Source organism: Cavia porcellus, unplaced genomic scaffold (assembly GCF_034190915.1).
Source record: "Cavia porcellus strain 051 isolate PalLab524CR breed Dunkin Hartley unplaced genomic scaffold, mCavPor4.1 scaffold_3, whole genome shotgun sequence".
Classification (NCBI taxonomy): Eukaryota; Metazoa; Chordata; class Mammalia; order Rodentia; family Caviidae; genus Cavia; species Cavia porcellus.
Genome location: NW_026947486.1, coordinates 112,227,897 through 112,299,985, shown reverse-complemented (window position 1 = coordinate 112,299,985; position 72,089 = coordinate 112,227,897). Strand labels below are relative to the sequence as shown.

General features: G+C 35.7%; 1 pseudogene; it reads left to right on the top strand.

Annotated features, from left to right (window-relative positions):
* The first annotated feature begins 28,100 nt into the window (after nt 1-28,100).
* On the top strand, nt 28,101-50,480 carry LOC100735065 (asparagine--tRNA ligase, cytoplasmic-like; annotated as a pseudogene).
* The last annotated feature ends 21,609 nt before the right edge of the window (nt 50,481-72,089 follow it).

Below are 72,089 nucleotides of genomic sequence, written 5' to 3'. Positions count from 1 at the left end.
TTCCCTAACTCCCTCACCGTGCATAATTATTTTTGTTGCTCATCATCATCTAGCTCACTATATATTTGCTTGTTTATTTGGTTGTGTTTCACCAGTAGAATGTAACTTGTTTGACTTTAGGGATTTGTTTGTCTACTGATGTAGCTCCATTCTTCAATGGTGCATAGTGGGAAATAAATCTATGTTGAGTTAATTAATTAACTTTAAAAAGTCATTTACTTTTTTTTTAAATACAAATTAAAAAACTACAGTTACTCCTTGAGGAAATAGTTTATATTAACTTGTTTTCCCTCATATTTGTTGGATAATTAATAATAAATATTTGTGAGACACAAAGCTAGAAAATGTGGCTATTGATGGGTTATCATGGAGGGAAAACTGTCAATAAAGCTATACTAGAGGAATCATACTCAAAGAGTTTCATAATACAAATATTTAAATCTGATATTTTAAAAGCAGTATTCAAAGAATGAAAGAAAACTATTATTTGTGTTTTGTTGTTTGGGACAGGGTCATGCTATATAGCTCAGACCGTCCTTGAAATCACTATGTAGCCTTAGCTGGCCTGGAACTTGTGGCAATCCTCTTGTCTCAGCTTTGTGAGCCACCGTGCCTGGCAGAAAACTATTATACTTGTCTTTCACAGATTTCATGGTAAAATCAAAAACAAGACAAAGGTGTCCACTATCACCACTCCTATTCAATATAATTCTGGAAATGTTAGCCAGAACAAACAGACAAGACAGAGAAATGAAAATAATAAGGATAAGAAAGGAAGAAGTTAAACTATCATTATTTACAGATATGGTACTCTACATAGAAGATTCCAGAATCCCCACCAAGCGAATACTAGAGTGCACTGAGATTCGATATAAAAATCAACACAATCAAAAATCAATAGCATTCATTTACTCAGAAAACAAACCCATTGATGGAGAAATTAGGAAATAGTTCCTTTCACAAACCTTCCAAAAATATGAAATACTTAGGAATTAATCTAACAAAGGATGTAAAAGATCTATATATTGAAAATTACAGTACTCTGAAAAAGGAGATTGAAGAGGATCTCAGAAACTGGAAAGATATCCTTTGCTTATGGATAGGAAGAACCAACATAGTGAAAATATCCACATTCTCAAAACTGTTATACAACTATAATGCAATCCAGATCAAAATATCATTAGCATACCTCAGAAACTTAGAGAAATATTCCCAAAATTCATTTAGAAACAGAAAAGAACTAGAATAGCAAAGGCAATCCTGGGCAACAAATGCAAAGCTGGAGGCATCACAATCCCTGACTTGAAATTATACTACAAAGCTGCTGTGATAAAATCAGCATGGTGTTAGCAAAAACAAAAACAAACAAAAGAAAAACATCTGAGGATCAAGAGAACAGTTTAAAAATGCAGACACAACTACAAACACACTCGGCCACCTTATCTTTCACAAACAGATCAAACATGTTCACTGGAAGAAAGTTAGCCTCTTTAAATAAGTAGTGCTTTTCACATGCTGAAGACTTAAAACTAGAACCATGGACTAAATCAAAATGGATCAAATATCTAAATTTTAAAACAGAAACCCTAAATCTATTGGAAAACTAGGTAATTAGAAATCTTGAACACATAGGGGTAGACAGTGCATGAACAAAATGCAAACTTCACAAGAAGAACTTCAGAGAATCAACAATAGGATCTCATCTTGCTGAAACATTTATACACATCCGAAGAAATCACCAAAAGCATGAAAAGACAACTCACAGAGTGGGCAAAATTTTAGCCAAATGTGTCTCAGATAAAGGACTTCTAATTAAAATAGATAAATAATTGAAAAATATCAGGTCCCCAAAATTCAAAGCCCTAATCCAAAAATGGTCATCTGAGATGAAAACACACTACTCAGATGAAGAAATAGAAATGGCAAATAAATATATGAAAAAATGTTCATCATTAGTCATTTGAGAAATATAAATAGAAATAACACTGAGATTCCATCTTACTTCAGAAAAAAGGACATCATTAAGAAATCAGCCAATAATACTCTTTGATCATTTTTCATGCTTGTGTCTTACAATCTAAGCAACTACTTTGAAGATAACAATAGGTTACATATTAATTATTATTAATCTCCTAATATTGTGTTTTGAAAATCTATATTATCTTTTTATTCTTTTTTTTTTCATTTTTTAAACATTCTGTGATCAATAAAACTGAGAAATTTAGTCACTAGTACACCGGACTTTTAAGAAATTCTAAAGGGAGTTATTCAGGCAAAAGTCCTTGTACACTCCGAACTTAGTTGAGTCCACATAATGAAATAAACCACACTGAAGAAAATAAGAATGCAGGAAAATAAAAACAAACAATATAAATTCAATTTTGCTTATAATCTGTTTTCTTCCAAATGATTTAAAAGACAACTGCACAAAGCAATAATTATAAAGCTGGGCAGCTTCCTGAGGCACCTCAGCCTGTGGTGAGTGCCCAGCACAGTCTGCCCAAATCTCAGACTGTTCCGGACCCCCCAGGCTTCTGGGTGCAGAGAAGTGGAACAGTGGGTTAGAGGCCACTACAGCTGCCTCCCCATCCCCCCCCCCCCCCGCTACACTTGGAAGTCTGCTGAGCTCCTGACGGATGGGCGGGCCTACACTAACCCCCGAGCCCAGCCGCGCCTAGCCATCTGCCTGCAGAGGAAGAGCTGGGCGGATCTGGAGTGCCTGCAGAAGTCCCTTCCTTTGCCTAGAGGACTGTGGATATCTCTGCAAGCAGGGAGGGATCACAGGCTCCTGAGGCACTGTGGCCTGTGGAGAGCACCCTAACCCGGCTGCAATTGAAGAGCTGTGGATCTTCCAAGGGGCAGGTGGGCGCACAGTGTCCCTGAGGCCCAGCTTGTCTGGAACTGCGGAGTTCTGAGCAGGCAGAGGAGGGACACTGGTTCTGCAGGCCCAATGGCTTGGGGTAGTGCGGTGTCAGAGGCTCAGTAGCTCCAAGCATAGAAGGGGATTTTCAACAGATCCTGAGGAAGCTTTCAAATAACACTTGAAACACAGAAATATACAAAATGACAAAACGAAAGACCAAATTACAACCTCAAACCTCCAGCCCATCTCAGGAAACCCTAGGAGCAATGTATATAGAAGAAAATATATCCCATCCACCTCATATATCGGACATAATAGCTACTGAAGTTGACAAACAACTCCAGGAAGCTTTAAAGAAATTCAAACTCAAAATAATCTCCCAGATAAAAGAAGAAATGATAAAAGAAATGAAAGAGATTCTAAATATATCTAAAGAAAACACAGATAAAAAATTGGAGGAACTAAACAAAAAGATAGAATCCCTAGACGAGCAATATAAGAAACAAACAGAATACATAATGCAGATGCACAGAGATATACAGGAAATAAAAAACTCGACTGAAAGTTGTAAAAACCGCCTTAATGAAAGTGAAGATAGAATTTCAGACCTTGAAGACATGATTGCAGCTAGTGAACAGGAAAGGAAAGATCTCTTGAAAATAACAAGGAATCAGGAAACAACAATTCAACAACTGCAAGACGATGCAAAGAAGAATAACATAAGAATGATAGGGATTAATGAAAGAGAGGGAGACAACATAAAGGATGTCAAGAGGATATTTAGAGAAGTAATAGCTGAAAATTTCCCAAGCATGAGATCAGAAACTGACATCAAGATCAGTGAAGCATATAGAACTCCAAACACTCATAACCAAAATAAAACTACACCCAGACATATAATAATCACCATCCCAGAAATCCAACACAAGAATAGATTACTAAAAGCTGTCAGAGAGAAAAGACAGATCACTTATAAAGGAAAACCTATCAGAATCACAGCAGACTTCTCAGCACAAACGATAAAGTCAAGAAGAGCATGGAGTGAAATATTCCATATCCTAAAGCAAAATGATTTCCAACCAAGACTGATATATCCTGCAAAACTATCATTCAAAATAGATGGTGCAATACGATACTTCCATGACAAAGAACAGCTGAAGAACTTCATGAACACCAAACCGACCCTGCAAAAAATATTGAAAGACAGTTTAGATACACAAAGGAAAAAACCACTAAGCAAAGCAAATAATTAAACAGAACAGAAAGATAAAGATGCAACAGCAGAGAGATAACATTCCTACAATTAACCAGCATTTAACAGTAATAACCATTAATGTAAATGGTCTCAATGCACCAACCAAAAGAAACAGACTAGCAGAATGGATCAAGAAACAAAATCCAACCATATGCTGTTTACAGGAAACCCATCTAACCCAGAAGGATACTCACAGACTGAAAGTCAAAGGATGGAAAACAATTCTTCATGCAGCAGGAATCCAGAAAAAGGCAGGAGTAGCCATTCTGTTTGCAGACAACGTGAACTTTAAACCAACAATGACCATAAAGGACAAAGAAGTTCACTACATACTTGTAAGGGGAAAACTCCAAGAGGAAGAGATAACTATCTTAAATATATATGCACCAAACTCCAGAGCACCAAGTTATATAAAACAATTATTAACAGAAATGAAAACTCAAATTATCAGTAACACAATTGTAACAGGAGACCTTAATACGCCATTGACACCAAGGGACAGATCAACCAGACAGAAAATGAGCAAAGAAATAACAGAACTGAATCATACCTGTGAACAAATGGGTTTGATAGACATATACAGGATGTTCCACCCAACAACATCAGAATACACATTCTTCTCAGCAGTACATGGATCATTTTCTAAAATAGACCATATATTAGCTCACAGAACATATTTAAACAAGTGCAAAAGAGCTGAAATCATCCCTTGCATGTTATCAGATCATAGCGCTCTGAAATTAGAAATTAATGATAAAAGATACTGCAAAAATCCCACAAACACATGGAAACTCAATAACACACTCTTGAGTAATCAGTGGGTCACAGAGGAAATTAAAGAAGAAATCAAACAATACCTAAAAGAAAATGAAAATACAGATACAACTTACCGGAACCTGTGGGATGCAATGAAAGCCGTCCTGAGAGGAAAATTTATTGCACTGAGTTCCCACATCAGGAAAACAGAACGAATACAAATAAATAACTTGATGCTACACCTCAAACAGCTAGAAAAAGAAGAGCAAGTCAAGCCCAAAGCCAAAAGAAGAGAGGAAATTATAAAAATCAGAGCAGAAATCAATGCAATAGAGACTAAGAAAACAATCCAAAGAATCAACAAATCAAAGAGTTGGTTCTTTGAAAGAATAAATAAAATCGATAAGCCCCTAGCCAACCTTATTAAAAAAAAGGGAAGAAAAAGCTCAAATTCATGCAATAAGAAATTAAAAAGTAGAAATCACTACAGACCCAATAGAAATACAGAAGATCATCAACACCTACTTCGAAAACCTCTACTCTCAAAAGTTTGATAACACAGAAGAAATAGACAGATTCTTAGAAGCATATGAAGTGCCAAAGCTAGATCAAGAGGATGTAAAACTGTTGAATAACCCAATCTCTGTTACTGAAATTGAAAATGTAATTAAGTCCTTACCCACCAAGAAGAGCCCAGGCCCAGATGGATTCACTGCAGAATTCTACAAGAAATACAAAGAAGACCTAATGCCGACACTCCTCAAACTGTTCAATGAAATTGAAAGGGAAGCAATCCTTCCTAAGTCGTTCCTGGAAGCAAATATTACTCTAGTACCAAAACCTGAGAAAGACCCAACTAAAAAAGAGAACTATAGACCGATCTCCCTAATGAACACAGATGCAAAAATCCTCAATAAAATATTGGCAAATAGGATCCAGCAAATCATCAAGAAGATTATACACCATGACCAAGTGGGATTCATCCCAGGAATGCAAGGATGGTTCAACATACGCAAATCAATAAATGTAATCCACCATATCAATAAAGCCAAAAATAAGAATCACATGATCATTTCTATAGATGCAGAAAAAGCCTTCAATAAGGTCCAACATTTATTCATGATAAAAACTCTACAGAAAATTGGAATAGATGGTCTTTACCTCAATATAATAAAGGCCATTTATGACAAACCAACAGCCAGCATCATTCTAAATGGCCAAAAATTGAAAGCCTTTACTTTAAAATCAGGCACAAGGCAAGGATGTCCTTTATCACCACTCCTATTTAATATAGTACTGGAAGTACTAGCCAGAGCAATTAGGCAAGAAAGAGAAATAAAAGGGGTAAAGATAGGAAAAGAAGAAGCTAAGATGTCGTTGTTTGCAGACGACATGATACTCTACATAGAAGACCCCCTAAGCTCCATTGAAAGACTCTTAGATACAATAAATAAATTCAGTAATGTGGCTGGATACAAAATCAATACTCAGAAATCAATAGCATTCCTATACTCAAACAACAAAATCACAGATAGGGAAATAAGAGAAACTGGACTATTCACATTAGCAAGCAAAAAAATGAAATATTTAGGAATTACTCTTACGAAAGAAGTGAAAGACTTATACAGTGAAAATTATAATACACTGAAAAAGGAAATTGAAGATGATCTCAGAAAATGGAAAGACATCTCTTGCTCATGGATAGGAAGAACAAACATTGTGAAGATGGCCATTCTCCCAAAACTCTTATACAGATTCAATGCAATCCCAATAGAAATACCATCAACATACCTTATAGATCTAGAGAAATCACTCCTAAATTTCATCTGGAACCAGAAGAGACCTAGAATCGCAAAGGCAATTCTAAGCAGCAAAGGCAAAGCAGGAGGCATCACAATCCCTGACTTGAAATTATACTACAAAGCAACAGTAGTAAAATCAACATGGTATTGGAATCAAAACAGAGACGAAGATCAATGGAATAGATTAGAAGATACAACCACAACTACAAACACACTCAACCACCTTATCTTTGATAAAGGAGCCAAGCAGGTTCACTGGAAGAACGACAGTCTCTTTAATAAATGGTGCTGGAAAAACTGGCTCTCCATTTGCCGAAAACTAAAGCTAGACCCATGTCTATCACCATGTACTAAATTAAAATCTAAATGGGTCAAAGATCTGAATATTAAAACAGAAACACTAAAGCTATTGGAAGACAAAGTGGGTAGAAACCTTGGAGACATAGGAGTAGGTAGAGAATTCATGAACAGGATTCAAACCGCACGGGAAACACTTCCCAGAATCAATAACTGGGACCACATCTTATTAAAAAGTTTCTGCATGTCAAAAGAAATCTCCAGCATAGTGAAAAGAAAACCCACAAACTGGGAAAAGATTTTAGTGAACTCTCTCTCAGACAAGGGACTCTTGTCTAAAACATATAAAGTATTAAAAAAACTCAGACCTCCAAAATTCAAAGATCCAATCCAAAAATGGGCATCTGAGATGAATACGCAATTCTCAGATGAAGAAATGCAAATGGCAAATAAATATATGAAAACATGCTCATCATCATTGGTCATCAGAGAAATGCAAATTAAAACCACACTGAGATTCCATCTCACTCCTGAAAGAATGGCCAGGATCAAGAAAACCAACAACAACAAATGCTGGAGAGGATGTGGGGAAAAAGGAACTCTCCTGCACTGTTGGTGGGAGTGTAGACTGGTACAGCCTTTGTGGAGGTCTGTCTGGAGATTTCTCAAAAAGTTGGGATTGGAAATCCCATTTATTCCAGCTATTCCACTTCTAGGCATATTCCCAGAAGAACTGAAAGCATCATACCACAGTGATTTATGTGCACCTATGTTTATAGCAGCACAATTTGTAATCGCCAGATCTTGGAAACAACCCAAGTGTCCATCAACTGAGGAATGGATAAAAAAGTAGTGGTATTTCTATACAATGGAATATTATTCAGCTATAAAGAAGGATCACATTGAGATATTTATCAATAAATGGGCGCAGCTTGAGACCATACTCATAAGTGAAATAAATCAATCTCGCATGTATGAATACCGAATAGTTTCCCTAATGTAAGTAATGATTCAAATATATGAAAATATGTGGCAATCATGATTCCCCATTATGTGGCCTTGAAGCCTTATAAAATTTTCACTTATTAATTAGAAAGGCTTTATTCCGGGCTTCTTGATATGGAAATATTTGAAGCTATAGTATATGAAGTTTTATCCAAATATCTCAAGGAAAAAGACAAACACTATGGTAACTATTATTCTTTAAAAAAATTATTTAGTTATTTCTTATGTTTATTTTAATTAAGGGAAAAATTTAAAAAATTAGGATATATAATAGTAACTCTTTGCGATTTCCTATTAACTTGTTTTGAAGTCCTGTAATGCTCCCACGATCTTGTTTTGACTGATTAGACTCTGTTCCATTCTGTGGGATAGTATCAGGTCTGAGGGTATAGGCAACTACTTTGAAGGCAGTAAGATTCACTGAGATGCCCATTCTGGTTTGACTATTGTCTCCTTTGGAAGTCCTGTAATGTTTACAATGTCTAAGTTTTATTGGTCTTGTTCTCTACTGTTTTGTCCAACTTTATAATATCTAATGAGATAGACAAATCTTTTTAAGGAAACAGGAGACAACGTTGATAACTATTGTTAATAACCGTATACTCTGTTCTACATCATGTGCTAAGTCTATCCTTGGTTTTCACTGACAGCTTTGTTCTGCCATATTTGACTTTATTCTCCCCCCCCCCCCCAAAAAGTAATAAGAACTAAGGAGTAATAAAATCTAAAATGTGTAAATTTTGTTGTAAAAAGAGAGGAAGGGAAAAAAAAGAGCTCTAACGGATATAACAGCAAGTGTGTATAGGGATGTTGAATAGCTGACTATATTAATGTTTTTGGATCATTGAACACAGCTGTTTGTAGTCTCTCTGTTTGAATGTCTACTTTGTATTCTTTGATACTGTGATTTGAGCAACTATTTCCAAGATGATAATATGTAATCTATTAACAGGTGATTTCTTACTGTTATGCTTTTTTTTGTAGTTCTGTATTATATGTAACCTTACACTGCTTTGTTTTGTTTTGTGTTTTTCTCTTTTTCCTCTTAAATAAAAAAAAAATAATTATAAAGCTGGAGTGATGAACTTGTATTATGTAAAATATAATTGATATGACAATTATAGGAAAGGAATAGTACGGCTATGGAGCTTAGTCTTGTATGGTACTGGTATTAACTCATAGGAGGTAGCGTTTGTTATTTGGAATTGTTTAAATAATGTTAATTATAATTCTTAAAGCAACCACTAATTATGTAACTCAAGATATATAGTAAAACGAAGGACAAGGTAAGAAAAATGATGTAATATAAAATGTCTTAACACAAATGAAAGCAGTAAATGAAAAGAGAACAAACAACAGATGAGCTACACAAAAAATGGTTAATGGAATAGCACCTATAAATCTTATTTCAGCAGAATTTACATTTACTATAAATGGGTTAAACACTACTCCAAAGGAAGGTATTGTCATAATGGCTAAAATTGCATGATTCAAATAAATGGTTTTTGTATGAGATACATTTTGTTTTCCTGCATTTATTTTGTGTTGCTGGGAATCCAACTCAGGGCCTTGCACATTCCGAATGAGTTTTCTACCAGAGCTCAATCCCAGCCCAAGAAATACATACACTTTAGAGTCAAATACACTGAACAATTGCAAACAAACAAACAAAAAAGATGGGAAGAAAGATACACCCATACCAACAATGTCAACACCAGTACTAAATATAATGGGCAATAAACACATGAAAATATGATGAATACCATTGATCATTAGATAAATAGGCATTAAAATGACAAGATACCACTTCACACCTACTAGGTTGGCCATAAGCAAAATGATGGGCAATAACATGTACTAGTGAAAATACTTAGAAATTGGGATCTTGCTGTGTTCCCGGAGGTAATGTAAACTTTGTGCAGCCACTTTAACAGCACAGTGTATCATTTCCTCAAAAGTTACAGACAAAATTAGCAGAAGGCCCGGTAATTCTATTCCTATGTATAGAAGTACATTAAAAACTTAAAATTTGTAAATAAATGTCTGTAAATGTATTTTTTCATAACAGCCAAAAAGTGAAAATAATTTGAACAGCTATCAGGTGGTGAAAGGATAAACAAAATGTAGCATATAGAAACAAGGAATATTTGGCCACTAAAAATGAAGTACTGATAAATACTACAACATTGACTAACCTCGATGACATTATTCTAAATGGTATAAAATACACAATAAGGCTCCAGAGTTTATTATTCTACTCGCACACAACATCCTGAATAGGAAAATTTATGAAGGCAGTCGGCTTTTTATTGGTGGGTGGTAGAGCCATAAGGAGTAACCAATCATGGTAAGGTGTTACTTTTCAGAGTGATGATAGCTGCATAGCTTTATGAGTATATTAAAACCCACTGAATTTTACACTTTAAAATTGAATTTTATGACAGCCGGCCATGGTTGCTCACGCCTGTAATCCCAGCACTCGGGAGGCTGAGGTGGGAGGATCTTTGCGAGTTAAATACCAACCTGAGCTACAAAGTGAACTCAACGCCAGCCTGAACTGCATAACGAGACCCCATCTCAAAAAAGACAAAAAAAATTGAATTTTATGGTATATGAATTATCACAGAAACTCAAGAAATACATGAATTAAGAGAAAAAAAAAAGATCGTGTTAGGCTATGGGTTTATGGGCATTCATTTTATTCCCTCTCTGAATTGTTCGAACACTACTATGGCTAGAAGACGTTAAAATGCTAACAAGTACATAAAATCTAATATTTATTTGAAATTCATAAGTGGTAAATCCTCAATAGAGTAGGAGAATCAATGCAATTATAGAACTTCTGGGATAGATACAGAATAGAATGATAAGTATAACATACATTATACATGATAATAAATGCAGCCACAATAAATTAGTTATAGTTTTATATGGTCCCCATGTAAGAGCTTCAATAACATCAAGCATTCAATGAAAAATGGAAATAGATATAATACGCTAATAGAATAGTGGGAAAGTATTGTGCATTTCCTACATATTAGCAGAAATGGAAAGCAAGGCTGGGGTCTGGCAGACTTCTTGATTTCTTTCTAATAATAACTAACCATGTGGAAATTTAATGCTTTTTTGTTTGTTACTGTTTATCTAAAGATTAAACCCTTTTTAATACATATCTATATATAATCAAGAATCATGAGAGCTGGGTGTAGTGGCACATTCCTGTAATCCCAGCACACAGGAGGCTGAGGCAGGAGGATCATGGCACCATGTTCTCACAGTTTTACAGGTTAGAAAGCTCAAAATTAAGGAGCCAGCATGTTTGGTTGTCAGTGAGGGTTGCTTTTCATGTCCAAGATGGCAATCTGATGCTGAATATTTCATCACAGAGAGATGCTGTGTCCACACATGGCAAAATGTGGAATGATGAAAAAGTTCAATGTTGCACAAAGCTTCTATTTTAAGAGCATGAATCCATTCACAAGTAAGGATCCTTGGTGGCCTACTCGCTCTCAAAGGCCCCACTTAGTACTATCACAATGACAACATTTGAGTTTTGGAGAGATCACGTCCGAATCATAGCAGCTACCTTGTCTTATTTGTGAGTTTTCTGTAAAATAAATGATATGTGCAAACAATTCAGAAAATGTAGCAAGAGATAGAACTCTGATCCATTTGGTTATAGTTAGTAGTAAGAAGGTACCAAAATTCAACAAAAATTCAACAGTTTTAATTGTGAGAAACAATGAAATGGGCTAGTTAAGTATAAACTCAAGCCAGAGTTCCTAGGTTCAAATTTCACCTTACAATACTTAGTAAACGAATACAGTAGACTCTTGGAATTTGAGGGGATTATGTGCCTAGGACACCTATGAATTTCAAAAAACAGCAAATTTCAGATATGGTCAGAAAAATACTTATAATCTCGTATTTTTGTAGTTGAAACCCTAAAATTGCTATATCTCCCACAGTTATGTGATTTAATTGAATAAAATACTGTATTAATAAAGCCTTAGACGGGCAGAATATTTGGCAGCACCTTCAGGATCTTAGGGCTTTAAGAAAAACAAAACTGAAAACACTGGCGGTAGCTTCGTGCAGTACAGCCACAAGCTCGGAGGTCGGAGTGCAGACGTAGGCCCCAAACTGGTTACAGTACAGTAGCCAATCAGTAACAAGGAGAGCTGAATAATGCTCTCAGATTGGATACTTGAAAACCTCCAGCCAAGAAAAGAGTTGCAGAGGATATCTGCAGTATCGAGAAACTGTGTACTTTCCCCCAATTATTAGTTAGGTTCTAAGGAAAAGTCTGAAAGTACCTGAGGCCACAGACCCTGAAATGCGACTTCATGCAGATATACTCTATCACTCTGCCTGTATGTTTCACCTGTGTGTTTCACAGAAACAGTATATTTACCATTACATAGGTTAATTTTTAAAACTAAATATTAATGCTTAGAATACTGCTTGATAAGTTTATAAATTATTTATTACTATGATTAGCTTTCAAAATCATAGACTTGATCTGACTGTATGATTATTGCTAACTAGCTGAATTCCTAATAATATCAAAGGAAATGAAAGCTACCTGCTAATAGTAATAATTATTTTGGACTTAGAGGGTTCATTGACATTTGAAGAAATTACCTGTACTAAATAGATGTAAAAAGCATTATTTACACAGCTCCAAGGCCAGGCCTGGGGAAATTGGCAGTACCACTGCAGTCTACTGCTTAGACAGAGTACAACAAAGGCACTGATTTTACTTCACATGTACTCCTGCAAGGCATTCTCTGGTGCTAATATATGAATTTTATTTTTTTTATTTTTTATTTTTTTTGCTACCAGGAATTGTACTCAGGACCTTCCGCTTGCCAGGCAGATGCTGTGCTACTGAGCTATATCCCAGGCTCACTGAGCTGTATTCCTGGTCCCCACTGAACTATATACCAGGCCCATGAATTTTTAATTAATCGTCTTCTGTTCTCATCATAAAGTATTTGTGGATATTTGATACCGTGAATTAGTTGTTTCTCTCTAGATTTTAAAAGGGGTCCTTATGCATGTACCTCTTTTAATAAGCAGTAGTTATAAAACCCTAATGAATAATTATGCTATACCTGTAAGCTTAATGTATGCTTCTTTGTTGTAAGTGAAATCTAGGAGTTGGTTTACTTTGTGACTTACAATAAAATACTGTGGATTTCTCAAAAATATACCTAGCTTTCAGAACCACCAAATTAATATATCCTTAGTATATGAGGTTGTTTTGAGAAATCACATACATTGCTACAGCTAATTTCAAGAAGAATCATTTTCTAAGGAGAACTCCAAAAGCAGTACCTAAGAAAACATCTTTTTTCCCCAAAGGAAATAAATATACTCCTACAAGCTTTCAGGAAAACATAAGTTCTTCATAGAGTAGACAAAAAGTTGACCCTGTAATGAAAACACAAAGACTCCAAGGGATATATTTTATTTTTTGTGTGAACATCATTTATTCCTTTATTTAATAGAATTTTCGCAAACATAAAACCTTACATTTTACAAAATAAGTTTTATATTTCAGTTTACATAAAAATAGAATTTTCAGACAAAATAGAATCTTACATTAAGGTGGTTGGCAAAGTACATTACCAGCATTCAGGCTACAATGTTTATTTTGTTTTGTTTATATTACAAGGTTCTTTCTCTGAAGAATGTAAATAAAGGTATAATTTGACTAACTGGTGACTACAAGCTGTGAAATCCTTGCACATCTATTTTGAGCAAAGGAGACTGTGGATTCCTCAAAATGGGCCATGATGGATCTTGGGTAACACTCAAGATTTTTCTCTTTCTTTCCATGAAAAAAATTAAGTATTCTAAGATTGTAAATAAGACTATAAACACAGATTTATTTTTCCATAAACTTGTTTATTCTGCATCTGATTCATAAAAGTGGTACCACTTATAATGACCTTATCTCATGCAATGTGTGCTGACTATAAAGATAATTTCTTTTGGCGTTCACATAATAGTGACAGGTAGGTCCTCAGTTCTCATATGAGCTATTTACAGAATCACAAAAAATGTCTAGAGTTGCTTTATAAATGCAAGTCAGGAATATTAATTCAAATCCTAGCTGAAAATTCCAGAAAAATTCCACAAATTAAGTAGGCATAAGGGACTGATACATAATTGCAGGACAATATAAAAAAGGAAGATATTTACAATCTTATTTTATTAAATATACTGTCCATTGACTAGGAACTCCTGCATACAATAAAGTTGAAAACTCATCTAAACTAGGTCTATAAAATCATGACCACTCTTGGAGGAGATGTGAAGCTATTCTTTCTCTTACTTTCCAATATAATCATGTCTGTTTCTTATGCTTCAGAATACAATGACATAGAAAATAATAGAACATATAGGACATGTTTTACAACATTTTATTTTATCTTATTGAATTTTTTTATTTTGAAGAGTATAAAACGAAAGAGAACAGAACAGAACAGAACAATGCAAGCAACACAGCAGTTCACAACAAGATAACCAGGTATCAACAGTAGCTACCAAAATGTCTCTTTTCTTTAAGATACTTGAGCATAGTTTCACACACAATAATATCAAGTATAAAAAAATAGTTGAAATTCATGCAAAAAAATGAGAGCATACAGGACTTCAAAAAACAGGAAATGAACAATGGCTTCTATAATATCATATTTTCCTCAAAAATTTGTTTATACTATCACATATAATAAAATCAAATAGAACACAGCAGGATAGAACCAATCAAAACAGAATAAAAAAAGCATCGTACAACTTCAAAACAAGATGATTATAAATCAGAAATGACTGTCATAATGTCTCATTTTCTTCAAAATAGTTGTTCATACCATTAAACATAATAAAATCAAACAAAACAGAATAAAACCAATCAAATCAATGATTGAAAGCATTATGACTTCAAAGCAATATAATAGGAAACCATGATTACCATAAAGTATCCCATTATATTCAAAATAGGTGCGCCTCACAGCTGACAGCATAAAATCTAACAAAACAGGACAGAACAACATTTTTAAACTTAAAAGTTTAACTCATAAATGTTTTGACACTGTACACTCTCAGGAAGAGGGGTACTTCATATGTTGTCCATGTTCCAGCGTACATTTATTCAAACAAAACATATCTACTATTCCCAAGTATCCATATAGTAATATTCGTCTTTAGAGTCACAGAGTTGAGCATTCAAAGATAACATCCTATTAAAGTATCAGATTAAAAGATCCTAGATGGAAATATTTGCTAATTTTTAAATTATTCAAACACAATAAAAACAAAAATTCTTATTATTCCAATATTTGCTCATAAGGACACCTTATATTATTTATACATCAGTATTGAAATACTTAAATATGACAGGCATAAATTTATAGTCTCAATATCTAAAATGAGAAGGAAGTTTAAAAATGTTGTCACAAAGCTAAATAATGGGATGTTTTATAGCCAGAGAACTAAAGATCATGATGCAAGTACACTTCCTGTCAACCCTCCTCCAGATCCTTCTGAACTGCACTAAAAGAAATCCACATAAACAAATGATGTATGAGGAAATGTCTATGGTAAAACCATCAAGTTGCTCCAAAGAGCATCTGCTAGGAAAAAGTGAATGCTTTATCATACTGAAAGAAATGAAATATCCCTGATTAAGAGACTGACACATTGCTTGAAACTACAAGAAGAAAGTGTGAAGAATTTGTGTCTGAATTCAGAGAAACACAGAGACGTTTTGGAGTTTGGACACAACTTAAGTATCAGTAGCAACAGTGTGACTACATGGTCTCATAATGTTATGTTAATTTTCAGCGTTTAGCCCCTGAGTTTTAGGGAGGTGGTAGATGGAGGAAAATAAAAATTGACATTTCGTTTTCAGTTGTGCAGCTAAAAGCCAAAGGTAGATTTCTGAGACATAAGGAAATGTGCATCTGTAAACCCAAAAGCCACAGCCAAGGAACAGGGGTTTAATTACATGTTTTGGTCAATGGTTTTCCTCATACTAAGGGAGGAAATATTGACTAAGAGGAGAGCAGGGAAGGTCTCCAGCACTGTAGAGTTCTTCTGGGTGTAAAGTTTAAATTTAATACAATTTTCATTTTAGAATACCATGAGATTTCTACAAAAGTTGCAAATGCAGTATAGCAAGTTTTCATACACGTACTCAACAGTTTCTCCTGTTGTTGGTATCTGACATTACCATACTTGTCACAATCAAGGAGTCACGGTTAATATGTACTATCATTAAATAAAGTATACATTTGATCCAGATTTTCCTAGCTGATTACTGTTACCCTTTTTTCAATTCAAGTTCCCATTCAGAATACCATAATAAAGTTAGTCAAGTTTCTTTGGGTTGCTCTTGACCATGACAATTTTTCAGATTAACATTGATTCTGATCACCTGTTAACTTCCATTCAAATACAAGAATTTCCTAATGAGGATTTTCTGTTGCTTTTTCTCACAATTGAGTTAAGGCTGTGGGTCTGGGAAAGAACATCCATTGAAACAGTGACAGCTTCATCACTGCATATCACAGCTACACGTGAGCCATATAACCTGTTACTATAGATGTTGACCTTGGGTACATGACTAAGGTAGGATTGGTCAGAGTTTTCCTGTTTAAAGTTGCTTATTTGTTTGTTAGTGTATTCTTGCAACATCATAACATCACATTCATTTTGGGGAATTGGTACATGTGTGCAGCCTATCTTTATCAATTTTGATCCATTCCTTCTTCTTCTATCCCCTCTTTGGCCTGTTTCCTTTCACCATCTCCAAAATTGTCCCCTGTTGTTACTATCTCTCTTGTATTTTATTTTTTTATTTACTTGTCTTTTACGTTTCACATGCAAGAGGAAACATGTAGCATTTAATTTCCTGTGTCTGAGTTACATCATATAACATGCTCTCAAATTTCATTTTTTTCTCAAATGACATGATTTCAGTTTTCTTTATGCCTGAATATATATATGCATCTATAGCATTTTATTACATATGTGTCACATTTTCTTTATGCATTCATCTGTCAATGAGGATTTAGGCTGTTTCCAGAGCTTCACTATTGTGCTACTATAAACATTGGCATGCATGTATGTCTATTACTGTTTTTCCTATCTTTCTACCTTATACTCTTCGGAAAGGAGCCCCTGTATGTAGTGCATACTTCAGGGCGGAGAGTTATACTCCAATTCTCTTATGACAATGTTAGCATAAAGTAATTGCAATTCTTTTGCATGGGAATATTTTTACTCTAGTTTATTCATGAATTTACTCACATCTTACACTTTTAGTTATAATTCAGTAATAAATCATTAATTTCATTATTCAAATTATTACTCCAGCTTTGAACATTGAAATCTTGTTGAGTTGACTCATGTGTCCTTTTGAAATAAAGAAAATGTGACACATATGTAATAAAATGCTATATATGCATATATATATATATATATATATATATATATATATATTTGGTTGTTGTTGTTGTTGGTTGAATTTCTGCCAATTTTTTACTTCCTAGTGGATGCTTTGGGCTCAAAATTTGTATTTACTTCTCTAGCTCTGGATTAAACCATTGCTGCAAGGAATCTTGACTCCTTGCTGGAGAACTGTATTGAAAATCAGTCTGGGCATTCAATTTGCTCATTACCCCTGGATTTTCTTTGCTTTTTGGTACTGTCTCCTGACAGAGAAAGAAGTTTTATCTATGTGTGCTAACCCATGTATGCACACATATCTATAAATGTCACTCTTTGCATCTGAATCTATTAAACTAAATATGTATTAGTAATGATGTCTACAACTTAATCCAATATTCCAGAGCATTCTACAATTTTCTCTTTGTAGTCCATAACCTCCTTTTCCAAATTTGAGAAACTTGAATATGAACAACCCACATCCACTTATATGTTGTTAAATTCCATTATACATGTGTATTGTTTTCAGAATTGTTGTCCTGTGCTCCCATGAGAAATAACTTTACCAACTAGCATACAGCATGTACAGTGACTTTCTTTTGACTTTAGTCTCACAGACTCCACATCTTTCTAAATTAACTAGGACAGCACATTTTTCTCTTACTCAATTGTTATGGTTTAGATATGGATTATCCTTAAAATTCTCATGTGTTCAGAGATAGATCTTTTGGGAAGTTCCTTGGTCATGGGGCCTCTTAATTTATCAGTGAGTTAGTCTGCTGATGAGTTCAAGGTTGAATATTCTATTAGGAGGTGAGATCTGTTTGGAGGAGGCGGGTGACTAGAGGTATGGCATGGAGTTATGGACTTTTCTTCCTGGCCTTTTCCTGCCTCTGTGTCTCTCTTTTTCCTCTTTCTGTTTCTGACCACTGTTGGGAGCCGCTGAGGCCTGTAGGAAAGAGCAAAGCCTGAGCTAAATTACCCCTCCCATCGAGTGAGCCAAGTTGGCGCCTGCTTCCTGCCCCCTGATTGCCCTGGCGACTTAAACAGCCTGTGCAATAGATTGGTCTACCTAGCAACCAATGACGATGACCAATCAGCTTGCATTGCTTGCTGTTGCCCTATTGGATGATGAGTCCATATATATATGTATGTGACCCTCCCTGCGGGAGGAGATAGAGAGATAGAGAAAGTCCACCGGTAAGAAAGGACTGGTGGCAGAGCAGAGGCCTCGCGGGGCCCACGTGGAGACAAATAAAGACAAGGTTGCACACCGTCAGAATCTGTCGTGTGTTTTTCCTGCCGGCCGGGAGCGACACCGACAGACCACCTCAGACAAGCAGCTGTCAGGCTTGCCTCTCATAAGGCTTGTGTCTTGAAGGCAGCCAGCCATGGATTGGACCCTCTGAAAACATAAGACAGAATAATTCAATATCATTTCAAGCTGCTAGCATCAGCTGTTTTGTCCTAGCAACTAAAGAGCTGATTAACACATCCAGTCAGTAAACTTATTTCATATAATCTTAATATGGTCAAATTATTGCATCGTATCTACATTCTACCTCAGACTCCGTAGGTCTCTTAAATGATTCCCTAATTTGAATATATGAAGATTGTCTTCATTATATAAAGTTCCATGAGTCTGATTTTTGTTGGGGGGATTGTTTTTTAGTGCTTTGCATTGAATTCTGGGTCTTCCTTATGTCAAGCCCTCTACCACTAAGCCACACTCTCAGTCTCGTGTTCTCTGGGTTTTGAAAATGCATAGTGCTGTATGTCTCTTATTGCAGTATCATACATAATATTCTCTCTACCCTCCCCAAACTCCTTGTAAACATTATTTTGTTTTTACTGTCTCTATAGTTTTGTCTCCTACAAAATGTCATACAAATCATGTTATATAGTTTATATTCTTTACGGACTGGTTTCTTTCATTTATGCAACATGTACACACACACACACACACACACAAACACGTTCCTACTCAGAACAACCTACTTAAATATAATAAAGATTGACCAATAAGTCATACATGCATGAAGTCATTACAATTTAAATTCAAACAACAGCTCCAATGCAGGGTGCCATGACTCAGAACCAAGACAGAGGAGGACTGCTCAGGGAATGGCAGACAGGAAGCAGAGACAAAGCAAAGGAGGAGGAAGGCAGATGGGCCATTACAGGCTATGCCCCAGTGCCCTGTATCCTCTAACCAGGCTTCACCTCCCAGTATCACAGTTAGCTTTAAACTCATTAGAAAAGTATAAGCTCTCATGACACAATCACCACCCCAATGAGTGAACCTATCAGTGCATGAGCCTTTGTGGGAATATATATATATCCTATCAGTGAGATAGTGTTTTTCAAGCCATGGCATTTTTTCTCTCTACTTGTTAAGATTCTTTAAAGGAAGCCCTTATATGTAGCCACTGATTAAGAGGAGAAGTTATAGTTTGTCTATATGGGGTAGGGCCAAAAATTAATGTTTTTATAATTAACTTGGAATTCTTCTGTATAGGAGGTTTTTTCATTCTTATTTATTTTATCATTGGTAAGTATCAGTTTAGTCTCATGGCTACTTATTTTACACTTGAGGGTGCAATCTTTATTTATTTATCTATTTAATTACTTTTGTTGAACTTTTTCTGATGTTAGAGAGTGAGAAATCTTTCTGTTGGTCCTGTGTTCCTTTGATATATCCTCAATTATTTTTATCACTTTCTTACTTGCTAATATTACATGATGTTCTAGGCTCATCATATATATTTTCTTGGTTCAGCTGTAAAATCAGCCATTTATCAAGGAGCTATGTGAAAGTTCTTGGATTTAGTTATGCTTATTTTCTCAAATATAGTTGGATTTTTGTGTACATTGTCTTATATTCATAAATAATGTCAATTTAATTTTCCCATAATACTTATTAGTACCTCATATTTTGGAACCATGTATGACTAAATTTGCTGATTCATACAGAAACAAACACACATATTTGTATGCAACATACATGTACTTATATATGATACTGTTTAGAAACATTTGAGATAAGTCCAGAAATCACCCTAATTCATCATAAAGTAATTATTTAAAGAGAATAGACTATATAATAATAGCATAAGAAAAATATAAAACTATTTTAATGTTAGTTATTTACTTCATATTTTCATCAAAATAAATTTCTTATGGGTTGAATACTGTAAAATATAAGAAAATAGAAAATAAATGTACAAATATTTTGAACACAGAATTCCATATTTAATTATTATGAATAATTATCTACCTTATATTGAAATTGCTGTATCATATGGTAACGGCGTTTAACGTTACAGAAATCTCTATATTGCATTTCAAAGTTCCTGCATTGTTTTTGTATTTCCATCAGGAATGTATGAAAGTTTCAATCTCCATATCCTTAACATCATGGCTTGTATCTGGATTTACCCCCAAAGACTCATGAGCTCATTGGTGGGCTTTTCAGAGTTTGCTGAATCTAGGGGTGTATGATAATGGGATTAAGGGTATATGTTACTATATTAGTCCATTGATTGGAATTAACATGGTTCTGGGTGTGGATAATGGAAACCCCCCTCTGTATGTGGGCAGCTCTAATCAATACATTTATAGCCTGGATGAAACATAAAGGGAGAGATGGAAGGCAGGCTTCCTGCTGCTGCCGCTGCCAGCTGCTTGCTGATTTTTGCTTTGCTATTTCCTGCCTGCCTTGCCATAGACCATTTCTCCTCTGCCTTGACCCTGTGCCATGCCAGCCTGCCTTGGAGCCAACCAACTATGGACTGAAACTTCTACAAACTGTGAGCTGAAATAAAAATTTCCTCCTTAACCTGTGGGTGTGGAGCATTATATCTCAACAGTGAGAAAAGTAACTTAGATATTGACAATACTATTTTTCATCTAATTTTTATTTTATTGATCATTATCATCAAGAGACAGTGATTTTATAGTGATTTTGACTTATATTTTCTCAAGAATTAACATTTTGAGCATATTCTTATATGTTAAAAAGCATGCTCCTTGTACTTATCCAATGGTCATTTCTGGATACCTCAAGTGAATTTTATGTGTGTCACATAGCATTAATTTTAAAAAAAGTGTATTTCAAACATACTCTGAATGTTCAGTGAGATAAATTCTAGGTATGTTATATGATTTGATAACAGAAAGACATACATTTGTATGTATGGTGATTTGATTGATTTAGGATATTTGATTGATATAGGGAATTAAGACAGAAAAGAAGCACAAAAAATTGTAGTAGTTATCTTTGAACTGTATAATGAGAGGCAATTTACATTATGTGTTTTAAACTTGTTCTGGGTTATGAAGTATCTAGTTTGAATGAAATTTTATTTTTTTCAAAGTAAATCAGGAATATAATTTGAAAAGCCAAATACTATCACGTCTTATAAAAGAAATCACTGGCTTGCACTATGTTGTCACAGCATACCTTTGTCATTATTTCTTCACTTTCACGTACAAAGACTTTCATAAAGCTGTCTTCGAAACATAGTTACCTCACCAGTTTCAGCTCTTTGAGTTGTCAGTATTCACAGTAAAATAACTATATCAATATTAATTAGATATGACCTATGAGATATACAGTGATTACATTTCCATTCCTACTACCTTTTGTTTTAAGGAATCAGTAGTTATCTTTCACTTCTATTTATATAACTTTGATAATATATCATGCATTATATATATATATATATATATATATATATATATATATACATAATGTCATGTTATCATGCATAGTATTGTATATTCATGTACATGTGCACATCCATGCTTATGTACCTATTAATGTGATCACAAATAACTGTCAAAGGTTAAATTCTCTTAGTATAGTCAAGATAGTAAAATAGGTCATTCTGTTTTCTGTTTTTCCTCTCTTTAATGACACTCATATGATTCCCTTAGTAATCGTGTTCCATTATGGACCGACTGCTTGCTTCACCTTCCCTGCCTGATGCAGAACTGTTGTCTTAGAGTTTATCCAATTTCTGATCCGAAGCAAACCTTTCCTCTTTCCTCTTATGTGGGATCTCTTGTTTTCCATATTTCAAACTTTCCGTATTAATGTTCTAAGCCCTCGTTGTAGTACAGCACATCTTCTAGTTGTTTCCTAAGAAAAGATGATTTAAGGGGGGCTTTTTGTTTTTGAATACTCTTCCCTAACTGTATCTGTACTCTATCATCATATTTGATTAATAGCTTGACTGATATAGAATGATAGATTAATAAAAATACCCCTGTTTTCTTCGTTGTTTAGATTCCAGTTTTATTATGATTTCTGACGTCATTCTGATTCTCATGTCTTGGTCTGTTGCTTGACTTATTTTAAGTGTTTACGGGATTCTTCTACTTGAGTCTTTGTTTTATCCCATTAGTTCGTGATAGATTTCTTAAATTTATTCTCCAAGTTTCTTGTATTTTCTTTCCTATTTCTCATTTCTTCAGATTTCTTTCATTTTTTATCTTTCTTTCAGGGAATTTTCTTGCATTTATTTTCTAACTGTTCAACTGCTAATTAAACTCTGCTATTCTTTAAAACGTGAATAGCATTTTTTTCTTTGAGATAGTGTGCTCTCCTTATTTCATCACTAGTTTCTGAATTTTCATCTGCAGTATGTATTTTCTTTTCTTCTTTTGTACTAGGAATCAAAGTTAGGACTTTGCACTTCCCAGGCACTTTGCCTCTGAGCTAAATCCCTAGCCTCCATTAAACATTTTATATATTCTTCTTTAAGCTTCTTCTTTTAAAAAATTTTTGCATTACCTTTCAAATTCAATGTTTTCTTTGATATTTATTGACACTTGGCTGCCACTATAATGAACCATTGAAGTGTATTTGTGTTCTTTTGTTTATTTGGTTTATTTTTTGACACCAGGTATTGAACTCATGACCTTGTGCTTTCCAGGCAGGAGCTGAATCCCCAGCCTGAACCACTGAAGTGTAGATTAGAAGATCTGTAGCTTTGAACTGGTGGTATGGAAAGTCCACTGTGGGTCTTCGTAGTGTATTGGTAGACAATTTGAACTTTGTTAAGGAATTTTCTTTCTTAAACTGGCCTGAATCCCCAAAGAGTACCCATCTCTCCCTTGTGGAGGTTAGAAACTCACTTGTCAGTGTTTTGGCATCTAAGTAGGGAAACAGGTCTAAAATAGTGGTGGTGACTCTACAGCAAGCATGCAGCAGTGGGATGTTTGTATCTTGAAAAGCTCTAAAAGTTTTGCCATCACCGGTCTAGAGTTTCATAATTAGCCATTTTAGCTTTGACTTCAGCTTTCATTAGATATGGTGCTTCACCCTAAAGCATTTCTGCAAGCATCCAAATTTTTCCTGGCTCACATTCCTCAGTCTCTCTGGAGATGAGAAGTAATATCTTCTGAGGATGAATATTGAAAGGGATATAGGTAGTCAGATGGCTCCCAAGTATACTTTTTCATATAACTTTTAATTAATTTTATTGGTACACTTTTGGTATACACAATGATCAGATTCATCATGGGGAATCTGTACCTGTACATGACACACCTCCATTCTTCTTTCTTCCCATTCCCTCCTCCTCTCCTCTCTCTTCAATGCTTCTTCCCCTCCTGATTTCAACAGCTTTGTTTTCAGTTTTTTTCTATTTTCTTCCTTTCCTTATTTTCTTTCTTTCCTCCACTTCCTCCTTTGCTCCCCTTCCCATTTGAAATTTTTTTTCTTATTTTGTAGTGTCTGTCATTCATTTTGGTTCCTGTAGTATAGGTTTCTGACACAAGAGAAATAATGTTATATTTAAACATATGAGTCCAATTTATTTCACTTAAAATTATGGTCTGAAGGTACATCCATTAACCTAGAAGTGTCTCAAATTCATCCTTCTTTATGACAAAGTAATATGCCGCTGTATATAAAAGCCATTTGAAATGAATAGACAATTCTCAGAAGAAGTAGAAACAGCAAATAAATGTGAAAAATGTATAACGTCAATGATCATTTGGGAAATACAATTTAAAACAACACTGAAATTCCGTCTCAGTCCAGAAAGCATGGCTAACATCAAGAAATCAGCCTGTAACAAATCCTGGCTGGGCTGCTGGGAAAAAGGAACCCTTCTCCATTGTTGGTGGGAGTGTACAATAATGTAGCCACTGTGGAAATCAGTGTGGAAATTCCCCAAAAACCTAAACCTAGAGATTTCATTTGACCCAGTGATTCTTCTTCTTTATATATTTTTCCAAAATAATTAAAAGTATCAGATCACAGCAAAATATGCACACCCATGTTTATAGCAGCACAATTTATAATGGCCTAATCTTAGAAACAGCTCAAGTGCACGTAAATGGATGAAGGGATAAAGATGTGATTTTTACATACAATGGAGTACTACTCTGCCGATTATACATTTTGATGACAACTACTATGTTCAAGGCAACCTACCCAAATTGCCTTCCAAAATGCCTGAAACCTTCAGTCTCTGTGTCTTCTCAAGGTAAAAATGGGCAGTGCAACTTAGATTTACACAGACCAAAAATAAGAGAATTAAATAGAATTCAACATAGTTATCAATGAAATTAAAACATCATTCTAGGAATTGGAGCACTCTTCCTGGGAAATTGATAGATCTAAGAAAATGATATAAACTGAGTTTATCTAGTCTGACTTAATCCAAAACCTATTTTCTGAGATTTTTCATGACAACACAAGCAGAAAATTTCACTCAAGTGAGAAGTTAACAATAAAAATGTGGGCAAGCTAAAATATAATGCTAGTTTTAGGCTACATGTAGCTTTAAGCCACATGTTTAAGATATATATAAAATATAAATTAAATTTATATTTTGACTTAGATCCTATTCCCCAAGATATCTTATGGAAATGCACATAGTCCAAAATCTAAAAAAAATTCAAACTCTAAACACTCCTGAACCCAGAAAGTTGGGTAAGAGATATTTGTTCTGCATCTTTTTCACAGTCCAAGATGCTAGAGTGTTTTTCATCTATCTCCACTGTGATGATTCAGCTACCACTTATCTTTCTGTCTTGAAACTTTTTTTAACAATTCATTTCAATACCATTTGCTCACCCATATTCTTTATTGTTGCAGATTTGAATATATTGTGTTCTTTTACTCTTATTCCAGTGACGTATGAAAAGGAGCAAAGTTAGATGCATATATTTATTTTACCATCTTTAATTGTATTATGACAATAAATAGAAAAAAAAACTGATATTAAATAAAAACTCAAATAGCTCACACTTTTAGCCCTTAGTGTTCTGTTGCTTTGCTGAAACCATAAAAGTGGCTTAGTACCTTAGTTTGCCAATTGAGGTTTTGACTTCTTTTTCTCTGTCCCGCTGAAGAAAATAGCTATGCTTCTAATATTCTTTCTCATTCCTGCCTCAGAGAGGGGAGGAGGAAGCCGGCAGTGCTGACCTCTTACCCAAATATCTCTTACCCAACTTTCTGGAGCAACACTGAGGGTAAAAAACTATGCTTTGATGATAGCACTAATGTCATTAAATACAGAAAGTAATTTAGAGTTTGCACCATTCATGTTTGGGTGAATAATTTCTATAAACCCACATGTATTGTTTTCCAAAGTAGTTCATTTAAAGGTATTTGTTCTGTTAATGTGGATACAATTTGACTCTGGGTATCCTGACATAAAAGTCGCACTTGGAAGGGAAAAAAATTCTTTCTAGGTTAAAACTGAAGCCCTGATCTTTCAAAGAAGAGAACTCACCAGGCCAGAAACATAAAGTAGTCGTCTTCATGTATCCAATTTCTCTTTATTCGAGGAAGAAGCATCAACAATAGAGAAGCCATTAATTAATCATCCTGTTGGTGTTAGTAGGCTGTCTTAGAAGTACTTGGAGAGAAATTACACATAGAAAGCATTCAGGATGTGCTGGTGCATATTGTTTGGGAAACTGAGACCAAAATGAGCCAGATAGTATGAACACAATGATTCAGGCACTCTTCTCTGGTACATGTCTGAAACTTCCAGCAATTAAGGTGTGGCAGTCTTGAAAGGTACTACTGAGAGAATCATGAAATGCAGAAAACATCATCTCTTGTGTACACAGAGCAGCACTAGGAGACATATTGGAAGATACAAAACTGTTTGTGCGAATGTCATTGTTTGTAGAAAATTTTGCCACATTACAGAGCCTCACAAATTCATGAGACAGCACTTGAGAAAAACGTAAGCCTGGAAAGATTATACGTCATGTTCAAGATCACATAAGGAAGATAAACTTAGACACCATACTGAAACCTTGATTTCCTAATTTCAAGTGTTTATCCTATAGCTATATTTTAAAGATAATTCTTTATAGAAAGAGAAAAATGTTTCATTTCCAAAATTGCATATTATAGCTGTGTGGTATTAATTTTAGTTCATTCATTTGTAAAAATGAGAAATAACAATTCTGTAGGACTATGGTGAAAATCAAATACAGAACTTATAGCAAATCACCAACAACTGTTGTTGAAGTCATGCTAGTGTTCAAAAATTTATTGTTTATTCCAACAAATACTTAGGAAAAGTATCGGACAGGCACACTGTTAGGTTTTGAAGTGATTATGTTAAACACTACATATGTAGATTCTTTCCTTATAAATCATAAGCAACTAATTGTTATGAAGAAAATAAAATGGATTTCAGATGTAGAGAATAACTTATGGGTCATACATACATACACTAACATACTGAGGTTAAAAGGACTAAAACTAATGATGGTATATCATAGATATGGGCATGAGTATGGATCAGTGTGTATCTGAACCATTATGGTTTGGATAAATGGAATGGAAATGAAGATAAGGAAGAATTAGGATGAGTGCGATTTACTGATGTATTGAGCATTAGCTTGAGGAAGATTTAACAATAGTAGATTTCTGGCTTTAGCAATTGGATAGATTCTTGAGATAGCTATGAATTTTCCAAAATGGGGACCTTCAAGAAGTCACTGGATTTGATTCTGGAATCAAGTGAATGGAAATGAAATAGAAAGAACTTTGAACAACATTAGCGTCTGAACGGATCTGAAGCCAGGGAGATAAGATCTCTTGGGAATGGAGAGAACCTAGAGTATGAAAAAGGGTAGAGCCATAGGCCTGGAGGACTTGAATGCTTACCAGGAAAAAGCAAGGAATTAGCAAAGGAGACAGAAAAAGCATTGATGAAATAAGAGAAAAAAACCGGAGGCATATCATTATGTTAGCCAAGGGAAGATGGTTTCTAGAAGCAGTCCATTGTGTCTAATGATCCTGAAAAATTATAACACATATAATAGTGAAATGATGCTTGAATCTTATGTTTATTTTCTTCTGGCCAGCACGGCTGACTAGCTTCTTTTATTGTGGTCCCCATTTTGTCTATTTGGCTAGTGGTTAAAAAGCAAGAATAGAGTGAACGAGAGCAATTGTGTGATATGAGTCATAGCTTCTAGTCCTACATACAAGAATGATTTATTTTACTGTATATTTATTTTTAGTGGTAAAGACACATAACATAAATTTAGTCTCATAACATTTGTTAAGTATATGTTATACATACAGTTGTTAACTACATTCACATTTCTATATACAGATCTCAAAAACTGTTACTTTTTTGATAGAAACACTATTCCAGTGGAACAATAATTCGGAGGAAGTGGCTGGAGCACATTGGGGAGACCGGGCTGCGGCGGTGGTGTTAGAGACGATGTCCTTGGAAGTGACTAGGGTGGCAGCAGGCATGGTACTGGCAGAGCTGAATGTGTCAGATCGAGAGGGAGATGATGCCACAGGAGATGGAACCAAGGAGAAACCGTTTAAAACAGGTCTAAAGGCTTTGATGACAGTAGGAAAAGAACCATTTCCTACCATTTACGTAGATTCACAAAAAGAAAATGAGAGGTGGGACATTATTTCTAAATCACAAATGAAGAACATTAAAAAACTGTGGCATAGGGAACAAATGAAGACTGAATCCCAGGAGAAGAGAGAGGCAGAAGATAGTTTGCGAAGAGAAAAGAACCTGGAAGAAGCCAAGAAGATATCCATCAAAAAGGATCCAAGTCTGCCAGAGCCAAAGTGTGTGAAGATTGGTGCATTAGAAGGCTATAGAGGCTGAAGAGTAAAGGTGTTTGGCTGGGTCCATAGGCTTCGTAGACAAGGAAAGAATTTAATGTTCCTGGTGTTGCGAGATGGTACAGGTTATCTTCAGTGTGTCTTATCAGATGATTTGTGTCTGTGTTACAATGGAGTAGTCTTGTCCACTGAGAGTAGTGTTGCAGTTTATGGAACATTGAATCTTATCCCAAAGGGCAAGCAGTCTCCTGGGGGCCATGAGCTGAGCTGTGACTTCTGGGAGCTCATAGGCTTGGCCCCTGCTGGAGGAGCTGATAACCTGATCAACGAGGAGTCTGACGTTGACGTCCAGCTCAACAACAGGCACATGATGATCCGGGGAGAAAACATGTCCAAAATACTGAGAGCACGTTCTGTGATTACCGCCTGCTTCCGCGAGCACTTCTTTGACAGGGCTACTATGAAGTGACTTCTCCAACACTGGTGCAGACGCAGGTGGAAGGTGGCTCCACACTCTTCAAGCTGGACTACTTTGGGGAAAAGGCATTTCTGACTCAGTCCTCTCAGTTGTACCTGGAGACCGGCCTTCCCTCGCTGGGAGACGTGTTTTGTATTGCGCAGTCATACAGGGCAGAACAGGCCAGAACACGAAGGCACCTGGCTGAGTACACTCACATGGAAGCAGAGTGCCCTTTCCTGACCTTTGAGGACCTCCTGAACCGATTGGAAGACTTGGTTTGTGACATGGAAGATAGAGTCTTGAAGTCGCCAGCAGGAAGCATGTCTGACCTCAATCCGAACTTCAAGCCGCCCAAACGACCTTTCAAAAGGATGAACTACACAGATGCTATGGCGTGGCTGAAAGAACACGATGTAAAAAAAGATGGGACTTTCTATGAGTTTGGAGAGGATATCCCGGAAGCTCCTGAGAGACTGATGACAGACACCATTAATGAACTAATCTTGCTGTGTCGACTTCCTGTGGAGATCAAGTCCTTCTATATGCAGCGATGTCTTGAGGACCCCCGTCTTACTGAATCAGTGGACGTGTTGATGCCCAATGTTGGTGAGATCGTGGGAGGCTCCATGCGTATCTGGGACAGTGAAGAAATCCTGGCAGGTTATAAAAGGGAAGGCATTGATCCCACTCCCTACTACTGGTACACAGATCAGAGAAAATACGGTACATGCCCTCATGGACGATATGGCCTGGGCTTGGAACGATTCCTGAGTGCTTGTACCCTCGGTTTGTCCAGCGCTGCAAGCCATAATTGGTTTCTCTCAAGTGTGCATGAAAGAATACGATTCATGAAAAGAACAGATTGCCTCTTTAAAAGAAAAAAATGACAAAGGCCAAAATTTTCTCTTCATTGTTCTCTTAGAGTGTATCTGTCTCTGTCTTATCTTTTTGTTCCCTCTTTGATAAAAGGAGTGTACATTACTGGAACATCAAGTAATGTTGATATCATTATAAGAGAAATTATATGTTACAGAATTTGGAAATATGTGGCAGAGAACTCAGAAGTACATTTCAGCATTTTATCCAGTTATATGATATAATCATTGTGTTTAACATACTACACATTATTAAATGTCATACATAATTAAATAGTTGTCAGTTATGGTCTGAATCAATCAGGTAACTTAATCTTTCTGACCCTTTAAGTGTAACTATGTTTCTTTTAGTTTTTATCATTTTATTGTATCAAGTTAAAATAAACATCTTGAGTAATTGGCAAATATGGCATAACAGTTTGCTAGTATTAGAACAACTCAACAGTGCACATAACTGGTTTCTAATGAATACAGTCTTTTTAAATCAGTTACTAATCCAGTTTCAATTTTTGTAGCTCTGTTTAATACTGCAGCCTACAAATTGATTCAGCAGAACTTGTAGAAGCAAAATTTCCTTAAACTTTGGCATAAGCATAATTTGGTGAGGAGGCCTATTGTGATGATCCTCAGAGTCTCTCAGCATTCCTTTAAGGTAAAGAGGCAGACTGACCTTTCCTCCTTCTGGTGAGGTGTAATTAAAAATAATTAACATCCAAATGTATTTGCAGGTTGAATCTTAATGACTTGTGGATGGCTGCGTGCATCATTTTCATCACCTTAGGTGTGACCTATGCTACCTAATAAACTCATCACAGGCTTATTGAGTGTGAGTGTCTTCAGCACAAATATGGTTAATTTCCCCCCCAAATGCATGCTGTGTATTCTCCATGGGCTGTATCCCCAGCAATCAATAAATGAACACAGTGATACTCTCAAAAAAAAAAAAAAACAATAATTTGATTCCCCCCTCCTTTCAGTCTCTGTCATCTTCCATTCTGTAATCTTGAATCACATATTACATTTATTTTTAATTACTGAGAGACATCCATGTTTCCATGTAGCTGCACCATTTTAGCCTTGTCTAAAGTACATAAGAGCTCCAATTTATTCACATCCTCACCAACACTTGTTGCATTCTGAATTTTTTGCATGTCTTTTTGTTCATTAGTAAGAACCACTCTAAAACGTGTGAAGTAGTATCTCACTATGGTTTGAGCCATATTTCCATGATGATTGGAGATGTTGAACATCTTTTCCTATAGTTGATGGCCGTTTGTGTGTCTTTTTTTTTGATGAAGTCTTCTCGAGTCGTTTGGCCAATGTTTTAGTCAGGTTTGGTTATTGAGTTGTAGAAGTTCTTTTATACCGCAAATATTCTTTCCCAATCTGTGAGATGCATTTTTACGTGGTCGATTGTTTCTTAGGATGAGCAAAAATGCTTAAGTATGATGTATTCATACTTTCTGCTTTGTTTTTGTTACCTGCACTTCTGGTGCCATAGCCAAGTCTTTGCATATATTTTTACCCTAATGATATTTCACTAATTTTAGTTTTAAATATATTGAAAACAGTCTCTGAAGTCATAAACTGGTTGGTTGGTGTGCTTTTAATCTCTATTGAAGCACCACAATGGTATGCACTATAGTGTTTGCGGGCAGTGTGGGATTTCAGAATTTCCTAGCCATAAAACCAAGCCTATGTGACCTGCTGTTGGATACCATATGGCTTGCTTAATTAATGACTATTCTGTGATAACACCAATAACGACATGTGTTCTATAATTCAGTGACTTTAATGACCAACATGACTTTACTGAGATCAAAGGATCAAGAACTTATTAAAATTGAAACCATGAAAAAATGAATATTTAAAAGAAGAAATCAAAATTAATGTCACTTGCAGATGATAGCATTGCTGTCCTCAGCAAACTCAAAGAATAAACTGAAAAGCCACTAGAGCATCTCAGTGTGGTGACTGTGTCCAGAACCAATATACAGAAATAAATATTTTTCATAGATAAGAGAGACCAAACAATTATATAAATAAAAGAAGCTTTCCATTTACAACATGAATAAAGTAGGATACATAATACCTATCCATAAAATGGGAGGTAAATTTGGAACAGGTGACAGAGTAACTTGGTTAAGGAAATTAACTTAAGAATGCACAGGTAATGTATAAATAAAGCCATAAAAGTTGGCTTGGGAATGAAGAAACAGAGAACATGGAGAAGCAGAGAAAAGTTAGAAGTATAATTTGCTTTTGAATAGGAAGCTATACCATAGCAATTATGCCAATTCTTCATAATTAAACTATAAACTTCATGTGCTAGCATTTGAAATTTAAACAATTCGAAAACTTGACAAAATGAGAGTAAGATTTATGTGGAAAATTACACAGTATACATTATCCAGGAGTATTCTGAAAAAGTAGTTATTGGGCATATCATTCTTATCAAATATTAAAATTTATTGCAAAGCTGCAGTAATTAAGGCAGTATGCTACTAGCTATTGAGTAGACTGACAGATTGGTACACCTGAAGAAGGTAGAGATATAGAATTTTCTTTAAATATAGAAGTATTAAAAATAGTAGCTGAGATTTTACATTCAGTTAAATCGATAGAGGCTCAAGGAAGACTGAACTAAAATGGAACGTCTTGCATGGCTAATAGCCCAAAACTCAATTAAGGCAACACTTCATATTAGAAAATTTCTTAAGCACCATAAAAGCATTCATAGTCCCTCCTCTCTTGCCTTTTGGGCTAGCATCTATTTTTATCTATGTGTTATATATATATATTTTGCATAGTTGTGTGATAATTTTAAAAGATGAATAAATATGTTCAGAATATTATTTCATGAACACTTTGCTGTTTTTCTATGTAACTTTAATAATACACAAGAATTTTGCATTGTTCTGTAATGAACACTCCGTGACTTATTTTAAAACTCAATTTTGTATATTTAAGTTTTGTCAGATTTTCATTTTATAAATAGCATAAAGCTGTTTGATCCTCCCTTATAATTATTTTCTTGTAATACATTGTGAAGCTACATTTCTAGAGAAAATCTTTTAGTAAATATAAATTGCCTTTTGAATGAATTGCATTAATGAACATTGTGATAAATAACTCTCAGTGCTAAATTGGTTTTCATAATGTATTTTCCCACTTCCATGGTACTGATAACTTGATTATATTGTAATCTGTGTTGCACAACTTGATGGTGCTGTTGAAATATTTTCATGTGTTTCATATGTTCACATGCATAGTTTTGTTTTTAAATAGTTAAATATTTTTCCTTGCCCATATACACATTCATTTTACTATTTACCAGAAAACAAGTTAAGTACAAATATTTTTTCACAATAAAATGAATATTCTCTCCATGTTCTGTTAGAAAATTTTCTTATAACTAATGATAGTGTCACTTGATATTAATTTTATTTCAACCTAAATAACTTTCTGTGAAATGAAAATGAAAAATGTAGGTTTCAAATATACATACAAAGGCAGATGTTTTAAGATCAAATTTAAAAGAAAGTGCTCTATAGGATATAACTGCGTGCATATTTAAGTGTATAAGGTAGATAACCATATTACTGAGTTGTGTTGGATCATTGAACAGAACTGTTTGCAGTCTCACTGTTTGAATGCCCACTTTGTATGCTTTAATTTTGTAACGTGAACAACTATTTCTAAGATGACAATATGTAATCTATCAACTAGTGATTTCCTACTGTTTATTTTTTCTGAAATTCTGTATAACTTGTATCATTTTCCTGTTTTTTTCTTTTTCTCCTTAAATAAAAATTTTAAAAAAGATCAAATTTAAAAAGCAAAACTAAATTATCTCTGCTTAATGAAAACATAGGAGGCAAATTAGGAAGAAGAGAGAGTAGCTTGGTTTTTTAGGATTAGCCTTGATAGTTCATACTTACAACTAAAAGATATCTTGGAAGAAAAAGCAAGAAAATTGGTTGCTGTCTAGAAAAGGGTGAATGAACAGCACTGATTGGAGGAAAAACAGAAAGTTTTGTCATTGGAAACATTAATGAGTGTTCAAAAATGGACCCAACATAATGCATCAGATAATTTGTAGTGTACACTTTAAGAAGACAAATCTTATCATATGAAAATTATTCAAGAATAGAAAAACTGTAGAAGGCTTTCCTAATTCACTTCATAAATCTCATTCAATTTCCATACTGCTTTGGTTTGTGTCTAGATATTCCCCTAAAAGCCTTAAGCAGTCATAGGGTTTTTTGAAGTGTCTGAATCTAGAGTGTGTGATTTGTAGTGCAATGTTGGGAATAAGAATACTCGGATTAGGGGTGGGTTATTGCTGGATGGGTCTACTGATTGGATTGGTACCACCTTCATCCCAACAATTTGGGTACAATATAAGGCTTTTCTCACACTCAGTTGTTGCTTTTACTGTCATTCATCACCATGAACTGCAGCCAATTTGCCATGTGTCACCCTGCCTTGGAGCCAGTCAGTTATGGGCTGAAACCTCCACAAAATGTAAGCTAAATAAACCTTTTATCTCTTAACTTGTATGTGATAGGTACTTTGTTTCAGCAACAAGATAAGTAACTAAGACACATATAAAAACATATGAAGATGAGAAAGTAATATCACTAAATTTCACCAAAGAAACAAATTTTCAAAAGCCTCATATAGACAATAGTGCAGAAAATTGTCATCCAACTTCAAATGATAACCCTGAAGGACAGAGTAATATAAGATTTCCTGGAGAAGGATATTAAGCTACAACTCATAAGGATTCTTTTTTTTTCCAGAGGGTAAGATACATAACAAGACATAACAAAACAGATAAGGAAACAATTTTAAGAAACACAGATTTCAAAGCAAGTCTACTGGAGATCTTCACTATATTATTGTCTCTAGTTTTCTTCCCAATAGTTGTCCCCATATTCACACCCATTGAATACATACTGAATATTATAGAACTAATCAATCGTAACAGGATGATAAAGGCTTTTTAGGTCTTCAAGACCTGAAATTGGGGGAGTCAATAATGACTGCCATAATGTCTCTTATTCTGTTCGAAGTAGCAGTCCTTATCTTTACGTATGCTGAAATTGAACATAAGAGACTGGACTAGTATCACTCTGAACAGTGAATAATAGTATTGCTATATTTTATATCATAATGCACAGAATTAGCACTTGGTTTCTTAGTGTCTCTTCTTCTTCAGAGTATCTGTTCATTGCATTGTGCATTACATAATCTGTCCCTGTAAACTGCTTAGAAATTCTCCCCATGTGTGACTCTCTACGTGTATATCTATCCTTCCTGCATTAGAGAAAAAAGCAGATCAAAACAAGACAACAAAATAAATTCGTAGAAAAATATGAAATGAAAAAGACATATAGAACCATAATATTAGGTGATCTATAGTAGTTACCACGCTTTCTCTTGTTATTTTCAATAGAATTGACCATGTCATCAGACATAATATAATTGAACATAGCATTACATAGCTATTTTAATAAAAACACAACTTTGGAGACACTGTAGGACTTCAAAAGCAGTTAATAATCAAACTGGAATGGGTATCTTATTACATCCTTTCATCTTCAGAGTAGTTGACTCTACCCGTAGACTTGATACTATCAAGTATACCATATTCGAATAAAATTAGTACAGGCAAAACAGCGGTCTAACAAACCAGCTACAAATAAGATCAGTCATAGTAAGACAATGTAAGTAATACAGGGTTTCAGTTTCAGTTAATAGGAAGTTAAGTATAGTTACCGTGGTATAGCCTGCTAGTTTGGGAATAGCTGTCTGTGCCCTCAAATGTAGTATGAGTAGACAGACGAACAAAATAAAATCAAACCAAATGGAGCAATAAGGCTACTGTGGCTTTTAAATCCTGATACACTATTAACAATGTCCTCTGCCTTCCTTTTTTATGCAATTCCTCACCTTTCCCTTTCTCAGGATTCTTTGTATATTTTGGGTTCCACTAGCTCCTTTAGTTTTTAGATTGAGGTTTAACCTGGTATCTATCTGAGTGTTGCTGAACCTTTTTATCCCTTAGCTTGATCTTGAGCTGTATTCCTTTACTTACTAAAGCCTCAAGGTCTTCCTTTCTTCTGGTTGTGTAGTTCTCTACCGCACAAAAGTGTCATGACTTTCCAACCTATCTGCAGCTGCTGGACGAGTTGTCCCTATTTCTCACTGGTTCCCTGTCACATAGAACATCGTTTTCTCATCTTTGACTGTCAGTTTATTAACCCTCTTTCAGGTTGAGTATATTTTCTATTCAGAGCATCTTGATGGATCCTGCCTCCTATTCTACTCTGCCTGTATTTCTTTTTGTTAGTGTATCAAGGCTATCTATATTAGAGATTATAGCCCACATTCTCTGCCTCATCTTTATTCTATTTTTCTGTTATTATTTGTCCACTCTTCTCCTTCATTCCACTGTCTGCCCCATTTATTGAGGCCTCTCTGCCACTTTTGCTGGAATCCTGGTATTTTTTTCTCTCTCTCTCTAGAATGTCCTTCAGTATTTTTGTAGAGTTGGATTGGTGGCCATGAATTCCCACAGTTCTTCCTTGTCTTGGAAACATCTTATTTTGCCATTAATTTTGAAAGAGAGTTTTGCAGGGTCCGTCAATCTGGATTGGAGGTTATTTTCTTTCAAGGCTTGGACTATTCCCCCCTAAGCTCTTCTCAATTTGATAGTTTGTGTTGATAAGTCTGTCATTATTTTGATGATTTTTCATTTGTAGGTGATCTGCTTCTTTTCTCTGAGTGCTTTTAATATTCTGTTCTTGTGGATTTCTGGAATCTTGATCATTATGTCTGTGTGTAGGTCTGTTTTGATTGTAGTTGGTTGGAGTTCAGTATGCATCATTTATTTGGACATCATTTCTTTTTCCTATGCTTGGGAAGTTTTAATTATTTCTGTGAATAGCCTTTGTAATTCATTTGTGGTTACTCCTGCTTCTTCGCTCATGTTTTTATTATCATTAATTTGTAGATTCTCTTGTCATTTTCTACCCTTTGAATTATTTCCTGGTTCCTTGTTATTTTTAATAGGTCTTTTCTTTCATGGTCACACATTGTAAATCTCTCTTCAAGTTTCAAAAGGCTAACTTTAGTTTCTGTCAAGGCATTTTGCCAGCTTTCAATGGAGTTTTAATTTCCTGGTAATCTCTTTGGATCTGTGTCATGTGTTCTAGATTTTGTTTATATTCTTCACCAAAGGTTTCTCTTCCTTTTCTGGGTTCCTCCATTCTTCCATCTGTGTCTTCTTGAGAGAGACTTAGAATTTCTTTTATGAATCTTTTTATATCTTGCCTCATTTAGATTAAAATTTCAGTTTTAAGTTCTTCTATGTTTTCACAAAGGTATTTCTTTATGTATGTTGACGTTGTGGCCAATATTGCATGATTACTGCACTGGTTCTCTTCTGTATTTACTTCTCCTGGGCTTAATTTCCCAGATTCAGTGGCTGGAGGTTTTTTTTTTTTTAATTTTTTTCTCTTGTCATGTTTTGGTTTCTTTCAGACAGGTGTGTGGGGAGGTCTCAGGCCCTTTCTTCATTTCTTAAGGTTTTTCTGAAGCGTGCTGGCTGGGGGCTTGCTGCCTTCTCCAGTTTAGTGTTATCTGAGGTGCACACAGGGATAATGTGGGCTAGCCCCTCTCCTCTGAGCCAGTCAACTGGCAAGTGCCTTCAGCACCTTAGCCTTTGCTTTTCAGATGTCACAGGGTTGGGACATTTTCATTCCTGGCTATTGGGTCCCAACCAGGGGCATGACTCAGACCAAGCTGATCCCACCAGTCCTCTCTGGGCCAGGGGTGGCTGACTGATGCCACCACAAGATGTCTTCCAGCTGGCCACACCCGCCGTGGGACCAAATTTCCAGCACTCACCCAGAATTAATGCAGCTCTCCACCTTGGCTTCATTCCACACTGTGCCACATCCTCCCGACAAGGGCCTAGGACTTACCAACTCCCATTATTGATGGCCGTGGCTTCAGTGGAACCTTGAATAGTCTGAATCCACGATGCTCCCAGCACAGCACGGGACAGGTCTTAGTGAGTGCTTCCGGCTCCAGCCCTCCACCCATGTTTTTCCTTCCTCTTCATATTTTTTCTTTTTTTCCTTCAATTTCCTCCTGGGGTCATAGGTATCCCTCTCCACCTGTCTGGCTCTTTCCATCTTGTCAAATTTCAGCATCTGAGCTCTTTTTCCCAGAGAGGCTCTCTATCCAGCTACCTAGCAAGCCACCATCTTCTTGTCCACTTTCATAAGGATTCTTATTTAAATGAAACAAATATTATCCCATGCTGTATTTTGTTGGAAAATGTGTAGAAATAGATTATTTGAGAGACAAAATAATTGCTAAATATCTTCTAGTAAAAAATGATGAAATTTAATATAATGTAGTGGTCAACTATGGAAATAGGAAAGAATATAGAATACAGGGTCCAAGGCAACACTAAAATTAGTGATAGTGAAGGCATCTGGAAGTTACTCTCTGAATCTTTCTTTTTCTTCAGGAAAAAATAAAGTAGAAGAGGGCAAGGGGATACGCTGATAATATGTTATGAATTCAAGCTAGTGTCAGTTGTTGTGGTAGGTGTGCATGGATGTACATGACGGTTGTCTGAAAAAAATGAGTTAGACAATAGGGGAAAAGAGGACCAAGAGAATTGAAAGCATATGCAAGTGGGTTACTATGTTGATGGATCATAATTTTAAGGTTATTAATGAGGAAAATTGAGAACATGAGGAACTTAAGAACACAAAATCATGATACATCAATGCATTGGAGGTCTGACTAGCACAAAAGATGGTTGGATATTAATAGCAGAGGAAATATACTGGAAAGGAAGGAGCTATTGCTGATAGACTAAGATTTATGAAGTGAAAGTTATGGGAGAGGGGATCAAATGGCAAATGTCTAGGATAGGACTATACAAATTTAGAGGGTGAGGTATGGTGTAAGACAAGAGCCTCTAAATGAGAAGAAAGGTTAAGAAATTTTGAATCTTGGGCATTGAAAGGATCAGCCTAGGGAAAATGAAAATTTCAAGAATTGTGAAAGGAGTAGGACCAGAGTGAGTGACAGGAAACCAGAAGATGAAAAATTTGAGGAGGGAGAAGAAACGATCCAAAGGTAGATACACAAGAGGAGGGATAATGGATGGCAAAGACTGAAAAGGGTGAGAGTCAAAAACAGGATTCATTAGAGAGCAGAGGGGGAGCCTGGTCTTCTACTTGCAGGCCTTGTGGTATGAGTGAGGGATGGGGGGGGAGAGAAAACACCCATATCCAAGAAGGCGACAGGGGAAGCAATGTCCTTAGAGGACAGCAGAGCTTTAAATAGAGCAAAAAAAGTGAAGGGAGCTTTCAGAAAACAGGTCGAGGGTATATGACATTTTTGTGGATAACTTGCCATGAATTGTAGAGAACAAGGGAATGATTCAGCCAGCATGGGAGAAAAGGGCAAAAAATGAGATGTACAGAGTCATTTGGAAAACAGCACTTAGGACACGAGGCCTGTCTATTCTGAGAGACCTAATGCAACAATGTAATATTGAGAAAATAAGCTCCCTATCCACACAGAACAAGTTCAGTAAATCTCTTTAGTCGTTGAAAAATCATAGTTCTAGAGATAGCATTAGTTGTCAGTGCAGAAACCATGTGGAGGAACAGTTCTCAAAGTTCTCATTGAAGAATTTCAATGTATTTTTTAAAACACCATATAGTATTGCAGCAAAAATGGTAGTACTTTAAATCATTGAAGTGTTTATTATTTGAGATGTTTTATGTAAAACATATTTGAGTTGGAACTGATCTAGACACAGTTGCCAGCTTTACCACACACCACAATATGACCAATATGACCTGACTCAAGACATTTAAACTTCTCTAAACTTTAGCTTACTTAACTGTATAATGGACATAATAGGGATATCCACCACTAAATATTTAAGCAAGAAAGTACATATAAACTACTGGATCCAGTTATTGACATAGGTGCTGGGTTAATCTAAGCAATAATTGTCACTGTAGGGTAAATTTATAGCAAAATTGAATAGTAAGTAAAAAACTAGGTTACAAGGCTGAGATGCAGCTGTGCACTTAGCATGTGATTCTTAGGGAAGTTCTTAAAGCTTGGCTATACAGAGCAACTCAAAACAATATAATCACTATCACTTACTACTTATTTGCTTACTTTCAAATTATTCCTTGGCAACTGGCCTCATATATATACTGTCCTCACAACAAAATAAAGATACTAACAATCTCTTTTTGTCTGTTTCTTCCCCTCCATAGTGCTAACCAATCTTAGTACTTATTCTGTTTTTTTCCCTTAAATTTCTTGTAAAATGTAATTTAAGTTGCCTGATTTTTTTTTCTGTCTGTGAAATAAGAGTAAAACCTTCCTATTGCATCACTCAAAATGATATGGGGAGCATTAATGAAATAAAGTTTAGATTCAGCTTCCATGGTAATTAAGTCTAAGAAATGTCAGAGTCTATTAAGTTACTCAGAAGAAATAAAATAGAAATAGAAAATTTAATATCACAGTATTGCTATGCTGACTTTATAATCAGAAAAATTATGTTCTTTCCTTAAAGGACAGTCTACATGTATAAATTCACTAAATATTAATCAGAATTCAACAAACCACAGAACATTTGAGTAAGATGAAGCACTGCAGTCAACTGATACAACTCTAGTATGCTGACATGGAAACCAGAATCTTAGGAACAGAAGCGACCCTTTAAGTTCATACTGCATTTAGTGATTGTCACACTGCATTTAGTGATTGTCACACTGCATTATGGCATTGTGAACCAAGACAAAATATGCTTCGTTAGTATATCCAGAGGAAGTACCACGATTCCTAAAGAAAGTTCTCTGAGTTAGCTTAGTTCTTCAGAAATACTATTCTGCCAAGGATTCCAATGTGTAAGACAGGAAAACAGCCCTGGCTTCCCATCTTCCACTACCCCAAAGAATCTCAGAAGAACAAAAGCTGTATTTAACAAACCTCAGGGTAATGAAAAACATTGTGATCATTTTAAGCACATAATCTGGACCAGAGAAAATTAGAGTTACCTAGAAAAGACTGAAACAAAACTTATCACAAAGAATCTCAATATTCTCAGTCAAGAAAATTACATAATATTTGGAAACTTTTGTTTCTTCAGTGATCTGAGACTTTGCATAAAAGTGAAAGACTAATGGATCTATTAATCTTCATTACTCTAATAGTCCTCAAAATCCTATTAGAGTAATGAAGACAGAAACGATTTCATCTTCCTCATATGATTATGGGCACTGCTGATCAGGGAAGCTATATCAGAGCTTCTCCAAACAGTGCTCTCTTATTTCCAACTCTAAAATATAGGGAATATTCTGAAAGTAGAAGTGATAATTTTGAAATTGAGACTGCTTGAAAGTTGCAGCATTATTGTATATCTCTGAAAGTATTCAAAATACAAACCAGAACAGGTAACAGGTATTAGACAAAGAGAGCACATATTTTAGATGTACTTCCTTGGAAAATATTTAAAATATATTTAGAAACCTGGTGAGATTCTTTAAATTCAAACATGATTGCCTTGATAAATAATACATGTATTATCACAGAAATAGTTTATTCATTTCTGATTCATGAAGTTATTTCTCACAATTGCAATAAAGGAAGTTACACGTGTGCTAAATGTATTAACATGTACTCGGCTTAACAAATCTGATAATCTTACATGACATCTGAAAGATTCCCATTCCTGTCTCAGAGGCCTACACTGATCATCAATTTGTATTTGACATAGACTCAGAAGACAAATTACTCAGAATTCTACCGATTTACTATTATAAGCACTTAGCAGACATGTACATATAATTGCCTCCAAAACACAACCTTATGGAAACTAGATCACTCAGTGGAAAAAGGAGGAATCAGTTTTGTGGATCAATAATTAATATGGGATACATCACTATCCAAATCTTGTTGAAACATGAGTTGTGCTCCCCACTCTACCCCACAGGAATGCTTCTTTTCAAAGCTCCTACTTTTTCACTTGTTCCTTCAGACCCATAATAATTTGATTCCCAGGACCTTAAGAATGAATCTTACTTGTCTACTGACTAATAAAAGATTAAGAAGTAGAGGTTTTTAAGATCAGTTTTGCTTAACAACATCATATTAGGAACTTTAATAACCTCAGGTTTCAGAGTTTTTAATGCTCTTCACCAACCCCACCCTCCCCAAATTCCCAAACTAAAGAAATATGTAGCAGTATCTGAAGTGCACTGATAATTTCCCTATTGTTTTACAATTTTGCTACCATCAGTGCTGAATGAGTGATAATATCTGAATGGTCCCAGAGAAAGACCAGGACACACATCTAGCTAGAACAGATAGATATGGAAGAAAGCTAAATCTTTCTCCAAAAGTAACAGCTGGGAGTGGATTTGGGGATCATCTAGTTTCGGTTAATATTGGAAGAATTAGGGAAGCCCATGTATGATAATACGTCTCCTTTATCTCTAGAATGCCAATTCCAGGCCAGACAAGTGGGACAATGACCTGGGGCACAAAATTTTAAAAGACCATCAAAAAAGCTCAGTTATCAAGATAAATGATATTTTAATGCAGTATTTTAAATGGTCTAAATTAATGGAAAGATATCTATGATGGTTGAAATTTTAAATAAATTCTACACTAACATGATTCACTTGTTTCTTTCTAATCTAGCTAGCCTGTGAAATGCCGACAGCCACATCTGGTCCTGGAACAATGCCATCAAGTTCTAGGCCCATTGAAATCCAGAAAAAGAATATGCTTACATTCAGGAGAAAGGCTATGAGACTCCTTCGAGGCTAACTCAATTTGAGATTGAGTAAACTGTACCCTGAGCTGATGAGGAAAATAACTTGTCTGCATTTCAAATTCAACTCCATGAAACCTCACTGTGGTTACCCCAATATAAATAAAAAGATGAGAGCAAAGTTCCTCAAAGCATTTCTGGGGGTACAGAAGGGTCTATGAATAATTGGATAAAATGGATAGAAGATGATAGCTCTTTGTCTTCTGTGTAATTCTTAGTTGAAACTACAGACCCCAAACCAAGTACTTTTAGTTTTCTAACAGTCACATTTCGGGCATCAAGAAACTTCAGGATATAGGTGGAAATTGGAAAATTTACAATTTTTCCTGAAGTGCTCATTGAAATACTAAAACAGTGATGGCAAAGCTATAGCATGCATGCTGCAGTGGTCTGTCAGTATCATGGAAAGTTCTGAAAGATTTGCCGCCATGGTATTAAACTTAATGAATGAATGAGTGCATGAATGGTGGAATGGGTGGAAAGTACTCTCTGTATTAGAGTAGAACATTTCTGTACATTTTCAAGGACACAAAAAGACATGTTGGAGTCTGAGGAATGAGGTAGATTTTGTGGAGTTGATAAGGAAAGACAGTAGAAAGAAGGGGGAATAGAAATGATCAAAATGCAATATGCACATGCTCCAATTCCCCAGCATGACTATAATTGTTGTGTACTGAAAACACGTACTAATATAAAAACCAATCTTGGCCTGTGAATTCAATGTTCAAAAAGTCATATAAAAAAGTATGATAAAAAAAAAATGTTAAAGGGGTTGGGGATATAGCTCAGTGGTACAGTGCCTGCCTGGCAAGCATGAGGTTTTGAATTTGATTCCTGATGCTAAACAGAAAGAAAGAAAGAAAGAAAGAAAGAAAGAAAGAAAGAAAAAAAGAAAGAAAGAAAGAAAGAAAATGTTAAAAATACATACATTAAACAAAATTCATGCCAATACATGGCGTAAAATACAGATTAAAATAGAAAATAAATATTGTAAATGATATGGGTTCCAACAAATACAAATTTTAATGGTGATGATATGCTATGTTAAATTTTAAAAAGCAAACAACCATGGCAAAGAATGAAATGATCACCCAGCATTGCTGGGGGAGTGTAAATTAACACGAAATATATAAATTTATGGAAAAATATTGGTATAAGGCAATTTTAAAGTTGTCTCAAGCATTACAATATATAAATTATATTTAAGGATTGTATCAAATAAAAATAATCAGAAAGATATATATTAATAAATAAGAATGTTCCTCCTAGAACAATTGTGTAAATTTTTAAAACAAAAATGTAAACATTCAGCTGTAAGGCAATGGGATTAAATAAATAAACACTCATAGATTCACACCAAGTATAGGCCTTTAAAATTGGAGAAACATGGGGAAATACCGATTACCTAATATAAATAAGAATAAAGCAAAATAAAAATATACTTCTAATTTATTATAAAATACTAAAAAATGACAATCAGAGGGTTTAACTTAGTTATATCTTAATTATATAAATATATATTTCTTTTTAAACTGTGATACTGTGATCTTATGCAGTTTTCATAGTAAAAAATGTATCTTTGAAAGGGAGATGAAAAGGATGATAAAGGCCCCTGATTGATAAATACACTGCATTTGGAGAAATGGCACCATCCTTTCAGAGTATTTCTTCTTAACTGCCACTTTCACATGTCTGTAGAAGACAGGTCAAGGGTTCTATGAGGGCTGCAGCTTTTGGATAGTGCATTATGAGATATCACTAGTATAAGAGGTAGCCATGAGCTCATTCCTAATGAGATCCTTTTATATGAAGTGCACCATAATAACCAAATGCTGTGCAATGCATAGCAGGGCTGTAGGATATCAGGAAACCCATGAGGTCACAGACAGGAGAGGTGGGTAAATCTATAAAGGCAAGAAGGCCAAATTCAAGACAGGACAAATATCTATCCTTACTAGGATTCCCAAATAAAGAGGGCTAACATAGATGCCATAGTTCAAAGGTACCCTCCAAAGTTCCAGTGTTGGAGACTTGATTTTCCAGGCAATGGTATGGAGAGCTGGCATCTCTAAGAAGAGATTAGTTCTTAAAGGCTCTGTTCTTATGTCATTCTTGCAGAAGTTTTACTACTGTGACTATCAGTTTGCAATAAAAGTGAGTTCAAACCTCGCTTGCTCTTTCTCATCACATAATGCCTTATACAGCATAGCTCTTTAATTTTGTATGTCCAAGTCTCCAGAACTGTGATCAAAAACACTGTGTACTGTTTATAACTTATGCAGTGTGTGGTATTCTGTTAAAGCAGCACAGAATGGAAGCAGTCAATCCACTTCACGGCCAGTTGCTTTCCTTGAGGAATGATGTAATAATGAGAATTTAGGATTGTTCAGGGTTACTTACAAAGTAGAGACACCAAGCCTGTATGGCAGTTATTGCCTATAATCCAAGCTTCTCAGGAGACTGAGTCCAGAGCATTACAAATGTGATGCCAGCTTGAGCAAACTAGCAGTATTTTGCAACCAATATATGAAATGAAAAGGACTGCGGTGTACCTCATTGCAGAACATGTGCCTAGAATCTTCCAGGTCCTTGGAGAAAGACAGAGAGGAGAAGAGAGGTGAAGAGAGGAGAAGAGATGAGGAGAGAGACAGAAAGAGAGAGAGAGAACTAGGTTAGTAGAAATCTATGCTGACAGGCTCACATGCCAACTCCATCTATGCCACTATGTCCACTCATTACTGTGCCCATTTTACTACTTCTGGAGCACTGATGACAAAGGCTGAGTAATGTCAACTGAATAAGGCATTGCACTGACTTTGAAGTGCTTCTCTGAAGTGAATAGTCTCCTGTGAACAAAATGTTTTAACATTCCATATGACTCCCATATGTTTTTCCACATGCCTTTTTATTAGACTTTCAGTCTTTGAACCTTGGCTTTTTAGGTCATATATGGGAAGGCCAGGATATTAATGACTGTCTATAAATCTGAATCTTCTCCCCCTACGTCTGTCTTAGTTAATTTTCTCTCATTGATGAGACAAAATGCTTGAAACCCAAAGTTAAAAGAGGTAAGCTTTTTTAGCTCACATTTTGTGGAGGTTTCAGTCCATAATTGGCTGTCTCCCAGCAGGGTTGTGTGGCAGAAGGGGCAGCCATTCATGGTGGCAGAAGACAGCAAAAGCAGAAAACAAGGAGGAGAGATACAAGCCTCCTTCTTTCCCTTTTATCTTACTCAGGCTGGTGAGATTAGGGAATTGTTAATGCAATCAGGGTACTGATCCAGCAGTTACCCACTCATAATACCAGAAACTTTAATCCCAGCATTGAACCATAAATCCATCACAAACTCTAGATTCAGCTACTTCTGAAAAAGTCCAGTTTCCATGATCACATGAGGATTTGTGGTAAAATCCAGAAACAAACCATAACATTCCACCACTGTCCCCAAAGACTCATATACATCTGTTTACACAAAAGGCATTTACTCCATCTGAGTTGCCCAAGTTCTAACAGTTTCATACTTGCTGAAAAATCCAAGTCCCAATCCTCATCTGAGGTTTAAGGCAAACTTCACTGTGAGCCCCCTGTACAGATGAAAAGAACATCAAATACTTCCAATATTCAATGGCACAAGACAGACATTTCCATTTCAAAAGGTACAAACAGGGGATAAAAAGGAATGGGACCAAAGCAAGTCTAAAATGCAGTAGGAAACCAGTAAGCCCTGTAGTTCCATGTGTAACATTCCCAGGTAATCTGTGGCAAAATATAAACTCCGAAAGGATTTGTATGGCTCTGCCCCTATGTCACTTCCTATGGTATCAGCTCCCATAGCTTCTCTTTGGGGCCTGATTTTCTTCCTTCTTGCAGCTTTCTTTAGATAATCCATATTCCTGGCTTCTTCAAACTTCTGGGGCCTCTACTGAACCTTTAGCTTTATAATTACAGCTTCACACATTTCCTTTCAGGAGTATACTGCCTGGCCTCCCAGACCTTCTGAAATCTGAGTGAAAGCCTCCCTAATGCCACAACTCTTGAATTCTGCATGCACCTAATACCAGTGCCATGTGGATGATGCCAAGGTCTGCTGTCAGGTGGAGTAGTAGCCAGGCTTTCATACCTCTTGGCTGTAGTGGTCAAGTGGATCTCTGGGCATTCTCAATTCAATTCTGAGGCAAAAATTCTCTATGCTGCCACCATTCTGGAACATGGTGCCCTGGCAAAGTAAACTATCACTTTCGCAATATTGACACTGAAATGAGTGGAGTCCTGCTGTTTCTTGTGGTGCCTTCAGGTCATTTGTTTTATTCTCCTCTTTCTTCTCAGCAATGAAGATCTCCCCAGCTCTATCTTTGTCATCTCCAGCTTATTGGAGCTTTCTATCTGACCAAATTCAAAACATTTTGAATAATTTCTCTGTCCTATTTGCTCCTGATTCTCAGCATAAAATATGGCAAAAAACCTCCAACAACAGCCAGCCACACCCTCAACATTATACTGCCTTGAAATTGCTTCTGCCAGATTAATTAGTGTGCTGTCCTTAATCTCAGTTTCAGGCAAAGTCTCTGGACATAAGCAAAAATGCCTAAAACTTTCTTCCACATCATTATACACATTGTCTGGAGTCCCAACATCCAACGCAGTCCTCCTTCTGATCGGAAAGCTCCTGAGCCTGATCTTTACCAGCAACATTTCTACCAGCCTTCTAGTCTTCTCAGCTTTGAACAGAATCTCCAATCAATACAGCCTAAAGTACCCACTTTACTTTTCCTGTTGCATCTCTGAACCTTTCCAGACTTTTTCTACAAGCCATTCCCAAAATCTCCTGAATCATACAATCAGGTATAATCACAACAATGTCTCCATTTCTCTGGTAACAATTTCTGTCTTGATTACTTTTATTATTGCTGAGACAAAATATTCAACACACAAAGCTAAAGGAGGAATGGTTTATTTAGCTCCAAGTCTGTAGAGTTTGATGTCCATTAATGGCTGGCTGAAAGGAAAGGGTGGCACACTGCAAAGGGGCAACAGTTCATGGTGGCAAAAGACAATAAAAGTAATGAGAAAGAGAGAGAGACAAAGACAGAGACACAGAGTTTCTGTACTTTATATTGTATGCAGGCAATCTGCCCTAGGGTAGGTGTAGCATGCACAGCATTAATCCCAGCACTGAACCATGAATCAAACACAAAGTCTAGATTCGGCTACCTCTGAAAAAGCCTACCCCCATGATCGCATTAGGATTTGGGGGGAACATCCAGACACAAAACTTAACAAGGACCTACTACTCTGTACACAAAGTATAAAATCAAGTACATTTCTTGCAGTTCCTGTCATTTAGATTTTTCTCCTTTGTGTTACAAGGCCTTGTATTGATGTAGCCCACTGACTTACACATAAATCCAACTAAAGGGTTTTCATCTTGTTTCACTTCATTGAATAGAAGCCCCCTCATATCAATGAGTAAAAGTCAAGCAAGGGACACTGATGTGACTCTTTTGAATAACAGGAATTCAGGCTCCAAACTTCTGCATTGTTTATGTTCCTTGATCATGCTTTGGTTCAATTCAGTTATAATTTCCACTTTATACCAAACTTCTAGTATTCATGTCTCACTGTATAACTTATTGGGCCTAAGATAATTCAAATGGAACAATTTTGGATATATATTTATTTGGTGACCAGTGATAAGTGTTCTGTCTCTACTAGGCCCCAGTAATACTCCAAGAGTTATTTTTTAGAAAATATGCATTTCCTTCTATGAATGGTACAGCTTTAACCCTGAATCCCAAGGACTTATTTTGTGACTATTCCACTGAAACACTATTTTCTTTACTTATACTGATTTTTTCTAATAACACAGGGCTTATTTAATTACATGGACTAAGTGACAGGGATAATTGCTTTATGGTGTAGACCTGCTCCTATACCTTTTACTTGTTTGGCCCCCACTCAACCCCAATAGACTCTCATGGCAGTGGTTGTACCGGATAGAACAATATTTTCAGGTGTGGAATTTTAGGACTAGCATTCAAAGATTGCTACCAGGTGTTGTGTTTCCTTTTTTTTTAACACAGAGCATAATAATTTGTTTTCATAAAGTCTCATACACATGGATGTGTCAAACTCATATTTATTCTTTAGAATATTTCTATTGATGGATTATTGAATTTTCTTTTAGTATTTGGGCTTGAACACACAACCTTGCACTTACCAAGCATGTACTCATACCACTTAGCTAAATCATCAGCCCTGGATTATTAATTTTAAAGTTATGAGTTTCATTATATTAAACTATGAATGATTAATAGAAAAACATCACAAAAATAAAATATTGCATTTTTAATATTTATTGTTTATTAAAAAGTATCAAAATTTTCAACATTCAAATGGCTTTATGTGTACAAAATCTAAAAAGAAACAAAAGAAATGCATTCATATATAAACTACAATGAAAATACCAATAGAGTTCTATAAAAATTAATCTTTGTTTCATTTAGCTCACTTAAGGCAGTCTTTGTACATGCAAACAGTATGTTTCATACAGAAATATTGCTTATACATACAGCACATGTGTTTTGCTTTCCTAGTCTTTTTGTAGGACATACTTGATAACTTGATGGTCTTGCTATTTTTTTAGGAGGTTCTTGTGGTATCATGCAAAGTGTAGCTAATAGTAACATAAAATATCAAGTAGTTTCACACTTTTGCACATGGCCCACACTTTGCTTTGGTTGTACCAAGTGGGTAAACACAAAAAGTGATCCCTGTATCCCTCAGGTATTAGTTCTGAGACACACAAATGGCTACTATTAAGCTAAAGTAAAACTTTACAATAGGGAAGTAAGGAATGTGTTTGAGAAGCCCGGTGTTATGCTCTAAATAAGAATTCAAAATGCATGCAACAGTGTATCTTTTACTTTGGAAGATATATCCCAAAATGTCTCTAATGATTAGAAACCTTAAAAATATACTGAAACTGAAGGTCCCTGAAAGTTTACAAGGTTTATTTTCCACCCCCTGGAGTAATGTGTCTTGAGAACACCTCCAGTGACTTTTTTCAGTCCTTTCCACTTGGTATGAAGTTACTAGTGTAATACATAAGTAAGATGATCTGTGGGGTCCAAATTCTCTCAAGAGTATGTTATAATAAAAAGAAGATGAATTGATATACTCATGATACAGTGTTTATGTCTATCCTGTATGAGTGAAAATTATTCTGATTCTCTTTGCTATTTGGAATGGAATATGGAAGATAGATAAGCAACATAATACAGAGGCTCCCTGAGACAGACAACTCAGATGCCAGAATAAAACATCATAGGGAGGTCTGGACAGAGGGAGATGGATTCTCTTGACCCAGGAAGAAACTAAAGGGAAAAAACTGGTCAAACATGCACTCCCAGGGCTACCATTGGAGCAGCTAAGATTACTGGCCATGTTGCCCTCACCGCAATGCCTGAACTCGCATAGCCGTGATTCACCAAGCTGCCCAAACTCCTGCCGCTTCGACCCAGCTGAATGAACTCCCACCACTTATACTCGCTGGAACCACAGTCATGCTGAAGTCAGAGGCTGGAGAGCCCAACGGAGAATGGAGCCAGCAAGAGACCTGCATTACCTGCAGTGAGTGCTGGGATAAGACCCTCCCATGGGAAAGAGGCAAACAACTGGATGACATGTTGGAATTGGGCAGAATGGGTGGGAACAAGGAACACCGGTGACTTCAGTCAGTTGTTCCCTTCCCAGACAAGATTGGTGGGATATGCTTGGCCTGAGTCATACCTCTGGTGGGGACCCAATAAGTTGCCCCAAACCAATTCTTTATGCATGGTGCACACTAATGCAGTGAAAGGCCCCACAGGTTGACTGACCCAGAGAGGGGCCAGCATATGCCACCCCTGCTTGCACCTCAGTGACCAATAGCAAACTGGAGAGGGCAGAAAACCCTAGCCAGTGTGCTTCAGAATAACCATAACCAACAAGGAAATGGGCTGGGACCCCTTCTATACACCTGTTTGGAAGAAACCAAAAACATAACAAGAGAAAGAAACAAGAAAAAGTCCCCAGCCCCTAGCCCTGAAAACATTGATCCAGGAGAGGTAAATATAAAAGAGACTGATGGCAGCAAACATGCAATATCAGAAACGGCATCAGTAGACATAAAGAGATATCTTTGGGACTTCACAGACGAGCTCAAAAGTGAAATATTTAATCAAATAAAGCAAGATAGATGTAGATTAATAAAAGAAATGCTAAGCACCTCTCAAGAAGACACAGACAGAAGAATAGAGGAACACACTAAAAAGGAGACAAATGTTCAATGAAGAACATAAAGAAAAACTAGAATACATGAAGCAGGTTCAAAGAGATTACCAGTAAATAATAAACCCTACTGAAAGCTGGCAAAACTTCTGGAAAGAAACTAAGGGTAGAATATCAAAACTTGAAGACAGGTTTGCAATGTGTGATCATGAAAGGAAAAAAATCTCTTAAAAATAACAAGTAAACAGGCAGTAACAATACAAAGGCTAGAATATGACAAGAGGATCTCTAACTTAAGGATAAAGAATGTGAATGAAGAAGAAGGAGTAAAAATAAAGGAAATAGAAAGGCTATTCACAGAAATAATTAAGGAAATCTTCCCAAGCATAGGAAAAGGAAATGATATTCAGAAGTATGAGGCATAAAGAACTCCAGCCACCTACCACCAAAACAGGGCTACACCAAGACATATAATAAAGGGAGCAATAAAACCCAAAATGTGTAAATTTTGTTGCCCTAAAGGATACAACAGCAAGTGTGTTTAGGTGTGTTAAGTAGATGACCATATTAATATTTTTGATTGGATCATTGAACACAACTATTTGCTGTCTCACTATTTGAATGTTCACTTTGTATGCTTTGATCCTGTGACCTGAATCACTGTTTCAAAGCTGATAGTGTGTAATCTATTAATTGGTGATATGTTACTGTTTTTTTTTTTTTGTAGTTCTGTATTACTTGTACCCTTACACTGTTTTGTTTTGTTCTGTTTTTTCTGTTTTTCCTTTTAAATAAAAAAAGACATAAAATAAAGATCACAGAAATTTAATATAAGAATAGAATATTAAACGCCATAGGAGAAAAGAAACTGATCACCTATAAAGGAACACCCATTAAAATCACAGCAGACTTATCGACACAGATCATCAAATCAAGAAGAGCTTGGAGCAAAGTATTCCAAGCCCTGAAAGAAAATAACCTCTAGCACAGATTGATGTACCCTACAAAACTGTGTCTAGAAATTAATGGAGAAACAAGACACTTCCAAGACAAAGAGGAACTGGGGAAATTAACAACCACCAATCCAACCCTACAGAGAATAATGAAGGGCATTCTAGAGATAGAAAAAAGTACCAGGATTTCAGGAACAGTGGCAGAGAGGCCTCAATGAATGGAGCAGAAAGTGGAATGAAGAATAAAAGGAGGAAACTAATGACAGAAAAACAACACAACAGAAATGAGGCAGAGAAGGTTGGCTATAATCTCTACTATAGATGGCCTTGGTACACTAAAAAAAAGGAAAAAATAAACATAATCAAAGTAGATCAAGAGGCAGGGTGTACTGAGATCCTCTACATAAGAAGTATAATTAATCTAAAAAAGGGTTTACAGACTGAAAATCAAATATGAGAAAACAATGCTCCATGTAATAGGAAACTGGAGTAATAGGGGAAACTTGACCAGTACCTGCAGATAGGTTGGAAAGACAGGTTTTATAGGTAAAAGAATATAACTTGAGATCTTGTCCAGGAGGGAGAACGTTTGGGACCACTTAGATAAATAGCAGGTTTTCCCCTCAATATAAAAACTGAGGGAGTTGGTGGGACCCAAAGTGCACAGTGCACACTGTGGGAGTGAAAGGGGAGGAATAATCTTAAAAAAAAGAAGGCAGATGATATTTTTAATAGTGTATCAAGATTTAAAACCCACATTACTCACACTGCTCTGTTTGGATAGATTATATTCTGTCCCAGTTTGTCTACTTGCACTAGATCTGAGGGCATAGACAGCTATCCCAAAAACAGCAGGATATAATATGGTAATCATCCTCAATTCCCTGTTAATTCAAGCTGAAGCCCTGTATAACTTATACTGTTTTACCATGACTGATCTTAGTTGAAGCTGATTTGTTAGATTGCTGTTTGTTATTGATGGATTTTATTCAAAACTTATGATTGATAGTATTAAGTCTGAGAGTGCAGGCAACTACACTGAAGATGACAAGATTCACTACAATACCTATTCTTGTTTATTACCTGTTTTTGAAGTTTTACACTATCTACAATGTTTTATTGTTATTAATATTGTTATGTAATGCTATATTCAAGTATACTATGCCTAATGATATAGACAATTCTATTGAAGATTAACAAGAGGCAACACAGTAACCATGATAGAACACTTTGTACTGTGGTTTTATGTGACTTTTTGTTTCATGTGTTTATAGGAATATGTCTTGTTTTGTCTTGCTTTATTTTGTTTTTCTAATATAGAAAGGATAGCAATACATGTAGAGACTCATGCATGCATAGAACCTATAAACAGATTCTGAGAACTGATCTTATAATGCACGATAAAATGAACAACTACTTTGAAGAAAAAGAGACACTACAGTACCCAGTGTTGATCCCGTAGTGTCATGATGTGAAATCCAGCAATACTATTATTCTTTGTTCAGAGTGATTTTAGCCTGCTTTGGTTTGTTTAATCTTAACAAACATGAAGATATGCATAACTGCTTGTATGTTCAAATGTAAGAATTGTTAACCATATTACTAAGATTTGTTGGACAGTTGAACAGAACTGTTTGCAGTCTCGCTGCTTGAGTGTCCACTTTGTAAGCTTCAGTTTTGTAACTTGAACAACTATTTGTAGGAGGACAATATGTAATCATCAACTAGCGATTTCTTACTGTTTATTTTTTTCTTTGAAATTATGTATTATTTCTACCCTTTATCTGTTTTGTTTATTCTTTTTTAAATAAAATAAAAAGAAGAAAAAGATACAACTGCCAACTCAAGGGCAACATATAACATATCAGAGACTTATAAATTTGGTCTACTCATGACACCATATTACTGCTTGACTAACACTACGGTAATATATAGTCATTGATCAAGATGAGCCCAGATTAAAAAAGTAAATATAAATATAATTAGGTGTATTACTCTTGCATTTTAATACTTTAAATGGGAAAATTGATTTCCAATATACACTCCTACATTATGATAAAATACTATTTTTTATTTATTATCTTTTCGACCAGTTTGAGAGAATTCTGCTTGATCTTCCATAACATAAAAACTCATTTCATAGACCACGGGCCCAATGTGGAGCTTGCTTCAATTCCAAGAGTATAAATTCAGTTATGCACAAGGGAACTGGGACATGGCTACAGTGTTTATTTGTTGCCTTCGTGAGTCCAGAAGGAGTCGCATATTATCCAGGACTCCATTTATTACATGGCTGCTAAGTCTGTGCCCTAGTGATGGAAAGGGTGTGACAGCACTGTGGGGTTTGTGTCTTTGAAATGTCTTATACTTCCTCTTTCTTCACTATGGTCGTCTAAATCAAAACTCCTCAGTCTTTTTGTAGATGGACTTTCAGAATATACATGCCATAATCTTTAAGGGACATTTTTCCTAGGAATATTTCTATTCCTTTATTCATTACATAATAGTAAAGATCTGAAAATTGACTTAGGGCTAGAAACCAAGCAAGACAGTGTAACATCCGATCAACCAACCACAGTCTTTTGTTCCTCTGTTCATTTTTGTTTAATAATGTTAATAACACCTTTGTTGGTTTTTTGTTTCCTCTGCCTCAAAGAATACTTGTGCTTTCCTATGTCTACAACTATGTGTAAGTCAAAATCTCTTAACTTCCCCTTAAATCTTGCTAGTCATTATGGCATTTATGACATCATGTATGTGGGCATTTAAGTGCTGATGCCTGGTCTCTGATATTATGAGTCCTCATTTCCCTATGAATGTCAATAAACCCAAGTCTATGACTGACCTCTCCCAATCTTTAGAAGAAAACAACGCCGAACTTTTTAGTGATACTCAGTGTGTAGGATTTTATTATAGTAGCACTAAGAGACTAAGACAGTGGGTCTTGCAGATTTAGATCCTTGGTCCTCTGAGTCTGTTTTTCTTTCTATATTATTTTCTTGAGTTAATCAGTCATTTCCACTTCATTGAGTTTTGATCAGAGATACTACATATTTCCAGGGAAGGATGAGTCATCTTTTTTGATCATGGTGATCAAGAAGACAACTGATTGTATAACCAATTAGATGAGGGAAATCTATGCAGATGATATCCTCATCCACTATATTAAGACTTAACAATTTTGACTCTTCATAATTGGTCTTACTTTGATAGACACTGAAATATTTCGAGGCCTCTGGGACTCTCCGTTAGGATCTTCAACTGTTGTTCATCTATTTCTCTTTGCACTAAGGATTATGAGAGCAACTTTATATGCCTCCAACTACCAAAGAGGCTGTGTCTCTCAAACTAGGGTTTGCTGCTTGTTTATAGCACTCAGTTTTCAATTTCCCAGCTTCTTCTGTGGTCAGTTGATCAATTTAATGTTAGCTATCCAAATCTGCAACACTGGCAAGCATTATATTCCTCATCTTCTTCAAATACATACATTATTACTTTCAGCACAAGACTTTCCACCCATTGAGATTCTTTCCCAATCATCTCCTAAAAAATCTTTAGCACTTATTCCATCAACTTGTACCACGGAAGACCCATGTCTAAGTTACCACCCCAGCACTACCTTTTTACCTGATGAGCAGTGGATGAGCCATAAACACATATTTTATTGTCTGTTTTCTTCTCATATCACAGTATTTCTGGTGGGGATGGGAGAAAGTTTGGGTGGAAACCTATCAGACTGCCAAGTCTAGGGAAGGTTTACCAAGATTATGAGTCCTTAAGTCAAAGTCAGCAGTCAGACAAGTTCAGCATCCCACACAAATATTTCCGCTTTAATCTCTTCTGCATTCAATCATTTCCTGGGGACAATTCACAGGAAGTGTACCCTTTGAAAAATATATGGCTGGATATCAGAACTCACTAGTTGAAGTTCGTTTACACTTGCAATTGAAAGTCAGTGGGGAATAATCTCATAGCTTCCATTATTGCAAAAATGGTAAAGGGAAAGACTTGAAAGGAGAAGCAGAAATAAGGACTAACATGTTGAATGTTCAATGTTAGTTCTGAGCTAAATATTAAATTAAAGATAGAGGTCGAAAATAGGATATTTAAAATTCAAAAGACAAACATGATTTATCCGTGTGATTTTGAGATATGTGAATTTAACTGGTATTGAATAAATGAAGAATTAAAGTGATGGCTTACACATAAAGTATAGAGAAAGAGAGAGGAATGTTACCTAGAGTTGAGAGAAATTTCAGTTTTCAGGTTGAGGATAAAGAATAACAAATACACTGAAAATGAGTTATCTGTGAGGAAGAAGAAAAGTGGAGACAATATGGTGTTAAAAATTAAGAGAAGAGTATTAAAAAAAAGGTGGAGAGCAATTTCTTGTGTTTCTGGTTCTGAGAGATCAAGGAAAGAGAAAAATAAAAAGGGCTTCCAATTACATAGCTTTTGGTTACACATCAATATTGAATCCCCTAAAATTTATATCTTGAAACCTAACCCTCCATGTGATAGTAATTGGAGATGGAAAACTTTCAGATACTCAGATGTATGAGGCATACAGGACCCCAACTACCTACAACCCTAACAGAGAAACAACCAGGCATATAATAATAAAAGTTCCAGAAATTCAATACAAGAACAGAATATTAAAAGCTGTAAGAGACAAGAAACAGACCACTTACAAGGGAACACCCATCAGAATTACAGCAGATTTCTCTGCACAAACCATCAAATCACGAAGAGCATGGGAGGAAATAATTCAAGCTTTGAAATATAATAATCTCCAGCCAAGATTGAGATATCCTGCACAACTGTCCCTGGAAATTGATGGAAAAACGAGGTGCTTCCAGGACAAAGAGGAACTGGGGGAATTTGCAACCACCAATTCAACTCTACAGAAAGTATTGCAGGATATTCTAAAAAAAGAAAAATACAAAGAACCCAGAAATAGTGGCGGGGAGGCCACAACGAATGGAGCAGAGAACAAAATAAAGAAGACAAACTGACAGCTACTGACAGAAAAAGAGCTCAACAGAAATGAGACAGAGAAGATTGGATGATAGGAACAGCTATTTTGGAGAAAATGACATCTTAATAGGTAATACTGATTTAGTACCATCTTGATTTGAAGTCTCATCTAGCTTTTGTTCTTCTGTCTCCAATGGTCTAAACATGTTGTATCTTATTGGATTTTATTATGGATGATAGTATAAGCAAAAACCCTTTAAAGACAAGGAGATTATACAGAAACCATTGTTCATTTTCTGTTAGTCGATTCTAAATACTCTATAATGCTGTCATTCTCTTAAATGGTTTTACATTGTTTTGATATACTTAATGCTACAGTATACGAAGTTGTACTCAAGGACTTCAAGGAAAGAGTCAATATGGTAACTACTTTTGGGTCGGAATTATCTGGTGGTGAAACACTATTCTGCTTAAATGGTTATGTTTTGATCTGCCCTGTTTCGCTGTTATGCCCTCTTTTTTCTCAGTCTCCACTCCATTATTTACTTTTTTATTTTTATCCGTTTAATTAAAGGGAAAAAATAGCAGGATATAATATAGTAACCCCCTTTGACTTTCCATTATCTCGATTTGAAGCCCTGTATTACTCTCACCATCTTGTTTTTGACTGAGGTTCCTCTATTCTGTTTTGCTGGATAGTATCAGGTTCGGAAGTTTAGGCATCAGCTGAGAAGATAATGAGATTCATTATAATGCCCGTTCTTGTTGACTTTTATCTACTTTTGAAGACCTACAATGTCTCCAATGTTTTGGTTTTGTCGGTTTTGTTCTTTACTGTTTTGTTCAATTGTATTACAACTAATGATATAGGCAATTCTATTAGAGATAGCGGGAGGCATTATGGTAACCATTGTTGATCACGTTGTATTATGTTTTTATATTATCTATTATGTCCACCCTTTTGACTTGACCGATTCTGTTCTGTTATGTCACATTTGGTTTTACTCTCTTCCAAAAAAGCAATAAGAACCGTGGGAGCAATGAAACCCCAAATGTGTAATAGTCATTGTACAAAAGAGAGGAAAAGAAAGTGCTCTAAACTATATAACTGCATGTATATTTAAGTGTATAAGATAGAAAATGATATCACAGAGTTTTATTGGATCATTGAACAGAACTGTTTGCAGTATCATTGTTGGAATGTCCACTCTACAAGCTTTAATTTTGTGACTTGAACAATTATTTCTAAGATGGCAATATGTAATCCATTAACTAGTGATTTCCTACTGCGCATTTTTTTCTTCTGTAAATCTGTATAACTTGTACCCCTTCACTGTTTTTTTTTCTTTTCTCCTTAAATAAAAAAAAATATTAATAGGTAGAAGTTATTCAGAAGAAGTTATAAGTCATGAGGGCGAAGATCTCATGAGTGAGATTAATAAACTTATGGAAAGAGGCCCCAGAAATCTCCTTAGTCTCTTTTACCATGCAAATGAAGGTGATCATTGACTTAGAAACCAGGAAGCAGATTCTTACCAGACACCAAACCTAGCAATTTGGTTTTGGATTTTCCAGATTCTAGACCCATTGAAAATCTATTTTTTTTAAAAATAAGCTGCTAGTCTATTCTATTTTGTTATAGAATTTTGAGTGAATTAAGACTAAGACATTTACATGGTTTCTTAGTTCATTGCAGAAAAACAGAGAGGCTGTGTTGGTGCCCACTTAAAACTGTTTGAAGACACAGTATTTACTAAGTACTTGGTCTATGCCAAACATTGAGCAAGATCTGTAGATGTGAAACTAAATAGCATCCTCCAAACTTGAAGTCCATTTAACCTACTGGAAGACACATACCGTGATAGGTGGATGCATGAGGACTTACAGGAAGAGAAAAGACATTCCTGAGCCATCTTTAAGAGTGCAAAGGAAATAAAATACTAGAAGCCACGTTGAACTGAGCCTTATGTTTGTCTGTGCTCTAACGTTGTCTTATTTTGCCCTTTTAAGTGCAAATGAACCTTAAGTAATCTTGGAATAAATCACGGCATACATTTTCCTTAAAACAATATTTACTGAGTTTGGATTTTCAGTTCGTTGAGCTTTTATTGTTCATTGCTAGCCTGAGTTTCACTTTCATGATCTGTATTTTTCAGTAAAACTTTATCACAAAATAGTCACTGTCATAATAGTTATACTCTATGTCTTCTTCAAGAGACTTTCACTTAGCACAACAATGATGTGATTCTTCACCCTAAGTTGTCTTTTTTTGGTACCAGGGATAGAACCCATGACTCTGCGTTTGCCAGGCAGGTGCTTATGCCACTGAGCTAAATTCCTAGCTTGTCTAAATCCTTCTTAAGGGAAATGAAAAATAAATAAGAAAGTGATAATTTAACAGTTTATTTATTTTGGAGAAAAAATATAATGCCAAAACTATGAAGTGTGTAAAATTAGGAACTACAGAGATTTGTACAGATGATGGAAATTCCCATACATGGCCAGAAATCACCAAAAAAATACTGCCTTTTGTAAAATTTTTACCTGTTATGGCTTATGTCTAGGTGGACCCCCAAAGCCTCATGCAGTCTTAAGTTTTCACACAGGTGGTTGAATCTAGAGGGTGTGACTGATTTGTAGTACAATACTAGGATTAAGGGTGCAGGGATGAAAAGTGGGTGATTCCTGGATCAGTCCACTTATTGGACTGTCACCACCTTAATCCCAACAATCTGGATACAATATGAGAGACAGAAGGACTTCTTCTTCTCCATCTGTTGCTTTTCCTGTCTTCCACCACCATGAATGCTTGTTCTTTTTTCTTTTCTTTTCTTTTCTTTTTCCTTTTTTTTTCTGGAGCAATAAGATATGGACTGAAACCTTTACAAACTGTAAACTAAATAAGTCTTTCTTCTTTTAACACTGAGTGTCAGGTATTTTGCCTTTGCCATGTGAAAAATAACTAAGACACTAACCCTTGATTTCACCTGTTGGTTTCAAGGAAAGAAGGCAGGAATGAAGTAAAGGAGAGATGGAGAGAAAGCATAACAGAGAAAGGGAAGAATGAAAAGCTATTTTCAGCAAAGCTTGCCATATTATTTCTCAGCATAATGTTGAAATTTATAGCATATGAAACATAAATGCTCATCCTGAACATTTCAAGTAAGACAGGAAAGGTACCTAGGGATGGGGGGAGATGGGAAGAAAGAGAGAAGAAGAGGGAGTAAAAAGGATTAAGATGGAATATGCGTATGTATCAAATATTCATGATGAATATACTCATTATGCATGGGAAACATGAATGAATAAAACATTAGGAAATGAAAAGTAAAATAATCTAAAACTAATAAACATAGTGAAGACTAGTAGTTGGAATATGTAGCTTCCTTCCCAACCTCCCATCAAAGACTCTTCTACAGAGCTTTATACTTTAAGTATTTGGAGACCCTGCTGTCCTCACATATTCAGCTTAAACACCTCTACATCTGCCCACCACGTCTCACACATTCTGTTAGATCTAAATCCATTGTGGGAACTTTCGGTTCAGTCTGCTTCGGTTAAATGTACATTGTAGACTTTGCTCTTCATAAGTCTCTTTCTGGGGCCTCTTCCTTGCTTTCACAGCACCTTGAAATGTACCCTTCACAGTGCATGCTTCTCTTAGTGTCCTAACTTTGTGCTTGAAATTTCCATGCACATTTCTTTCTTGCTGTTCACAAGATCACTCAACCATAAGGGCAAAAGACTGTTCCTTATTCGCCTCTTTATCCTTTTCATATATCACAGTCTGAGTACACATCACTCATTCAAGAAATACAAAGTTAACATTGGAACAAAAGGAAAAGGGGAGTTACCGAAGGAGAATTCAATCACTAAATGTCCTTATCCCCGTCCTGCAGAAATTTGCCTGAATTTGCTTTCTGTTGTAGGCAGATGTCTGTATACATGTCCCCAAGAGTCCTATCACCAGGTTACTCTACCAAACACTAATCTAGATACTACTGTAAAGGGACATTGCAGTTGTAATTAAACTTATCTGGCCTTAAAATATGAAGATTATCCTACACGAGCTAATTAGACTAACTAGAATGCCATGATGTGGGAAAAGGAAAGCCCAAGAAGATCACAGAGATGCATCAAAAGAGGAAGTGGGAAAGAGGAAACAGAAGGGAAATTCAGAAATTCCAAAAATGAGAAGGCTTTTGTGTATCATTGCTGGTTCTGAGATATGGGAATTTGTGTGATAAGCAAAGGAAGTCCTCTATTTCTGGTTGGTTGAAGATTTTTATCGTGAAATGCGTTGAATTTTGTCATCAGTTGAATTTCTGTATCAGTTGATATGATCCTGTGGGTTTTTTTTCTTAAACTTGCTGATATGGTGGATTGCATTGATTGATTTTACAAATGTTAAACAAGATCATATATCTAGCAAAAATCACTTTGGTTACAGTGACTATTATTTTTATTAATATAATGATAGTATTTACATTGTTGATTTCAATTTTCTAATAAACTTGAGGAATTTTATTTCTGTATTTATTAGAAATGCTGGCCTAATAAAAAAATTTTTAAAAAAATGCTGGCCTATTAGATTACACTTTTTCTGCCTCCTTCCTTCTCTTCCTCCTCCCTTTCTTCCTGTAATCTGTCTGATTTGGTATCATGTAACTTGCTTCATAAAATGAGTTGGTAAGGTTTCTCTACCTTATACTGAAGGAGACTTTGTATCTGTTAATTTCTCTTAAATATTTGGTAGAATTTTCCCATTAATCATTTAGGCCTGAAGACTTAATTTTCAGAAGATTTCCATTTTAAAATCTATTTCCTTAGTGATTGTAAGATTATTTGTACAGCCTGTCTCAGTTTGAATTTTACTATTTCCTAGTTTGCAAAGAATTGGCCTATTTCTTCTCAGTTGATAAATTGTTTGTTTAAAGGTATTTATACTATTCCCTCAACCTCTTAATCTCTTCAGGGTCTGCAGTGAAATTTCATTTACAGTTCTTTAAATTGGCATTTTGAGTTGTCTTTTTTAATTCTTTGTTTCTTTCTTTCTTTCTTCCTTTATACCATGGATTGAACTCAGGATCTCTCACTCGTCAGGCAGGCATTTGTGCCATTGAACCAAGTCCCTACCCACTTTATTGTAAGTTTTTAGTGATTTGTCAATTTATTGATATTTTAAAAGCACCAACTTTTTTGTTTTATTGATTTTTCTCTGTTGTCTTTTTCAACTTTATTTCTCCTATTTTATGTATTAGATAGGGTTTAGTTTGCTCTTATTTTTCTAGCTCCTGAGCTAGGAGATTATATTTCTGATTTCAGTATCAGAGCAGGGGTTTGTGGAAGGTGGTGGGATTGGGCGGTTGCTAACAGTTTGTTGTTGGGAGATTGGGTCTGGATAGGAGAAGTGGTCACTGGGGGCCTAACCTGGAAGGACATGCCCCTCCTTTCACTCTCTATTTCTTAATTACCATGAATTGAGCAAGTTTTCCTCCACCAGACCTTTCTGCCATATTGTCCCGCTTTGGAGCCAGCGGACTCTGGACTGAAACCTCTACAGACTGAACTGAAATAAATCTTTCCTCCTTTAACTTATGTGTATCCAGCATTTTGTCTCAGTGTCAAGGAAATTGAATAAGACATTTACTTTTCATTGTAAGGACTTAATGTTATGAATTTATCTTTCTTCCTTGGTTTAGCTGTCTCCCATGTAATTTGATATGTTATATTTTAGTTATCTTTGATCTCCATGTTTTGTTATATTTGTTTTTTGAAAATTCCTCTTTGAGCTGGGTATCATGTGTCTTTTAATTGTCCTATATTCGGAACTTTTTCTGTTGTCTTTCTGTGATTGATTTCTAGTTTGATTCCATCGTTGCTAAAGAGCATACTCTATGTGACTCTGGTGTTTGTAAATTTGTTGAGGTTTGCTTAATGTCCAAGGAAATAATGACTGATGACCTGTGGTTTTCTATGATTGCTGTAATGAGTTTCTGCAAGTTCAGTGGTTTAAAACAAAAACACAAATATATCACCTCATCATTGTTTAATTCAGAAGAACAAAACAGCCCTCACTGGGCCAACTAAAAGCATGGTTTTGGCAGGTCTGTGTTTCTTTTGTGAGGCTCACAGGAAGAATACATTTTCAGCTTCTCTAATGTAGATACATCCATTAGCTTGTGGTCTTTCTTCACAGATACCTAATTCCAGAAGCATTAGGTCAAATCTTTCTTAAGTTACCATCACTCTAGTGCTCTTTCTTCTGCCTTCCTCTTCCACTTTTAAAAGTTTTTGTGATTTTATCAGATACATTCCATGATTCAGACTAATCTTCTTAAATTAAGGTCAACTAATTAACAACTTGAATTGCATTTGAAACTTTAATTTCTCTTTCCTATGTAATTTAATATGTTCACATATTCAGGGTATTAGGATACAAGTATTTTAGGGATGTCTATGCCAACTGATAACATTCTTCTGGAATGAAGGGAAAATAAAAATACTCTCAAATTAAGGTAATTCATCACTAAGAAATCTATCCTTAAATTATGACTAAAGAAAGTTCTGTGAGTATAAAGAAAATGAAAACAGAAATGTAGCCACTTCAGAAATGAGATAAGCATATTGGTAAAAAAATAGAGTAGACATAATAGACAATACTCAGTCATATGAGTTTCATAACTTATATTTTATAGTTGAAGGAAAAACATAAAAACAACCATTACAGTGCTCAGTGTATATAAATATGTGACTAGATATTCTCTGAATTTATGGTTCAATAAACTCATCATAAGTGGAAAATATCATAAGTCAAAAACACACTTAATAGACCTGCACATCATAGTTTAGCAACACAATGCACTGTAGAATACCAATTTTTTACTCTCCTGATCGTGTGGCTAAAAAAGCTACATCTCTCAGCCAGAATTAAAAGAAAATATCACACCATGTATTATTAGCCTGGGAAAATACAAAAATTCAAATTATAAATGCTATTAAATATGTATTGCTTCTGTACCATTATACTATTAAAAAAGTATAAGTGGAGCCACTATAATTGTAAGTGATATTATATTTTAAAGGTGGAGAAATTAAAGGGACATAAATTTTGACTACTTGAAGTGGTCAAATGTGAATGCCCATACACTGTGGTAGACCCCTTATAGCAACCAATGTAAACTAACTAAATGGAATTCTAAAATTTTTTAAGGTTGTGCAAGTAGTACACAAAGAACAAGAGCAAAAGAAGTGGTAACCAAGAGAAAACACATAGGAAACAACCAGAATAAACCCCTAGCAATTCAATTAGTGCTTCACTATAAGTCTCAGCATTCCAGTTACAAATTTGGTACAGCAAAGAAACCAAAACAACAATACAAATATCCACAAACAAAACAAATTATAATGACAATATATTGTTTGCAAGTAAATTTCCTCAAATATAACCACGTAAGTAAATTTAAAAGATGAAATTGTACCCCTTAAATATCACTTACCAATTTTTCACAAGGGATATAAACATGTACTACACACACCTAGTAATACATTGAAATAATAAAAATGAAAAACTTGAAAAAATTGCAGTTACTCTGTTAATGTATACAAAAAGCTTAATAGTAAGCAATATTTCTTAAGAGAAAAAGAGGAAATATATAATTTTCTAGGAAGATTAACGATCCTGGGTACATACCAAGTAACAGAGCCTCACAATGTATGTTATGCAAAAAGTGATAATGCTATATTCTTAATGATTTTCTGCTAGCGTTTCTGTCCTTTGCTGAGAAAAATGTTAAAATCACCATGTACAGCTCTGGAGACGGACCTGTATATGTTTTTCAAGCTCTTTATTTTAAGAATTAGTGTGTTCTAGCAGCTTATTATCAACTGCATTCATTAAGTTCTATAATTTCATTTGAGTAGAGAGCTGGTTGGCTGGGAATCTCACCAGGTCCCTTTTATTATTGCTGGATGGGAAGTGAGGCTCAGCTGTGTGTGTCTCGCTAATGCAGTATCCATGATTCTACTCCACACTGTCTATACCAGGTGTCAGCAGGATCCATTATGTAGCTGAGCCTCATTCCAAGCTTTTCCCCCTACCGTGTTTCTCACTCTGGAGCAGCTCCTGACGTGTGGCTGTGATTCCCTCGGGGCCCTAATGACCCTAGCTGTAAGGGAACGCATAGGGATGACCCAGGTGTATTCATTCCCTGTTCCTGAGAGAGACTCATGCCATTGTGTATGTAATCTTTAAAATTTCAATACTCACCATGTTTTTCCTTTACACCTTAATATGTATACGACAACTTGAACATGGCCTGATTTATATAGCGCATCCCTGCAACAGTACGGTTTCCCTCTAGTTTTTGGAACTACTTTTCCAAAGCATGGACAAAATTTAACTCTGGTCCCCAAACGAGTGTATGGCAGATGACTGTTGGTTGCTCTAGGCAACAGTGGAAGCTAAGCAAAAGGGAATTCAGCCCTCCCCAGCCCTGTTGACAGAGAATGTTTCCACAAGTCTTCATTAACAGTAGAGTGGGACAATACATCTTTTACAATATAACAGGACTTGTGGACATCCAGTTCAATATCCATCTAAATGTTCTTCTCACCCACCTTTTCACCTTTTGCTTCATTCTCTCCTCCTCCTTCTTCCTAACTTTGTTTTCTTTTTCTTTTCTGCCCTTACTGCTCTCCTCATGGGTCCTTCTCCATATCCTCCTCCTCCCTTTCCTCTATCTCCTCCTCCTCTCTTGCTTTTTTATTTATTGTAATTATTGCAGGAGTTAATTCAAAGTATTCACAATAGCAAGCAAAGTTTCTCTGAAATGGCAAGGTAGCATTCTGCAAGCCTTTCCCTTCCCCAGGTCTTTGCTAATCATATCCTCTTTTACTAGAAATCACTTCCCAAGCCTGTTTTCAGAATTTTGACAACACAAAGCTTTGTTTATTACTAGGAAGCTCAGATGAAGTTTTCTCTGTTTCCATTTGTGTTGAGTCTCTGGAACTCTGAAACTAGGTTCTGGCAACCCTGAGAAACGCTGTTTTACTTTCACCACAGATCTGGCCTATTTTGATGCTTACAGTGTCCTAATGATCTCCGCAATTACCATAAAAGGAATGACAAGTTTATTTTTTTCCAAATGCACATACAACCAATGTGTGGAATACTTCCCATTTGATCCCTCCAGACCTACCCTCCACCTTTTCATCCTCTTCCTGGTTCTAGAAGCCAGCTCACGTGGATGCTATCAATTGGACTTCCTTGTAATCAACTCTGTAGAGTTTAGCCTAAGTGCATCACCAACAAAATATCAAGAGTAAAAGGAGATAAAGGCCCTTCAGGCTTACTCAGCATGTTTCCTCCTGTCTTCGTTACTTTTTACTCGTTGCTGAGACAAAATACCTGAAGCCCAAAGTTGGGAAAGGAAAGGTTTATTTCTTACAGTTTTTGGAGGTTTCAGTCCACATTCAGTTGGCTCCAAGGCAGGCGGGCATGACTGGGCCCCAGTTCATGGTGGCTGTAAACAGCAAGCAGGAACCAGCAAAGAGCAAGACACACCTTCTTCCTGCCATTACGTCACATCCTGGCTCCACCGCTATGTGGATGTAACACTGACATCATCAATCCAAACACTAGACAATGAACCAATCACAAATGCACAACGCAAACTCATGAGGCATGGGGGACACAGACATAAACCATGACACTTCCCATATGGATCTTGTCTTGGCAGTGACTTCTCTACCAATGGCTACAAACCTCTCTAAGGGATCCAGCTCCTCTCTCTCTCTCTCCTCTCTCTCTCTCGGTTACTCTCTCTCATCCCCAATCAAGCCTATAGTTATAAATTGCTTCTTGCATTTGTAAGCCCATATTGTTTAATTGTATCAAGTTGGTTGCCTTTAGCAGGATTCAACAGCTCATTTCAGTGTTTTCTGCTTCCTATTCAGACCCTGAAAAAGGACAACTAATAATTAAGATATTAAATTATTATAATGAATTATTTGGAACTTTAGATGAAAATTTATACAATAAATCAAAAGGTAATTACTTTTTTGTTTTCCAGGGTGAATTTTTTTTGTCTTTTTGAGACAAAGTCTCACTACGCAGTTTAGGGTGGCCTTGAGCTCACTTTGTAGCCAGGGCTGGTCTCAAATTCTTGGTGATTCTCCTGGCTCAGCCCCCTGAGTGTTAGGATTTCAGGTGTGTGCCAACACACCAAGCTTCAAGTGTTAATTTTTATGAAATTACTAGTAATATGAAAATGGTTACTTACCATCTGCTTAGTATGTGTTCATATTCTTTATTCTGTTTTTACCAACAGTCTTGTACTGATTTCCTAGTCAATAACTATTTGAATGTCTGTAAAAGGCCAGCAATTTCCAAGTTGTATGGCAGTAACGGAGATAAAAAATCATTCAACTCTGTTGTAATGAGTGCCGTGGGGTGCTTTCCAGGGGCCTTGTCCAATAGTAGGACTGAAAACCTCAATTGATGCAGCTGGTTGGAGTACTGGCAGTCACTTTACTCCAGATGAGATTCTCTGAAAACTTTTCCCAGCGGAAGAGAACTACTTTGCTCAGGGTGATACTCTGCTTCAGAAGCAACCTGTACCCCAATTGTTACTGAAACATAAATATGTGTATATCTTATCCCAAGTTTAGCCCACTCACAGTAGTCCTAGTTTCAGAGTTCCCTGTAGGATGGATGAGTGGAAGTTTTCTACCACTGCACAGTAATTAAACTCATCCCTCCAATGAATTCTATTGTATTTACTTCATCACAGGTCTGAGAACAGCCACCAATAAACTTATCACACAGAATTTCCATCTCAGCGTTTTCTAGAAATCTAATCTATGATTCTTGCCCTCAAGGAACTAATAACCTAGTTATATAAAACTTTTTTTAAAAAAATTCATCTTTAAAAAAAAGAGATGATCTAAAAAGCATATAAGCACATGATGTACAATATGTCAGACATCCTTTCCAATTCATTTCAACTAGTGTGAAAGATGCTTTTACCATGTAATATCCAAAATAGTTAAGATGGTAGATATTGTTTGTTTGCTCAAGTTTGAAGTAATTGAACTGGGCCTATTTCTTGGGCGGGAAAACATGACAGTGTCACTGTGTCCCATCTGGGACACAGCATAGATGCTTCCCCTTAATGTCATTTCTCTTGATATCCCAGGGAGCTATAAATGGTACCCACAGAGTGGCTTTTTTCTGTGCATCATTTGCTTGAGCAGCCCTCACTGATAATTTCCCTAGCCCCAACTCCTTCTAGTGACAGCTGTGGAGACAACATGCAATAAATAAGCATATGGAAAGCCAGCTCTGTGTCAATGAAAACAATCGACTGCTTATTACCATTCCAAATATATGAAATATTAGTAGAAAAGTTTGAGCTTTCTATGGCAACTAAGACTAAGACTCTAGTGGTTATTGATGAGAAAGAATTTAAAGGTGGAAAGAACAGGGTAATGCTATGGAAACAGAGGGACAGATTGCTTAAATCTTGGAACACTATGTTTTTTACCTTAAATTTTCATATGGACCAGACAGAAAGGCAAACGTTGAAGTTTTAAATCTTAGCATCAGTGTATAAATAGTCATTTCTCGCAATCAAATGGACTCCAAAGTACTGCACACAGAGAGCACTTGGGTTCAAACGTCTTGCCACCAACCAGCACTAGAGTGTTAGTATTTATATTATAAGCTAGGATTAAAATAGTGTACACGTGGAGTTTAAGGGTTTTATAGCAAAACACCCACAGAAGAGCTTAATAAAAAATAAGATAAATGATTTAAAAGTTAGAGGAAGTGAAAGCATCTTACGCAATTTCCCTAAACATTAAATAATTTTGAAAAGCCTGAAAACTGTGGATGTCAAGTAGAATTTTCTTAGTTGCCTAAAGGTCTATTCTCAAGAGTTTTGAAGCAGTCATTGTTTCAAAATTCTGTGGCAACAGACAAGATTGATATTAAACTGAATAATTCATCAGCTAAACTTTTCACATAGCCATTAGCAGTAATCCGGATAGGGATGCATACAAAGAACTTGTTCAAACTTTGCTCCTAATTTTAGCATTGAACTTGAAATATCCCTGATTCCAATTTCATATGTTCGTCTGCAAACTCTGCCACCTCTTTAGGCAGGAAAATCTCAGGAGCGCACACACAGTTTGGAAAGCATCTATCATTTTTCATATGAAATATACTGAATTTAAAATGGTTGGTAGCATAATTTTAGCAAAAATTTACTCAGATCATTTTTCTAAATGTACATTTTGGATCTCAAAACTTTCATATCTGACTTTTGGTCCACCAAAGAACCTCAAAAACTGTGTACTGAATATTTATAGTTTTGTGACTGTCAACCCATATAAATATATGTCTGTTTCCTCCACATAGTTTTCCTGATGAGCACAGAAATAATGTCAATTTCCTTATTTTTCACTTGAAGATTAGAGTGTAAAGACCTTGAAAAGTTATTCTAAATTTACATGAATAACTCAGTGTTAAAATCCGCATAGTATGCAGTTTTCCACATTCAAATCCAATGCTCTTTTGTCAAAAGAAGGAACATTGTTATTGGTAACTCAAAAATACTTTGAGGCACTTTACAACAAATTATATATATATATATATATATATATATATATATATATATATAATAGCCATAACTGCTCTGAATAAGAATTAAGATAACAAATAAACTTAAGTATTTAAATTCTTATCCTCTACTTAACCACTTACTATAGAGTTAAACTTCATTTCTACAACTTCAATAAAGTCAGACAGCGTTATGCAATTTGTAATATCTGACAGAATAAAATAGATAATGTGGTATCAGTGTTACTGCCACACTATGTACTTTCTCAGTGACTCTGCACTGTACGACAGACACTTCAAACTGCATCTCCTGGCCTACAAGGCCCGGTAGAATCTGAGTCCCATGATTCTATCCTTATGAGCATTCGTTTTCCGACTGGAACTACAGCTTGTTCTTTCTGTTCCTTCAAGATCTTAGCCTCTTTCCCACCTTCTAAACTTTGGATAATATTATTCACTTAATTTGCACATGATTAGTTCTCATTGTTCAGAAATCAGGTCAAAAGTCTCAGTTTCTCATTAATTCAGGTCGCAGAGATAATGTACATGCCCATCCTATCTAAACCACCCACTTTCCCAGATAACCACCACTGAATTACTTCCTTCACAGCACTTAGCTCCTTCTAAAGTTTTAATATTTATCAAAAAATTTTAATATTTATCCTCATTTTATTTACTTCTACTCTTTCCTTTAATTAGAATAAAACTTCCATAAGCACCAAAACTTGCATCTTTTTTTTTCACTATTAGGTCACCAGCACCAAGAATGGAGCCAAGTAGGTATTCAGTTATAAATTAGTAAATGGAAAATCATGAACCATAATCAACTTTTCTTAAATCTCACCTTTAAATCTCTTAGGGTCATGAATGGATCAGAAGACTTTTATAATAGTGTGTAATATATCTTTAACATTTGCTTTTGACCATAGCCAGCAACAGCCCTTGAGACGAGTAGAGCAGAGAGTCCATAGCAGAATTCTGAGTGACACTAAAGTGCAGTGGAAGGCCTATAACAGAGGAGGATCTGAGGGAGATTAACATGAACTATTCAGAGAGGAAAGAACCTAGCAAGGTCGGTATTGCAAAATCGAAGTGACAGGAAGACTTTTAGAACAGGTCATGAATAGTGTAAATGCCTGAAACTATTCATTGAATTTTTCAACAAAGACACTGGCGATGACCTTGGCAGAAGCAAAATCAGTGGAGTGGCTGCGGTGGGGAAAGTAAGATAACGGTGGATCAATGAGAAAATATAACGTGGAATTTCAGCATAGGGACAGACAGGATGATTTTATATTGGGTATTTTAGAATAAATTCCTACTAATCTGATTTGCCCATTTAAAGAAACACAATTTAGCCCCATTCAAGTGTCAGTTTCAGAGGATAACGCTTTGTGTTTAATTTCCCAAATAAATTGAATATTTTCTCAATAGCTAAGCTCTTAAATATTTGAATATCTACATATTGTAGGCCTTAAATATTCTCCTGTGTGAGAAATATTTACAGATTCTCCAAGCGTCCCACTTGTGACCTAAGTTCAGACCGTACCCTGGCATGCTTACTGTTCCTGATCACATTAGCTCAACACTATCATTTTACACAGAGATTTCAAAAACTATTTAAGGATAGCACTATTTTTACCAAATGCTAGCAGTAATTCCACATTGTCCCATTAATTCTAATTTTTAAGGACTTCAACACTGACTTTAGTAATCTAAAGATCTTAGTGATCTTTTTCTATAATGAGCAACTTGGTAAATATGTTTGACTTTACAAGCCACATGGTCTCTGTTGCAATAGGTTATAAACAATAACTCTGTAACACGCAATGGGTTAACAAATGACTGTAGCTGTATTCCAACACAATTTTTTTGTAAACTAAATCAGGCCGCAGGTGGGATTTGGCCCATGATCCATATTATGCCTACCTATGCTTCAGACAAAATGGTTTCACATTTCCTAGGTACACATAAGTCATTTTGTGCTTCTGTTCATGCTTTCCACCACACTCTTTAGTTAAAAGTAATGCTTATGCCAATGTAATCAAAGTAGAGAAGTTTGTGTACATGGGAAATCACTGCATACAGCCCAAGCTTATGAGAAACAGATTGACTCACAGGTCTGTTTTATGACATCTTTAATCGAGCACTTTCTTGATGATCAACGTAACAAGCAATTGTCATGGAGACATATCAACATCAACACTGTATCTCTTGCTAATCACCTCCCTTAGTGTTATAGGCTCAACTAACTTTGTTTTAGATTCAAATCATTGAAAATGTGGTTTCACCAAATGTTTGACCTTTTAAAACAAATATTTTATTTTCCCAGTTTGCTATACCTCTTCCTGCCCATTAAGCCAATGACTCACATTTACATTTTGTTGCATCATTCCCTTTATTCTGGTACTAATTTCTACCGTAGGTTAAAGTAATTTGTACTAACAAAGATGCCAAAACACATTAAAAGAAAACTCCTTACATATTAAGAGCCCTTTTGTCTGGCACTTAAACAG